A 72,089-nucleotide genomic window follows, 5' to 3' on the forward strand; every position below is an offset into this window, starting at 1 on the left:
TCCTGGGAGGAAATAATCCATAACCTTGGGTACTAGGAGAGGATTAAATTCCTTAAGGAAACACTGTGAATTCAGTGGGCTCGAATTGGTTTTATGTCATTTCTGTTTATGTTCATTTCTGTTTATACTCATTTATATTTCCAGAATTATTTTACAAATACAGTCTACTAACAAGCTTAAGGAATTTATTATATTTTTTGTATTTGTACTTACTGTTTCTGGAAGAGTAAAACCTTTGTGGTTTTGTACTCTATTAAAATCTACGTGATTTTAACGTTTGTGTCATTCTTTTACAGAAATGACTAATGAGAATGAGAACCAAGTTGTTCCAATGGTGACTGCTAATGCCTCAACTTGCCGAACGACACCGGCAGCATTGGCACCGGCGGAGAAACCCGCAAAATTTTCCGGGATTGATTTCAAGCGCTGACAGTAAAAGATGTTCTTCTATTTGACTACTTTAAGTCTCCAGAAGTTCATCAAGGAAGATGTTCCTGTGCTGTCCGATGAAACTCCAGAAACTGAACTCTTTCTCGTGATTGAGGCGTGGAAGCATTCAGATTTTTTGTGCAAGAATTATATTCTAAGCGGGCTGGAGGATGCTTTGTATTACGTCTACAGTGGCGTGGAAACGTCAAAGGAACTGTGGACTGCGCTTGAAAAGAAATACAAAACCAAAGATGTCGGGTTGAAAAAGTTTGTTGCTGTAAAGTTTTTGGACTACAAAATGGTAGATAGCAAGTCTGTTATTACCCAAGTCTAGGAATTCCAAGTGATTATTCACGATCTCCTTGTTGAAGGTCTTGTCATCAATGAAGCATTTCAAGTAGCAGCGATGATTGAGAAGTTGCCTCATTTGTGGAAGGACTTCAAAAACTACTTGAAACACAAACGCAAGGAGATGTCCCTTGAAGATCTCACTGTTCGGTTGAGAATCAAAGAGGACAACAAAGCTGCTGAAAAGAGAGGCCGTGGAAACTCAACAATAATGGGAGCAAATATTGTTGAAGAGAACAAAAAGAGGAAGAAGGCTTCTGGACCGAAATACAACCCAAGCAAGAAGCGGTTCAGTGGAAACTGCTACAACTGTGGAAAAACCGGACACAAATCTACGGAGTGTCGTGCTCCGAAGAAGGACAAGAAGAAGGGTCAAGCAAACATGGTTGAAAAGCATGATGATGTTGATGATTTATGTGCCATGCTTTCCGAATGCAACTTGGTGGGCAATTCTAAAGAGTGGTGGATTGATTCTGGAGCCACTCGCCAAGTTTGTGCTGTTAGAGAAGCTTTTGCTTCTTATGCTCCCGTTGGACCCGATGAGACGATTTCTATGGGAAATGCTTCAAAGGCGAAGATTGAAGGATATGGGAAAATATTTCTCAGAATGACTTCCGGCAAAGTGGTGACTTTGAACAACGTCCTTCATGTTCCCGAGATTAGGAAGAATTTAGTCTCTACTGGACTTCTTGTTAAGAATGGTTTTAAATGTGTTTTTGTTTCCGATAAGGTTGTAATAAGTAAGAATGAAATGTTTGTAGGAAAAGGTTACCTCACTGAGGGCCTTTTCAAGCTGAATGTAATGGTTGTTGAAAATAATAATAAAATTTCAGCTTCGTCTTACTTACTTGAGTCAAATGAATTATGGCATGTAAGTTTGGGTCATGTCAATTATAAAACCTTAAGGAAAATGATTAATTTGGAAGTATTGCCCAAGTTTGAATGTGACAAATCAAAATGTCGAGTATGTGTGGAATCTAAGTATGTTAAACATCCTTATAAGTCGGTTGAAAGGAATTCAAATCCTTTAGACTTAATTCACACAGATATTTGTGACATGAAGTCAACACCATCTCGCGGTGGAAAAAAGTATTTCATAACTTTTATTGACGATAGTACTCGATATTGCTATGTTTACTTACTTAATAGTAAAGATGAAGCAATAGACGCATTCAAGCAATACAAAAATGAAGTTGAAACGCAACTTAATAAGAAAATCAAAATGATAAGAAGTGATAGGGGTGGTGAATATGAATCTCCTTTTGAACAAATATGTTTAGAATATGGAATTATTCATCAAACAACGGCCCCTTACACGCCCCAATCCAATGGGATTGCAGAAAGAAAGAATCGTTCATTAAAGGAGATGATGAACGCATTATTGATAAGTTCTGGTTTGCCACAGAACTTGTGGGGGGAAGCCATTCTTACGGCTAGCCGAATACTAAATCGAGTACCCCATAGCAAAACACAATCCATTCCATATGAAAAATGGAAAGGAAGGAAGCCCAACTTGAATTATTTTAAAGTGTGGGGGTGTTTGGCAAAAGTGCAAGTTCCTAAACCCAAAAGGGTAAAAATAGGACCGAAAACCGTTGATTGTGTTTTCATAGGATATGCAACTAATAGTAAAGCATATCGATTTCTGGTTCATAAATCAGAAAATCCCGACATTCATAATAATACGGTTATAGAATCAGATAATGCTGAGTTCTTTGAAAATATATATCCGTATAAAAAGGAATGTGAGTCGATTGGTGAAGGATCTAAACGACCTCGGGAAGAAACAAAAGAAAGTACACTTAACCAGGAGGATCCAAGACGTAGTAAACGTCAAAGAACGTCTACTTCATTTGGACCAGATTTTGTGACTTTCTTATTGGAAAATGAGCCTCAAACATTTAAAGAAGCTATGTCTTCTTCGGAATCATTGTTATGGAAAGAGGCGGTCAATAGTGAAATAGAATCCATACTAAACAACCATACATGGGAATTGGTTGATCTTCCTCCTGGAAATAAACCGTTGGGTTCTAAATGGATCTTTAAGAGGAAAATGAAAGATGATGGCACTATTGACAAGTATAAGGCAAGACTTGTGGTCAAAGGGTATAGACAACGAGAAGATCTTGACTATTTTGATACATACTCTCCAGTTACAAGAATTACGTCCATACGAACGTTAGTAGCGTTAGCTGCAGTTTATGGTCTTGAAATTCATCAAATGGATGTTAAGACGGCCTTCTTAAATGGAGAGTTGGAGGAAGAAATCTACATGGAACAACCTGAAGGGTTTGTGGTTCCAGGTAAAGAAAAGAAGGTCTGTAGACTTGTTAAGTCCCTTTACGGATTAAAACAAGCACCCAAACAATGGCATGCTAAATTTGACCAAACAATGTTGTCAAATGGATTTAAGATAAATGAATGCGATAAATGTGTGTACATTAAAAATGTTCCAAATCACATAGTCACTGTTTGCTTATATGTGGATGATATGCTCATAATGAGTAATGACATTGCCAACATAAATGCTACTAAGCGTATGCTAACTAGCAAGTTTGATATGAAAGACTTGGGAGTTGCTGATTTAATTCTGGGAATTAAGATCCATAAGACTTCTCAAGGTCTAGCATTGTCACAATCTCATTATATTAAGACAGTACTTGAAAAATTCAAGCACTTGGGCTTTAAAAATGCAAAGACTCCAATTGATGTGAATCTTGCATTAGCAAAGAACAAAGGCCAGAGCATATCACAATTGGATTATGCTCGTGTGTTGGGTTGCTTAATGTACATCATGAATTGTACACGACCAGATATAGCTTGTGCTATAAGTAAATTGAGTCGATATACGAGCAATCCAGGCCAATCTCATTGGATGGCCATGAAACGAGTTTTGGGGTATTTAGTACATACCCAGGACTTTGCTTTGCACTATAATAAATATCCTGCGGTCATTGAGGGATACTGTGATGCAAATTGGATCACCGGATCAACTGATTCCAAGTCCACAAGTGGATATGTATTCACTATTGGTGGAGGAGCGGTAACTTGGAAGTCATCCAAACAAACTTGTATTGCCCGCTCTACAATGGAGGCTGAGTTCATAGCCTTAGATAAAGCCGGTGAAAAAGCTGAATGGCTCCGGAATTTCTTGGAAGATATTCCATTTTGGCCCAAACCGTTGGCACCAATATGCATACATTGTGATAGTCAAGCGGCAATTGGAAGGGCTGGGAGCGTTATGTATAACGGTAAGTCTCGCCATATACGACGAAGACATAAAACCGTTAGACAATTACTCTCTAGAGGAATTATCACGATTGACTATGTAAAGTCAAGTGATAATGTGTCGGATCCACTTACAAAAGGCCTAACTAGAGAGGTAGTTGAGAAGTCATCAAGGGGAATGGGACTGTGGCCGAGAACAAGTCATAGTGGGGGTAACTACACCTAGAAGACTGGAGATCCCAAGATCTAGGTTTAAGGAGATCAAACAAAGTCATTTATGACGGTTCAACATTGTCAACTAAACTTTTGGTCCATTCTCGTGATGAGACAATGTTCAGTACCAAGGATAAAGCATTAAGGCTTTTTAATGATTTCTAAAAATTTGATACGGGGTATATCAAATAGTGTATCTACGGGATGACACGTTTAGGAATCACCTATGTAAGTGTGAAGTGTTAGCCGCTTCAAGGAGAACATTGTAAGGCCAGTTCTCTACGCACTTATGAAACCAGGCGGTGTTCATGACTGAAACGAACACAACAATGAGAACAAGAGACGATTAAGGGTTGGTTGTGTGACTAATGGTTGTCTAGGTATACACTAAAGTTCGACGGTTCAAAGATATCAAATCTACCGATTGATCGAGTATATCCGACATAAGTTCACTACGGGAAAGTTCAAAGGGAAACCTACTTATCCAAATGCAATTAATCCTTACTTGCGAATCACACCGTTTTTCATGCATACTTCCGTGATATAGCCATTCCCCATTCATGTGGGGGATTGTTGGGTTTTGGATGTATTTAATTAATATATATTAAATACTTAAAAGATGGTGAATGGGAAATGGAGGGAAATGAAATTTTTGAGTGAAATTTTAAGTTCCCCCCTTGGCAAATGGGCATTGTCCCATATTGGAAGAGGAAGAGGTTTTTTATGGGTATATAAGCAATTGCTCTTCTTCTAGCACTTAAAGAGTTGAGAAGAAGGCAAGCCTCGCGCCGCCGTCGTCATCGCTCGCTCAGCTCGGCTTCGGCTTCGGCTTCGGCTTCGGATTCGGATTTGGATTTGGATTTGGTCAAATGATCGATTGATTGATTAACTTTTTGGACCAAATTTATTTGTTCATAGTAAAATATTAACAGAAATGTTATTAAATATTTGTTTTAATAACAGAATATTACTATTAAATATTAATATTAAATCCAATCCATTTTTCTGTTTTGGTAACAGAAAAGTAACTACCCTCTTCAATTTTCCCTCTTTATTATTGAGTAAATGGCCATTTATGTAATGGCATTTATGCTGTGGGCGTTTTGCATAAACAGCCATTCTGAAGAGTTGCACCTCTTCAGATTTCAGCCCAACTTTTGCTATAAATACAACACTATTCTGCTCAGAATTTCACTACGATTTTCTGGGTTTTGTCTCCTTCTTCTGCATACTTTTAGCATCAAACAAAGTAAAAAGTAAGTGTGATTTGCTACCGGAATTTGTGTTCGCTGAAACACTGGGGTTTGAAGTACCACTATACCAGTGTGTAATTCGTTCTATCCTGGGAGGAAATAATCCATAACCTTGGGTACTAGGAGGGGATTAAATTCCTTAAGGAAACACTGTGAATTCAGTGGGCTCGAATTGGTTTTATGTTATTTCTGTTTATGTTCATTTCTATTTATATTCATTTATATTTCCAGAATTATTTTACAAATACAGTCTACTAACAAGCTTAAGGAATTTAATTTATTTTCTGTATTTGTACTTACTGTTTTTGGAAGAGTAAAACCTTTGTGGTTTTGTACTCTATTAAAATCTACGTGATTTTAACGTTTGTGTCATTCTTTTACAGAAATGACTAATGAGAATGAGAACCAAGCTGTTCCAATGGTGACTGCCAATGCCTCAACAAGCCGAACGACACCGGCAGCATTGTCACCGGCGGAAAAACCCGGAAAATTTTCCAGGATTGATTTCAAGCGCTGGCAGCAAAAGATGTTCTTCTATTTGACTACTCTAAGTCTCCAGAAGTTCATCAAGGAAGATGTTCCTGTGCTGTCCGATGAAACTCCAGAAACTGAACTCTTTCTCGTGATTGAGGCGTGGAAGCATTCAGATTTTTTGTGCAAGAATTATATTCTAAGTGGGCTGGAGGATGCTTTGTATAACGTCTATAGTGGCGTGGAAACGTCAAAGGAACTGTGGACTGCGCTTGAAAAGAAATACAAAATCGAAGATGCCGGGTTGAAAAAGTTTGTTGCTGCAAAGTTTTTGGACTACAAAATGGTAGATAGCAAGTCTGTTATTACCCAAGTCCAGGAATTGCAAGTGATTATTCACGATCTCCTTGCTGAAGGTATAAATCAAATTAATATTGATGNTTATCCAGATGCAATTAATCCTTCCGATCTAATCACACAGTTTTTCATGCATACTTCCGTGATATAGCCATTCCCCATTCATGTTGGGGATTGTTGGGTTTTGGATGTATTTAATTAATATATATTAAATACTTAAAAGATGGTGAATGGGAAATGGAGGGAAATGAAATTTTTGAGTGAAATTTTAAGTTTCCCCCTTGGCAAATGGGCATTGTCCCATATTGGAAGAGGAAGAGGTTTTTTATGGATATATAAGCAATTGCTCTTCTTCTAGCACTTAAAGAGTTGAGAAGAAGGCAAGCCTCGCGCCGTCGTCGTCGTCGCTCGCTCAGCTCGGATTCGGATTCGGATTTGGTCAAATGATCGATTGATTGATTAACTTTTTGGACCAAATTTATTTGTTAATGGTAAAATATTAACAGAAATGTTATTAAATATTTGTTTTAATAACAGAATATTACTATTAAATATTAATATTCCTCTTCAGTTTTCCCTCTTTATTTTCCCTCTTTATTATTGAGTAAATGGCCATTTATGTAATGGCATTTATGCTGTGGGCGTTTTGCATAAACAGCCATTCTGAAGAGTTGCACCTCTTCGGATTTCAGCCCAACTTTGGCTATAAATACAACACTATTCTGCTCAGAATTTCACTACGATTTTCTGCGTTTTCTCTCCTTCTTCTGCATACTTTTAGCATCAAAAAGTAAAAAGTAAGTGTGGTTTGCTACCGAACTTTGTGTTCGCTGAAACACTGAGGTTTGAAGTACCACTACACCAGTGTGTAATTCGTTCTAACCTGGGAGGAAATAATCCATAACCTTGGGTACTAGGAGGGGATTAAACTCCTTAAGGAAACACTGTGAATTCAGTGGGCTCGAATTGGTTTTATGTCATTTCTGTTTATGTTCATTTCTGTTTATATTCATTTATATTTCCAGAATTATTTTACAACTACAGTCTACTAACAACCTTTTCTTCATCTAACGAGCAACAATACAACTTTTATTTATAGCTTAAATTACCAACAATGAAGTGATAGCTGAATCTTCACCTACCAGATGGAAATTCTTTACAAAAATAAGACAGATTCTTAGTCCTGTTTCCATTGTTCGCTGTGACGACGATATATAACTGCCTGCTTAAAGTTTCTCCATTCCCAGGGAATGGTAGAGGAGTACAAGGTAAATAACAAGAAATGATATGTTGCTGCCAGAGAAGCAGATAACCCTACTGCAGACCATGAGCCTTTAACGTGTAAGTAGAAAACATTGCACGTTGCATACTGTAGTTGAACAATAATTTTACTGGATGGCCCAGACTGAAATCCACATTTGACAATGAACAAATGCTTCCTCATTCCGTATACTCCCCCACTTCTATCCTTCAAATAGACGTTAAGTTAAAACTGAAACCACTCCACGTGCCAAAGTCATACTGCCTTGAACGGAATACTATAGCATTGTGTATCTCAAAAAGAACAATTTTATTATACTGAAACGTTTATCAATTGAACTAAAAAGGAAACTTAACAGAAAAGAAATTTGGCTGACCCACTGACATGAAACAAAAGAGTATGAGCGGAGTCAATTTTACACTACATATAACAAATTCAGCTCATGTAATACGTCCTTATGCGTTAAGACCTATCTTTCGGAAAAATAATCCATGATACAGTGGCCGAAATTGGTCACCGTGCCAAACTGAAATTTCTAGAAGTGTGTTGTGAGATTTTATAAACAATAAAAGATTGTTAGACATGCATTACTTTAGGAATCTCGAGATTGTTTCTAGTTTTGACAAGAGCCAATCCTAGCACCTATGAAACAATTACCAAAATCAGTGTCCTATATGTAATAGCCCAGATATTTTTATATATAGTTATTCGTTACGAGATTAGGAATATTTTTATATATTGTTATTCGTTACGAGATTAGGAAATTAAATTTAGTTTGTAAAACTATTGGGTCAAATGGCAAGCTAGTGGAATAGAATTTACTATGATACATTATAAGATAGTGTATTAAACCAGTAGCTTGTATGCCTATTGCAGATTATAAATTGAGAATTTAAAACTAAGTAACTTTGGTTAATATTTTTCTTATTTATAAGATGAGAAATGGGCCAAGCCCACCACTAATTAGTTGGTCACGTGAGTTGACCTAGATGTAGAGATTATTATTGGTGTCCTTATTTAGTAGGGAAAAGAATTCACGGAGTGGGATTTTGGGAATGTTGACGGCGTAACATTTTAGCAGTCTCTCTATTCGGACAATGGAGGACGCATCTTTACCAAGAGAATACATGTAAGTTCCCACATGCTAAGAAACAAAAAGAAAAATCAGAAAGTTTTTTATGTAAGTTTAACTCCAAAAGCTTGATAATAAAGAGTAATAGAAAAAGATCATTCATTGATAGTGTCACACCTCCTTTTTACACATCACTCGCCGAGGGCGGTATACAAGGGAGTTTTTCCAATTAAAGTGACATTATTCGAGATGAAATTATTTAGTTTATCAGAGTCGCCACTTGGAATAAATTATGGTGTTCCAAGTCACCAGTTTATTTTAAATCCCAAATCGAGGAAGTTTTATTTTTTAAAGAGTTTGCGAACCAGAAATTCTAGGTAAGGAATTCTGTTAACCCGGGAGAAGGTGTTAGGCATTCCGGGGTTCCGTGGTACTAGCACGGTCGCTTACTGATTATTACTTGGCTTAAATTGTTTAACTACTCATTTTTAGGACCTATGTTCATTTACCTTTTTACCGCTTTTAAATCACTTGAATTATTCGTAATTAAAGAATTGAGTTACGCGTACGTATACTCTTTTATTTTGGCGTGTCAAAATCATGTCACGCGAACTTGTCCACAATTAATAACGCTTTATTATTATTAACGAAGTTTAGCCGAAATTGCGCGAACGCATACATTTATTTTGAAAAATCATAACTATGTCACGCGAACGTGTACACAATCACGATAATTGATTAGGAGCTTGAGGAAACGAATAGAGTCATTCCAACAAAATCACAATAAAGTTAACGTCAAAACAAAGACTAACATGTGATAAATTCTCTATGAAAACTTGCAATCATCAATTTAGTAGTTTGTTCATCTACGACTAACATACTACATAAGTCGAATTAACTATTCAAACTTCACTATCAATCAAACGAAAGGCCCTTAATTTCAGAGGTTCAAAGAAACAGTTCTACACAAGAATTCAAAAATCCACTTAACTATTCGAATTGTATAACTTGATAATAATTTTCTTTAACAAACACTACTAGAAATTGGAGCTATGGCAACGCATTTTATTGCCACGGTTCTGTAGCCGTTGCTATAGATGGTCTGTTGCAACGGTTTCAACCGTTGCGTAAGGTAATGGGTACTATCGGCACAGTTTAGCACCTAAACCGTTGCATTAGTCTAAAAACCGTTACAGTAGATTTTCTATGGCAACGTTTTTGTAAAACCGTAGCAATAAGTTTATCTGTGGTAACGGGTATTTGTAATTTTAATGTAAGACAAACGGTTAGAAATTCCCTCTCTAATTTCTCCAAATTTTGGACGGACCGCTAAAAAGACCCGCTTCTATTATATTTTACATTTAATATTTAATAAAATAATAAAACCTAATAATACACACGGAGCTTACGAGGAAGCTAAGCACACAAACGCTATCTTCAAAAGTTCCAATCTCTCTCCCCCAAAAAGCCTTCATCAGTTCGCCGGAGATTACGATGAAGTCAAACCACCATCGACGACATCGGTAAGCTATATTTTTCATTACTATTCCAACTCTATTCTACCATTTTTGTTTATTTAATTTAAGATCTCAGTCATGCCTTCTGTTTTTCACTCTGCCTGCGCGCCGCTTGGTCTTATGTATTCCATTTCTAGGGTTTCATAGAAAATGAAGTTAGAGTTCTATATTTGTCGAAAGATCACTTCTTTTGTCTCAATAAGAAAATGGCGATTATTGTTTCTTGAATGCTAATGTTTTTATTGTTTGTGAGAGCATCGCCCGTCTTCACTAAGCTCGGCGAGTCAGTGTAGAAGCAAAGAGAAGCAGAGAGCGACGGCGGTATGGGAATGTCGGTTCAGGTGACGCCACTCTGTGGAGTATACAACGGGAACCCTCTCTCTTACCTCGTCTCTATCGACGGTTTCAATTTCCTCATCGATTGTGGTTGGAATGACCAATTTGATACTTCTCTTCTTCAGCCCCTTTCCAGGTCAACAAACAACTCAATTTCACTTCAATGCATATAATATTCCTATTTCTCAAAGCAAAACAAATATTACAATGTAGCATTTAACAACAGATAGCTAACTATCGTATGAAATTTCTTTATCTATTTACTGTCTTTTGAATTTCTCTGCTGAGTAATATATTGTTAATATACAGGGTGGCTTCAAGTGTGGATGCTGTATTGGTATCACACCCTGATACATTTCATCTTGGTGCTTTGCCCTGTGCTATGAGACAACTTGGTCTTTCCGCTCCTATTTATGCTACAGAACTAGGTACAGGCTAGGGTTACTAACTATGTATGATCAGTATCTCTCACGGAAGGTGAACCTTTTACTCTAGCGTTATCCATGAATTATCAAATGCACTTGTCTATTTTAGTTGATAAGCTTTATAATCAAGCATTTCACATGTATATTAAGTTGTTGTCCTTAACATTGATGTCGTGTTTTAATTTTTTTTTTGCTTTGCAATGAATTACGTTGAGCTATAGATTCCAATGTGCTTATTGATTTATGTACTCCCTAAGGGAGAGAGTTTATCTGAGGCAATACACAAGTTTACTAGCCAGAGTTTGAGGCTTCTGTTTGTATGTTTCAAACTGTCTTCATTAGAAAAGGAAAATAAAACTTTCGACTGTTACAACATGTATTATAGGGATCATTATCTCTATAATCCTTCCGTATTTTGTTGACAAACGGATTAATTAGGTCTTGGTCTCCTTAATTATTTGCATAGTAAACGTCGAATGCAGACTACTGATTCAGTTATTGCTCCACTGGTAGCTGGTCATCTGTTGGGAAGTACTACATGGAAGATAACAAAAGATGGGGAGGATGTCATATACGCTGTTGACTTCAATCACCGTAAAGAAAGGTAAACTTAGAACAGTCTTATTATCCGTCTAAATTGGATTCTACTCAACTTGATCCTAATATTATAATTACACTTTTCTCCCTTTCAAACATCTGAATGGAACTGTTTTAGAGTCTTTTGTCCGTCCAGCTGTTCTAATAACGGATGTCTTTAATGCTTTAAACAATCAACCCTCTAGGAGCCAAAGGGACCAAGAGTTTCTAGGTAATTGTTGTTCCTTTTTATTGTGAAGAACTTTTTGGATCTCATAATGGCTTGTCATAAGGACTTTGTTGGTTTAGGCCTTTAGGGGAAGTCACAGATACGCACAATACATTTTATAAAATTTTAGTTATTAACTTGAACATCCAGAGGACTTCCGGATTGTCATTTGGTCTTCCCTTATCCTCATACATCAATATCGTTGCAGAGGGAGTTTGAGGATATCAGAAACCATTTCCAAAATCACGAACATGCTCGGTTGGTATTAAAGTATGATGAGGCTCTTTCCCATTTGATTTATGCAGCATCTGACATGCTTATCATCCCATCCATCTTTGAGCCTTGCGGCCTTACTCAGGTCATTCCATAATTGCTTGAACACTTTCTAGTAAATGAAGAACCTTTTTAAATAACGCAGTATTTTTTTGGCTCTAATGATTGAATCCGAATTCTATTTTTGCAGATGATAGAGATGAGATATGGGTCTATACCAATTGCTAGGAAAACAGGGGGCTTGAATGATAGGTTCGTCAACGCGACACAGCAGGACTTCTTTATTAATCAGAGTTCATGGTTATTTTTTAAGATCTCTCTTTTTAATGTTCTGGAGTAATTGTCTTTGATGAAGTAACCTAATAAATGATGATTACAGACATATACTGGGAATATATTAATCGCTGTCAATCCTTTTAGAAGGCTACCTCACTTATATGATACACATATGATGGCCCAATATAAAGGTGCAGCTGGTGGAGTAGATCAAGAAATAGAAGATGAAGGCAATGAAGATCCAGACCTTACTTAAGATGAATTTTGAATTGCTATAGATGAATGTTCTAGGAATCTTTTGTTGTCAACATTTTGAAACTTACTATCTTGAAATGTATTAAACTTATGCACTTGGGGTAGAACATTTACTTTTATGGATATTATTAGCTTGTTGGACGAGTTATATTATTAATAGTTTCATTTTGTGATTTATTTAAATTTTAGTGTTATTATAATTTATAACACTAAATGAGCTGTATATATATATAGGAGCTATATTTCTGTTTTAAATGAACTGTTACAATAGCCTACCAGAACCATTGCAATAGGACACAAATGGCGTTCCATTAGAATGTAAACCGTTGCAATAGATCCGGTAAACTGTTCCAAAATGCCCTCTAAACCGTTCCAATAGGTATTTAAAACCGTAGCAATACAAAAACAACCGTTACAAAATTCATAAATAACCGTAACAATAGCTTATGAAAGTGTTTCTTTAGATAATATGGTAACGGTTATGAGCCGTTGCATACGCATTATAGTAACGATTTTAAAGCGTCCCAATTGGAAGGAATAATCGTTCCAATAGAGAAAGGGAAAACCGTTGCGATAGGCGTCTCTATAGCAACGGAGATGAAAACCGTTCCAATAGCTCTATTGGCACGCGAGCAGATGTGACTGTCTGTAAACCGTTCCAATATCGCTACGGCAAAGGTTTATGTACCTACTGGAATGGTTTTCCATGCGTTACCGTAGACCAATTTTTCAGCAGTGAAACCAACTTCAACCAAAGAAATTCCACTCTTCAATGACTACCACAGTAACCCAAATGTACAAAAATTCAGTCCAAATTTCAAACTTTACTTTCTTTATTTGTTAATTTACTCTATTAGTCTAACTAATCACTTCACAATACAAAACAAAGATAATTCATTAAATTATTTAGTAGACTAATTACAATAAAATCAAATGAACTAAAAACATGGAAGGCATTTATGAAAGATTGAGTAAGGAAGCAAACAAACTTACGTATAATCTGCAATGTGAACACTAACAGAAATGTATCTACTCATGTTATTGAATACATAACAGAAGTGTATCAAAGTTGCGTACAATCTGCAGCTACACCCACTTAGCATTCATAACATTGTAAAAGAACCAAAACAAAAGGAAAGAGGTATTCTCACCACCAAAATGGAAACCTCGAACTAGACCAGAAATCCCGCCGGAACCGCGACAAGACTCCACAACGGGCCTCATCGGCACCTCGGATTTGCTCGGTTTCTTTTGGGTTGAGAAAAGGGATGTTTCTGGGCTGTTTTGGACCTGATTTTGGAGCTTTAAGCAGCGTCCATGGTTGTTGTAGCTGTGGTCGAAGAAGAAGAAGAAGCAGTGGCCATGGGATCTTTTTATGCTGAAGAAGATGATGGCTTGGGGGGGGGGGGGGGGGGATCTGACGTTGTGCAGCTCCAAATTTGAAGAACGAGCAGGGGTCCCTTTCTTGGTTTTTTGCTGAATTTGGCGCAGCTTTTTGTCAGGCTCTTTGTTTGCAGCTGATTGTTGACTTTTAGGGTGTAAACGGCGCTCAAAAGCTGATGGTAGGGATCTGATAGGTTTTTTAGGTGTAGATCTATATTTAGGTGTTAGGTACTATTATATAGGGGTAGGAATTAGGGGAGAAATTCAAAAATAGCCAGATTTATCACTGGTCGTTGAAAAATAGCCAAGTTTCAAAAGTCATCGAAATTTAGCCACTTTAAATCTGAGCGAAAACACTGTTCAAAATCCGGAAAAATACGCCCGCTAATTTTACGGGAGTTCCAGCATAAGTATGCTTGAACTCCCGTAAATTTTACGGGAGTTCCAGGATAACTATGCTGGAACTCCCGCAAATTTTACGGGAGTTCAAGCATAATTATGCTGGAACTCCCGCAAATTTTACGGGAGTTCCAGCAAGTATAATTGTCCAGTATAATATACTGGAGTTTGGAGCACTGGTGCTCCAGTCTCCCGCAATTTTTACAGGAGTTAGCAAAGTATACCGGTCCAGCATAATATGCTGGAGTTCGTACACAAATGCACCAGAACTCCCGTATATTATACTGGACCGGTCCCTGTTGCAGCAAAATAGTGGCTATTTTTCATTGACTTGATAAACGCTGGCTATTTTTCATTGACCAGTGTGAAAACTGGCTATACCATGATATTTTATCAGGAATTAGGTTAGGGGTATGAGCCTAGGAATTATGGGCTTGGTAATTATGGACTAGGTCCAAAATTAGGCCTAAAAATGGGTTTCTCGAGCCCAATTTTTATTCTTTCTCCGCGAACGGGACTAAAATACGACCTTATTTATTAGTTAGTCTTACTTAAATAAAATAACTGTTAAAATAAGACTGACCATTAAAACAAAACTATTTTTGGTATTTTTCAAGATTAAAAATAACTACAAAACATTAATAAAACTATTTTTTATAATTTTTATTTTCTTGCAATAATATAAAGTAAAAGAGTCAAAATTAATTAAAATAACTATATTAGGCCTAAACTAAATATTTAGGCTAAAATGTGAAAAATTTTGGGGAGGGTCAAAAATTACATGTCTACAGCTGCGCCTCTTTGACTGGAAACGCGAAGAGTTTTCAGGCAAAGAACGACGAGATAGGTTTTTTGACCCGACCCTTATTTAGAGAGACCAAAAACTAAGAGAAAGGAGAATGTGACCGAGCCCTGGTATCTGAGCTGCGTACATATCCTTGGGTATAAAGGAATCAGGCCACGTGTAGTTCAGAAGTGAATGAGGTGATGGAGTACCAAGGTTGAGAGCCGAGCGAGGTGCCGTCGAGGTTCCGATCCGCGGTCCCGTTATTACATCAAAATCAAAAATGAAAAAGACTAACTAAGCCTATCAGCTACAAGTTACAAGATTCCTATCTATAAATCCTTTGAAGCTTGATCTTGAGTCTTGGCTAGTTCTTGCTGCAGACTCCGATCTGAATCTTGATGCTCGTCAGCTGTAGGTGCTGGTTCTTTCTTCAGCTTTGGGTCAAGGCGAGACAATGCGAAGCCTGTGATTTCAATCATATCTTGGGCAGTCCGCGTCTTTCTCCGTTTCAGCATTCTGAGTTCACTTCTTTTTGTTTTTTTTTCTTTTCTTTACTCTGGATTGATACTCATTCTTTTGGTCATATCGAATCCTGCGACTCGAGGTCGGACCTGCTCAGACACCAAAACAAACAAACGAACGAAATTTTTCTGCCCCAATTTTCACTAGGAAAATTTCGTGAGTTATTTGTAACTAAGATCCAAACCTTCTTTTTTTTTTTTTTGAAAGTGATAAAATAAGGATTGTGTGTCTTTAGGAGGAAAGATTAGGGAGTGGAGCCCTATATCTAAAATTCTCAACTAGGGAATGGAGGCACTATGTTGGCAAAAAAGGCGACTAGGGAAAGGAGGCCCTATGTCTAAAAATTCTCAACAAGGGAATGGAGCCCTATGTTGGCAAAAGGCGACTAGGGAATGGAGGCCCTATGTATAAAAATCTCAACTCAGGGATTGGAGCCTTAATGTTGGCAAAAAGGCGACTAGGGAATGGAGGCCCTATGTCTAAAATCTCAACCTAGGGATTGGAGCCCTAATTTTGGCAAAAGGCGACTAGGGAATGGAAGCCCTATGTCTAAAAATCTCAACTCAGGGATATGTTGGCAAAAAGGCGACTAGGGAATGGAGGCCCTATGTCTAAAAATCTCAACTCAGGGATTGGAGCCCTAATGTTGGCAAAAAAGGCGACTAGGGAATGGAGGCCCTATGTCTAAAAATCTCAACTCAGGGATTGGAGCCCTAATGTTGGCAAAAAAGGTGACTTGGGAATGGAGGCCCTATGTCTAAAAATCTCAACTCAGGTATTGGAGCCCTAATGTTGGCAAAAAGGCGACTAGGAATGGAGGCCCTATGTCTAAAAATCTCAACTCAGGGATTGGAGCCCTAATGTTGGCAAAAAAGGCGACTAGGGAATGGTGGTCCTATGTCTAAAAATCTCAACTCAGGGATTGGAGCCCTAATGTTGGCAAAAAGGCGACTAGGGAATGGAGGCCCTATGTCTAAAATCTCAACTCAGGGATTGGAGCCCTAATGTTGGCAAAAAGGCGACTAGGGAATGGAGGCCCTATGTCTAAAAATCTCAACTCAGGGATTGGAGCCCTAATGTTGGCAAAAAGGCGACTAGGGAATGGAGGCCCTATGTCTAAAGTCTCAACTCAGGGATTGGAGCCCTAATGTTGGCAAAAAGGCGACTAGGGAATGGAGGCCCTATGTCTAAAAATCTCAACTCAGGGATTGGAGCCCTAATGTTGGTAAAAAATCGACTAGGGAATGGAGGCCCTATATCTAAAAATCTCAACTTAGGGATTGGAGCCCTAATGTTGGAAAAGCATAAAAGTAGATATTGGGGTCCTAAACTACCATTTTTTTTTAATTTTCTTCTTATCTTTTTTTTTTTTCATTTCAATTTCCTTTCTCTTTTTTTTTTGTTTCATTTCAAGGAATGAGTAAATGCGGGAAAAACTTGGAGGGGACTTCCCTTTTTATGGGTTGTTGCTGCCAAGCTGTTTTTAGCACTCGCGTATTTCTTTTTCCCTTTTGGTTGAACCTGCTTCTTGCATGGTTGCTTTGGATTGCACCTGTTTCAAATTTTCAAACAAAGAACAATTGTTAGTTTAGAACGGTGGTTGGTTTTGTGGCCTTGATTGTCTCAATCGCTTAATCTCGGCCCAGCTTCTTTGATGAAGATCTCAGTTGCAACTGCTTGTTTTCTGGGGACCAATTTCATTTCAGGCCCTAAGAACTTCTGGTTTTTTTCCATATTTTGCCATGACGGTTGGTTGGTGGAACTCAACCTTTTCGACTTTATTTTGCCTTCGTAGGCATTTCCTTTCTGACTTCCTTTTCTTTTTTTTTCTCTCTTTTTTTTTTCTTCTTTCTTTTTTTTCATTTTTTTTCTTTTCCTTTCTTCAGAACATTGGGGAACTTTTGGCTCCTCAAACTTTGCTGCAACGGCTAGTCGCGTGGGACTTAACCTCTTCCAACTTTATTTCGCCTTTGTAGGCCTTTCTTTTCTGGCTTCTTTCTTCCAACTTTAATTTCAGAGCATTTGGTGTACCTTGGCTTCTTCAACTTTTGCTGAGGCGGTTAGCCACGTGGGACTCAACCTTTTCAACTTCAATTGCCTTTATAGGCGCTTCAATTTGATTTTCTCCTTCCAAGAGTTTTGATTTTCGAAGCATCGGCCGCCATGGCTAGTCGGGGTCGACTTGATCCCCCTGACGAGGCTGGGTGACTTTTTGCACATTAGCTCGTGTCAAATGAGAACCCTGTAAATCAGTCTTGCCATCCTTTCTTTGTCTTAGTTTCGGAACAGAGTTAGACCGAAAGGGATTCAAAGAAAACGAACAATGGAAGGGAGAATGAGTTTACAACGAGAAGTGTCCCTTTCGGGGAAAGGAAAGGACTTATCTGGAGTACATGCGGGCTTCAATGAACATGACATGCCTTTTGGACTGGATGCCTGATCTCTGTAAACCGCAACTCTCAGAAATTCATCACAACTTTTGCCTCAAAATCAAGAAACCTTGACAGGACTCTGTCGGTGCTGATGGCTGTGAGGATCCTCTGATCGATCAGGGGTGCCCTTTGCGGGTTTTCACGAGCTGACCTCTCTCATTTCTCTACTCACCATCGCCTTATAGTGCTCTTTGCTGGACAATGCTGATTGTCTTTGCTGTCTGTTCCGTCTAATGGATTTTCTACTTCCATCGCCTCCGGTTCTTCTCTGATACTTAACCTCTCTTCTGCCGCCAAATCGCGTACCTCAATCTGAACTTCTTTCAATGAGTCTTTCCAGCATGGCCTATTGTTTCCCTTCCTTAGCACTTGTCTACGCTCCCTTCTACGTGGCCTAAACCTTTTCTTCATTGATTCCTTCTTCTGCTTCCTCTTCCTTTCCTTTTTCTTTGGCCTAGGACTAGTGTCAGAACTTGAGACACAGGCAGAGCTGCAGCTAGAACTAAGGCAAAAACTGGAGAAAGAATCAGAACTAGTGCAACCACTGGGGCTAGAATAGGGAGTAATAATATCGGCAACTGCATCATGAAGCCTGTAGCGACCACAGGGAGTCGCTACAATTTCACCCTTTTCACAGAGGTTTCTCATATGGTGCCTGAGTATAGTAACATGAGCCCTTGGCAAGTCACCCCATTCTCTCAAAATGTACTCTGATATTGCCTTTTCATAAGAACCGCCTCTTCATTCAACTGCTCAATTGCTCTCTGAATCATCTGTAAAAGAAATCGAAAACCTTAATAGCTGTTAAGCCTGTTATGAAAACTTTTCAAGACGCACTTGCAATGAACAATACTTTGTCTTACAGTTCCATCGTATAAGTATAAATCATCAGAAAAAAATGGTTAGGTATATTCATATTTACATGCTCATAACCAGACATAATAAAATTTGAAATTTTAGAAATTAAAAAGCTATGTGCTGCTCCCTTTGAACTGCAGATGTTTCCTCAAATTAACTTCTCTCCTCTTTACTAACTGAGGCAATCGGAGTATCAATATTTCTAGCAAAAGCAGAAATACCATAAAGTGAAACACCTAATAGAACCAAGAAAATGCTCCTCTAAGGGTTGGCCTGCGATCACAAGCAAAAATCTGGAAAATAGTGGAGAAATTATAATATTCCTCTGTTGCTGAGGTTGTTTAGACAGTTCGACTTGATTCCGAAAGGATACGTAGGCAGCCTCTCTCTGGGGTTCAATCACACCAAAAGAAAAATCCAAAGTCCCCCAAAAAGTGAAACTGGGACAGATGTTATAATGGTTCGGCGATGATCCCGCCCAAAAGGTTCCAAAGTTGTAACTCAATCCAAATCCTTTTTACCCAAACCCTATTCAAGTCCTTCCGACCAATCAGTGAGAATGTTCAAGGATTAGAGAATACAGCTATTTGGATCTGATACAACAAAATGAGAGAAATAAAATGAGAGAGTCTTATTGGTGAAACCCACACGGGCACTGTGAGGCGACGGTAAGCAGAGAAATGCAAAAATGTGAGAGTCTTGTTAGTAAAAACGGGAAAACTTTGTTTTTGATTTTCTTTTGTTTTTCTATTTTGTTTTGTTCTCTTTCTTTTTCCTTTCCTTTTCCTCTCTTTTTCTTTTTCTTTTTCATTTTTCATTTCAATTCTTTGTCTTTTATTTTCCCCTTATTCTTTTTTGTATCTTTCTTTTTCTCCTCTTTTTTTCATTTTTTTTTCTTTTTTTTTTCATCTCATTTTTTTCAATTTGTTTTTTCAATAACACTTTAAAGTTCCAAAGAGGGTAATCAAAGAAGAGTAACCGGCTCAAAGGGTTTGCAAAGGGTTGATAGTGTTTGGGTAGCGAGAATGAAAACCGGAGAATATTAATACTATATGGAGGATCAAACATAGTACCTTTTGACTGCATTTGCATTGCCAGTTGTTTCAGGGACATTTCCTTCGATATGTCCCAAGTCAACACACTCTTTTGGCAGTACTCTTGTTGTAATGTATGGACCTTTCCAATTCTGGAACCAATTTTCCTTCAGTTGTTCCAAATCTTTATTTTATTTTCTTAAACTTTATCCTCATTGGGATCTAATCCTTGATTCATTATTTCGAGGTCTGACAGCTTTCAGGATCCGGGCATGAAGTCCGCAAGCATATCATGTTATTGAAATCTGCATTCAACAGAGCTAAAAAAAGAGAATGAGAAAAATGACAAGATTAAGAAAAGAGACATTCCTGGAAAATGAAATATTGATTTCATTTGATTTTTGATTTTTGATTTTTCCCCTTTTTTTTTCAATTTTTGAAGATAGAAGGGTTTACATCAGAAAGTAAGACAATAAGGTAAAACATTCGGATCACACTCTGAGATAATCCGGACGCAGAAAGGACAGCAAGATTGGCTACCGAGACTCCCGTCTGATGGGGAACTTTCATGCTTGGCGACCATTTTGTGGCTTTCCTTCTGTCTCGGCAATGGTTGCAATGGCCTTCAGTGCTGGATCAAATTCCTCAGCTTCACAAATCATTCCGACTATTGGCTCGATGTTGTGGGCAGACAACAGATTGTTCATCACATCAGGAGCTTCTTCATCCCAAAAAATGATTCTTTTAGCTTCAATCAAATCTTCAACTGCCCTTTTAAGGGTCCAACAGTCCTCTGTATTGTGTCCCACTGCTCCAAAGTAGTATTCACATCTAGCATCAGCTCGGTGTGAGGGGGACTCGGGATTCGTCCGGTTCGGGGACACTGGCTGCAATAGATCTAGCCTGATTAGCTTTTGGAACAGGCTTGAATACGATTCACCAATAGGGGTGCACTGATTCTTTCTGAAAGGCTCTTTTGGGCGAGGATTGTATTGGGGATCATTTGGTTGAGGATTATATGGAGCTTGGTAAGGATGGACATAAAAGCTAAAATGCAAAAATGAATCAATTTTTTGTGATTTTCATTTTAATAAAGCAATTATTTAACTAATTAATCCTAAAAATATGAAAAACAAAATCTAAATGCAATGCATGGTGTTTTTGATATTTTTGGGGCATTTTCATGATATTTTTTTTATATAAAAATTAAACGTGCACAAAGATGCAAACAATTAATAAAATCCTATAAAATGGCAAATAATTGGAAAAAAAAACTATTTCTTTGATTTTATAGGAGTATTTTGAATAGGGCAAAAATCACATGCTCACATTCATGAGCAAGTGTCTAGTAGAGTCTTGCAGATCGGTATGATGACGCCCATACCTATCTTCGAGAGGCTACAGGGCATTTAGGATATACTTCCCATCTTTCTTTCCTTATTGTGCGGCATTGATTCAGCTTGACGCGTAATCCTTTGAATTTCTTCCACGCATTCATATGCGCACATGATCGCTCAGGATCAATAGTGCATCGACGGCTTGTGATTCCCTGGAAAAGGTGCGAAATATGATTTCTGTGTGTTGATGATGGGCTAGTATGGAGGACTTGAGGTGGGGTTTTGACTGTAGATTGAGCACAGGGCAGAGCTTAGCCTGAGAGAAAGAGTGCCAGGAAAAAGCAACATTCATACTGGGGGGGGGGGGGGGGGGACAATGCTTAGTCCCATGAGAAGGCAGTGCTTAGCCTTATGCAAATATCATGACAAGGCTTAGCCTCATGCAAAGATTTGAGACAGGGCTAAGGCTCATGCAAAGAGAAGGCAATGTTTAGCCTTATGCAAATATGGAGGCAGGGCTTAGCCTCATGCAAGATTTGAGCCAGGGTTTAGTCTCATGCAAAGAGAAGGCAATGCATAGCCTAATGCAAATATCGAGACATGGCTTAGCCTCATGCAAGATTTGAGACAAGGCTTAGACTCATGCACAGAGAAGGCAATGCTTCGCCTTATGCAAATATGGAGGCAGGGCTTAGCCTCATGCATGATTTGAGGAAGGTGAAGCTCGATTTTGTGTATAATACTGTGGCTGCGGGTAAGGTTGCGCGTTCATCACCGCATAGGGAGGCGGTGCCACGGCATAAGCAGCATCTTGAAGGGGATAATAGTGTGGTGGGACGATAGGAGGCACATATGATTGGCTGAATGACCTGCGGGCCCCCCTCGAGCTTGAGACCATCATGACTCCCTCTTCACTCCCATTTCTGTTTATCAAATTCTCCGAACCATTCTGAGCAGACTGTGATGTGACCTTAAAAGCAGCATGACTCAAGATTCGACCGGTTTATAAACTGTTTTCAACCATTTCCCCAATTTTAATAGCCTCAGCAAATGGCTTACCCACAACAAACATCATGTTCTGGAAGTAGTTGGCCTCTTGGGCCTACAGGAAGACCGTGACCATTTCAATTTCGTCCATTGGAGGCTTTACCCTGGCAGCTTGCTTACGCCATTTGACAACATATTCGTGGAATCTTTCTGCGATTTTCTTTTTGAAATTGGACAAGGAGTTTCTGTCGGGAGCGATGTCCACATTATATTGGAACTAGCGGACAAAATCTCAAGCCATATCGTCCCACACATGCCAATGAGTAATTTCTTGATCTGTATACCACTCAGAAGCGATTCCAGTGAGGCTTTCCCCAAAATAGACCATCAAAAAGTTCTTCTTTTCCGCATGCCCCTCTTAGCTGGTCGCAATATCTTTTCAAATGGGCGATCGGATCTCCATGCCCGTCATATCTTTCAAATTTTGGCATCTTGAAGCCAGCTGGCAAGTGAACATGGGGAAACATACAGAGGTCAGAGTATAAGACACTCTTTTGGCCACTCAAACCTTGCATGTTTTTCAAGCTTTGTTCCAGGCTCTTCATCTTCCGAGCAATTTCCTCTTGCTCGGGATTTTTAACAACCTTTTCTTGCTCCACAAAGAGATCATATCGCGGAGGTTGAGTGAAAGAGTACGGGGTCACATATGTTATATCTGATTGAAGCTATGGACCCTGAAAGGTGAACATTGGAGGCTGTGCCCTTGGAGCCGGTGTCTGGGGCGAACCACAGAAGGCATGCCAGGATCATTGTAGGGCATTGGAGGGTGCCCGCATGGGATGAGCGGGTTGGGCACAGGGGCATTGGTAACCTGGGGATCAATTCAGGGAACCTAGGGATTGCACTTGGCGGTTCTCTACCATTAGACCAGGCGTCCCACATTTTCGATATGCGGAGATGCAACATCTTATTCTCTTCAGCAACTGCTGATTCTAGCTGCAGAATAGCCGATGTCGGGTTATCCTCAGGACCGATGATTGGTATATTGCTTGCGGAGGCCATCTGTGCCTTTGGATTTTGTGAAGGGAGGGAGGCTAGACTACCAACAAAACCAACCACCAAAACCTGGCTAGTTTGCATATCCAACAACCTTGTTAGTTTTGAAACATTTAACATATAGGAAATCGCACGTTGGGATGCAATGCACCTAACAATTAAACGCTTCTACCGTGGGTTTGAGCGGTTGCATGTTTACCATCCCGGCCTTAACTAGCCCTTTTCACTCTGTACCTCTTTTCTTCATTTCTGCCTCTCTGTACTCACTCTTGATTTTTTTTCGCTCTTTTATTTTGGCACTCTCTTTTTCTCCCTTTTTTTTCACTCTTTTAATTTATGTCGCTCCTCTTTTTTTTCTTTTTCACTCAATTTTTCTTTCTCTCTTTTTATTCAGATTATTTTTCACTCAGTTAATTTTATGGCTATGATCGAACACGATGGGGGATTGCCTACGTATCATGACCCCGCACGAATCAGATCTTGCGTAGTTCGGGAAGATCGAGAATAGAGTAAATAAGCTAACTTTTTTTTTACTTTTTATAAAACTCAGACCTTGAAAGCTTTAATACAAAAGAAAAAATATTTTTTTTTCGAATTTTTTGTTATTTCTTTTGGAATTTTCGAAAGAAAAATGCTTTAAAAGAAGAAAGGAAATATTTGTTTTTTTTTTTATTTTTTGAAAGAAAGACTTCTAAAAAAAATTCTTTTCTTTTTATTGGAACTTTAGGAGTAAAAAAAAATATTTTGAATTTTTATTTGTTTTCTTTTTTTTTTCTAAAGAAGAAAGAAAATTTTTCTGGATTTTGGATGTTGCCTCCTAATTTTCGAAAGAGGGACTTTTAAAAAAATATTTTGGATTTTTAAGTTTTTTTTTTTACTTACAAAAGTACTTCTAAAGAAAAACGAAAATATTTTTGGACTTTTATTTTCTCAATTTTTATGGACATTACAAAAGAAAGACTTCTAAAGAAGAAAAGAGTATTTTTGGATTTTTGTTTCTGATTGATTTTTATTTTTTTTTTTTAAAAAAAAAACTTCAAAATGAAGGAAAACCGTAATTTGAATTTTGATTTTTCTTTTTTCGTATGAAAGACATTTGAAAGAAGGAAACCATTTTTTGAGTTTAAAACTACTTTTTTTTTTTTAATTTTTCTAAGGGAAGATTTTTAAAGAAAGGACTAAAGGAATATATATTTTTTTTTGTGGAGTTTTTGAAAATTGGGGCCGGAACCGATGAGATTTGCCTACGTATCTCATATCCGGTGAGAATCAGACCCGCGTAGTTCGGTCAGTTTTGACATAAAACATGATACTTGACTCACTCTCTTTGAAATACATTTTCTTTTTCCATTTTTTCAAAAATTTGGCAGAGTTTTCGGACATTTTCAAATATCGGATTTTTAGAAACCGAGTAAATTTTTCTGTCCTACCTCACTCTTGATTTTCCTCTTTATTTTCTTTTCCTAACCGGTCAACATGCAAGCCGAAACAAATAAATATTCACATAGCACGTAGGATGCATCAAGATGGTCTTTATTTTGGGTACACCTGTCCTAGACGGACCCAACCCCTGTGTTGAGTCCCCAAGGTCAAATGCACATGATGCAAATAATCGTTTCTACTAGGGAGCCGGCATGAGGTTGCGTTATTCTAAGTTTAAAACCTGGGGTTTTTGGTCTAGACTTGGGTTACTCGAGCGGACAACTGGGGTCGAGGAGGGGGCAACGTACCGGGAGCACGAAAGTCTGCCCGGCCTTGTTGCTTGCCCAGCCCCGATCTATTTGGTATAATTTCTACAGAAAAAGCGGGCCACGCGAACGTGTGCACCATTTTCAGAAGATTCAGAGGGGTGGCGTAAGAAGACATTTAAATACATTTCAAGTAATATCAAAGCGGTAAATGACAATTAGCACATTAAGTCCACAAAATACAGTAATATCAACAATAAAGCCAAATAAAAATCGCATTAACAAGCTCGAATTCTTGAACCCTAGACCAGAAGTTCTGGGTTCTTGTCCCCAGCAGAGTCGCCAGAGTTGTCACACCTCCTTTTTTACCTCCCCGAGGGGGATATATAAGAGAGTTTTTCCAATTAAAGTGACATTATTTGAGATGAGATTATTTAGTTTATCGGAGTCGCCACTTGGAATAAATTATGGTGTCCCAAGTCACCGGTTTATTTTAAATCCCAAATCGAGGAAGTTTTATTTTTTAAAGAGTTTGCGAACCAGAAATTCTAGGTAAGTAATTCTGTTAACCCGGGAGAAGGTGTTAGGCATTCCCGGGTTCCGTGGTTCTAGCACGGTCGCTTAGTGATTATTACTTGGCTTAAATTGTTTAACTACTCATTTTTAGGACCTATGTGCATTTACCTTTTTACCGCTTTTAAATCACTTGAATTATTCGTAATTAAAGAATTGAGTTACGAGTACGTATACTCTTTTATTTTGGCGCGTCAAAATCATGTCACGCGAACGTGTCCACAATTAATAACGCTTTATTATTATTAACGAAGTTTAGCCGAAGTTGCGCGAACGCATACCTCGATTTATTTTGGAAAATCATAATTATGTCACGCGAACATGTACACCATCACGATAATTGATTAGGAGCTTGAGGAAACGAATAGAGTCATTCCAACAAAATCACAATAAAGTTAACGTCAAAACAAAGACTAACATGTGATAAATTCTCTATGAAAACTTGCAATCATCAATTTAGTAGTTTGTTCATCTACGACTAACATACTACATAAGTCGAATTAACTTTTCAAACTTCACTATCAATCAAACGAAAGGCCCTTAATTTCAGAGGTTCAAAGAAACAGTTCTACACAAGAATTCAAAAATCCACTTAACTGTTCGAATTGTATAACTTGATAATAAGTTTCTTTAACAAACCAACTTCAACCAAAGAAATTCCACTCTTCAATGACTACCACAGTAACCCAAATGTACAAAAATTCAGTCCAAATTTCAAACTTTACTTTCTTTATTTGTTAATTTACTCTATTAGTCTAACTAATCACTTCACAATACAAAACAAAGATAATACATTAAATTATTTAGTAGACTAATTACAATAAAATCAAATGAACTAAAAACATGGAAGGCATTTATGAAAGATTGAGTAAGGAAGCAAACAAACTTACGTATAATCTGCAATGTGAACACTAACAGAAATGTATCTACTCATGTTATTGAATACATAACAGAAGTGTATCAAAGTTGCATACAATCTGCAGCTACACCCACTTAGCATTCATAACATTGTAAAAGAACCAAAACAAGATGAAAGAGGTATTCTCACCACCAAAATGGAAACCTCGAACTAGACCAGAAATCCCGCCGGAACCGCGACAAGACTCCACAACGGGCCTCGTCGGCACCTCGGATTTGCTCGGTTTCTTTTGGGTTGAGAAAAGGGATGTTTCTGGGCTGTTTTGGACCTGATTTTGGAGCTTTAAGCAGCGTCCATGGTTGTTGTAGCTGTGGTCGACGAAGAAGAAGAAGCAGTGGCCATGGGATCTTTTTATGCTGAAGAAGATGATCGCTTTGGGGGGGGGGATCTGACGTTGTGCAGCTCCAAATTTGAAGAACGAGCAGGGGTCCCTTTCTTGGAGTCCGGAACCAAAATGTGGTTCTTTTGGACTCAAACGACACAAATATGTGGGGAAAAAAAACAGTGACATTTTTATATATAACGTCACATTACCTGGCGCTATATATTAACAGTAACGATACCATTAAGTATGTGGAGAACCAAAATGTGGTTCTTTTGGACTCAAACGACACAAATATGTGGGGAAAAAAAACAGTGACATTTTTATATATAACGTCACATTACCTGGCGCTATATATTAACAGTAACGATACCATTAGGCTNTAGCGCCAAAATACCTGGCGCTATATCCTTTTTGTATAGCCCAAGTTTCCAAAGCACAAAACAAGACTGTCTCTCGGTAAAAAGAGTGCGTGTACTTTACAGATACACCACATTGACTCATATCCAATTTAATTATTCTTTGGAATCACTACATTTTTCTTGTTATATTTAATTTCTTAAGATAACGAGAAAATAAAAATANATATATATATATATATATATATATATATATATATATATATACCTATAGATTTTTGGCTCGATATTTTTAGGCCCAGTGGCACCAAACTATCATAAATATTTATGTATTTTTTTTATAATTTAAATTCATATTTTTTAATAACTTAATTGTACAAATTACTAATTATGTTTTTTATTAAACACTAATATTATTTGATATTAAAACACTAATATTTTAATATTAAAACACTAATATTTTAATAACTTAATTATGTTTTCTATGACAAATTTATATTTTTTTTAAAAATACTAATATTAAATCCGGATAAATTTAACATGCTAGTTTCGAAAAAAAAACACAAACCGAAATAGAACATACAAATCAAATAATATGCATTATTATAAAAGTTTCAGCTTAAAATATTTGATTTGTAATAATGCATATTATTTGATTTGTATGTGTTCTATTTCGGTTTGTGTTTTTTTTTCGAAACTAGCATGTTAAATTTATCCGGATTTGATATTAGTGTTTTATAAAAAAATATAAATTTGTCAAATAAATTTGCCTGTTAATATCCTGATTTATATATATGTATTTTCATGCCGTTTTGTGTTTTATTTGCAATTAAATTTATTTGTTGTTTATGTTTAGTTTAGATTATTTTTAGCGTAGGAAAATCTAGATTTTTTTAGCGTAGTAAAATTTAGAAACTTGTAGCGTAGTAATGTGTAGTATTTTAGCTTAGAATTTTTTTTGTTTAAGTATCTTATATTGGTAGTTAAAAATGCAAACTTTGTACAATTAAGTTAATAATTGTATCAACACACATAATTAGTAATTTGTACAATTAAGTTATTAAAAAATATGAATTTATATTATATAACATATACATGTATAAGATAAGTGTTCTTTAAATGTTTGAGCGTGGATAAGGGTTAGGCCTCATTTGTTTTTTTAAAATTAAGACATTTAAATATCTTAATTTTAAAAAAACATTTAAATGTATTGAAGATGCCGTAAAAATGAAAATAGACAGAGAGACATTTGTATCCGAAAATGGCAAATTGATTGAGATACATTCACTTTTCTCACAGGCGCAAAAAAGCACCACTGTAAGGAAAAATTTCAAAGATTTGTTTACAAATCTGATTCTCACCCTGACAAAACAGACTAATAATATCACGGAGGTATAGCGCCAGGTATTTTGGCGCTATACCTGGGCGTGTCAGCTTTTTGCAGTATAGCGCCAATACCTGACGCTATACTTAACGGTGCCGTTACCGTTAATATATAGCGCCAGGTAATGTGGCGTTATATATAAAAATGTCACTGTTTTTTTTTCCACATATTTGTATCGTTTGAATCCAAAATAATCACATTTTGGTTCCGGACTCTCCTTTCTTGGTTTTTTGCTGAATTTGGCGCAGCTTTTTGTCAGCCTCTTTGTTTGCAGCTGATTGTTGATTTTTAGGGTGTAAACGGCGCTCAAAAGCTGATGGTAGGGATCTGATAGGTTTTTTTTAGGTGTAGATCTATATTTAGGTGTTAGGTACTATTATATAGAGGTAGTAATTAGGTTAGGGGTATGAGCCTAGGAAGTATGAGCTTGGTAATTATGGACTAGGTCCAAAATTAGGCCTAAAAATGGGTTGCTCGAGCCCAAGTTTTATTCTTTTTTCGCGAACGGGACTAAAATACGACCTTATTTATTAATTAGTCCTACTTAAATAAAATAACTGTTAAAATAAGACTGACCATTAAAACAAAACTTTTTTTGGTATTTTTCAAGATTAAAAATAACTACAAAACATTAATTAAACTATTTTTTGTAATTTTCGTTTTCTTGCAATAAAATAAAGTAGAAGAGTCAAAATTAATTAAAATAGCTATATTAGGCCTAAACTAAATATTTACGCTAAAATGTGAAAAATATTGAGGAGGGTCAAAAATTATATGTCTACAGGTAAATTTCTGCACATGATATAAGTAAATTACGAAAAATGCACGTGATCAAATAGAAAGCTCTAGGTGTTAAGTTCCTCTACATGTTTAGATCGAGGTGGAATTTTCCTAAGAAACTAGCATCCTAATAACTTTATTTTACAAAGTTCATTCACGGGGCAATTGTTATGAGCTTTTCTTTTCATACAGTGTTAGGGAAAAAAAATAGGGATAATTATTTAATCTTCATAGTGGCTAGAGGATTTGAAAAGTGTAAGGGGTATAGCTTTGGTTTTTTTCAATAGTGGAGTGACTTAGCACTGTTAGTTAAACAAAAAAAAAGTTTAGAAGCCTAGCAAACCGGTATTCAGCTGATCCCATTATTTTACGTGTTCATTACATTGAGCTGGAGTTGTAATTATCATTTATATATTTTATTGTTTAGGCTAATAATTGGGGGCAAAATTATTTGGTCATAATTAGTTAGTGGAATTGGAAATAAGTTATTAGATTTTAAAAGTTACTCAACCTGCTATAGAACACTATTTTTTTTATTGATGCAGTTTGTTTTGGTTTCTACTACTTTAATTAGGTGATATAGTGATTATGCTACTGATTAGAACAGATGAGTATAATATGGTTGAGCTTGTAGAAAGTGATATAAGGTTGAGTACACAAGTGTTAGTTATGCGTTGAAAAAAAAAAGAAGAAAGAAAGCTATTCACTCGAGCTTACTGTTTCGGCCGTTCCTTTCATTCTTGAGTGCAAACGTTGAATATTTGTATTCTAGGATTAGTGGTATTAGAATTATAACAAACTGTTGAGTTAGATGGAGATATTTTAATATATTATTACTTTTGAATTCATGGACTAAGGTGTAAAATATTGAGATTGAGCTCTAGGTCAGAAATTAAGAAAAATTATGAAATGATCCCAGCTAGCATGATTGACGTCGTTTATCAATATTTTTGTATAGATTGAAGCCATTTGGTTGGTTTCCTAGACGTCGCAATGTTGAGAAACTTGTGTTAGCGAGGTAAGTGAGACTTTACGCTTTGATACTTGCTTTTCTAAACCCGTTTTGAAAGTGTGTTTTCTCTGCCTGGTCCATGTGTTGGGACAAGTGTGCGTTTGGCAGAGTCGGTGGTCTTAGATTAGCCGCAAATATATTATTTTATGAAAAATACAAAAAAAAAAATATATTATTTTATAAGTCGTCTGAAAGTTTGATACGGCTGCGAGCCATGTGTTGAGTTTGATACGGCTGTGCGCTATGATGTTGAGTTTGATAGTTTGATACGGCTGTGAGCCATGGTGTTGAGTTTGATACGGCTTTGAGCCATGGTGTTGAGTTTGATACGGTTGTGCGCCATGATGTTGAGTTTGATACGGCTGTGCGGTATAATATTGAGTTTGATACGGCTGTGCGCCATGATGTTGAGTTTGATACGGCTGTGAGCCATGATGTTGAGTTTGATACGGCTGTGCTCCATGATATTGAGTTTGATAATTGATACGGTTGTGCGCCAGATGTTGGGGCATTGTGTATCCCTTTGTACATCACCTGAGCATTGTGTATGCCTTTGTACATCACCTGAGCATTGTGTATGCTTCTTGATATATTTGGAGCACTTTGTATACTTCAGTGAGCATTGTGTATGCTCTGTTACATATTTGAGGCATTGTGGTGCCTTTGTGGACTCGTAGGTGTGTTGGTAAAAAAATTTCACTGCAGTTATGATAAGTCATTAGTGGATACTCTTGTTGGTTAATTCTTAATAACTCTGTTGATACACATATATTGAGTTATTGTATAATTATCATATTTACTATAACATTCGTGTTGTAGTGTGTTTGTATTTTCTAACACTTGTTCCAGAGGTATTTAAAGTGGTGGGTCGAGGATCTTACTGGGTTATATTTACGTATAACTCACTCCTTACCTGCATCTCTATGCAGATACCGTTGCGGGAGATACAGCTAGTGGCTGGCGAGTTTGTTCGAGTGAATCCTACTGCTGAGGTGAGCCACCGCATTGTTCGTGGAGGCTTTGGTTTAAGGCTTACTTAGTTCGTGTTAGTTATTTTCTTTTTTTTGGGGTTTGCATACCCGTTAATAAAACTTATATACTCTGTTAGATGCTCCATGATCTTAGTGTGAGATTTGGGCTAGAGTTTTATTATTTGAGTGATTGTTGGTTTTTCTATCAATTGATTAAGGTATTGGGCGATAATCATTTCCTCTGTAATTATTAATAATACTATTAAGCCTGTATTTTTTTTCACTAAGTGTTTGTGTAAATGGTTAAATGTTAGAGAGAGGGGTTCGCCTGGCAGGTGGTATTAGCCGTGTACCAGTCACGTCTAGGGGGTAGTTTGGGACGTGACACTATAGCCAAACTTTTTATAACATACTTGGGCCAAGGGTGATAGTCGTGGACAGATGCCCCCTTCACGCTCCATTTGTGCAACAGTGCAAGCTATTCGCAGCCCCCTAAGATGATAGCAGTACGATGGCAATTAGACAACTACAGACATAGAGACTGCATGCACTAAATAAAATGGTAGTGAAATACTTCTGTGTTTCTCCGCTAAGAATAGCTTCCAAAAACAGGCCATCTGACTTTAAAGCCAATCTGCACTGGTAGAAGTATAGTTACAGTAAGTGTCAATTGGAGATGATGTCATTTTGAGTTCAAGAATAAAATAAAGGAAAATGACCAAGAACTAGAAGGACATCCAATCTGGCTGCATCAGACCAAACACAGCAAGCACCTGTATCATTGCTCCAGGAAGATCATTTGTCCAATGGAGACCCAAGCAGCTAATGACCAGATCAACAAAACTTCCCATGTGAAACAAAAGAATCAAAAAAGGATGCTATTCCTTAATCCACCAGTAGCTTAATCCCACCATTCATTAAGGAAAGCATCAGATAGTTATACGTACTTTTCTTTCACTGGCAAATATTCTTCATCACCAATAATGTATGATGTTTCAATATTATCATTAGGCATTTGCTGCTCAGCATCTTTACACAATTTTACCATATCACATGATGTATCCATCATTAGTAATTTCTCAATGCCGCCTGAAAAGCAACAGTTTTGCCCGTAATCATGCTCTAGCTTCATAAAACAATATAAGCATGTTCATCAAGTGGTTCGTGAGGGTCAAATTATTACTCAATCCAGGATGAGCCAACGTTGGTTTGAGCATCATCTTTGGTTGAAGGGCTAATTTCATCTAAAAATTATTAATCATTAATGATATCCTACTTGTCTAATGGAGACATTATGTAGTAATGTTATTTTTCTTTTTTGAAAAAATGCAATATAACTTTGTATGAAGTTAAAGACAAAGAGAGGATGCCTAAAAAGGTTACGAGGCTAAGTGAGGCTAATGGCTTCCAAGAAAAGATCTATTCAAGCATCAATAGGGTATGGATTTGCTTCTTTACAAAACAATGAACAATTAGTTGCGAGCACATTGACTAATCCATCGGGTACCTGCTACCTCCACTAGTACCTGAGTAACTCTGCCTACCAAAACTTAGATAGATAGGATGAAATCACCTAACGCTTCGGCTAGGATTTGAACCTTCATCTACCAAGACCTTCACACTTCATTGACCACTAGGCCACACCCTTGATGCAAAAATTGTTAGATTCTTTATAATGACTTTCAAGCCGTTGATATGCATATCTACTCCTTTCTCTCTCTCTCTCTTTATTTCTAGTTTTTAATAACAAAGTGTTGGACCAACTTGCGTGCACCTCGTCTATTTCTTCCTATACGTGTATCCTCTTACTAATACAAGTACCGGATAATTCTATCCACCACGATGTAGAAGATAAGAAAATTTACCTAATCTTTTGCCTCGGCTGGGATTTGAACCCATCGTCTCAAGAAAACCAGGCCTAAAAGTTCTGTGCAATCCAAATGAATAGAAAACTAGGTCACAAAGCTCGAGCAGATTGCAACAACGGGTGATTTATGTCTTCCACTATAAAGTTTCACATGAAAATGAAACACAAGTTACCATGACTGATCTCTCTTTACTGAAGACTCCCATTGTTTGAGTTACGACAACATACTTGTGAAATTCTTGCAACATTAATTTATAGCATCAGCGTAGGTGTCCTCAAGAATTTCAGAGTGTATTTGCACCAGTTAGCTCGAGGAAAACATGATAAACAAATTATAAATCAACACAGAGCACTAGAAGCTTATCGATTCTCTGGATGTAGACCAAAGCAAAAAAAGAAGTCTTTTTTGGGGCCATAGCAGTCTAGAAAGTTTTCTAGCAATCATCATCAGCTTCAGGTGATTTATTTTTGTTCACAAAGCACGTTTATACTCCGCATTGCCCAGGTGAAGTGCAACTCCAGTTTTTTTTGTGAGAGACCTCTGTTAATCATTTTCCCAAGAAACTTTTTCAGTCCCTCAACCATAAACCTCTACTCAACATATGAAAATACTAAAGAAAGCAACAGAACTTTTCTTAAGTAACTTTTCTGCGAATGGCAAGTCTCCTTTGCTTGGTTTTTTCCCTCCTGAGACCAACATCAATGAATCAACTACGACTCAATTCCACAATAAAGTTAGAGATAGCGATATGAATCCTTTGTAAATATTCTATTTTGTTCGGGCCCAAATCATTCCATGCTTATAAATAATATGCTTTCTCAGGAACATAGGACATTATCTAAAACTAGAGGTCCTCTAAAGCTCAAATTTATTCCTATATTTTCACATTAGTCTCTAACCAAATCGAAAAGACTTTTGAAAAAGACTAATCCTAATGTTAGTGAAACATAATGGCTAAACCTTAATCCAAACTAATTAGTATCACCTATATGGATTCTTTGTTTCCTTATATTTTGTACTTAGCTAAGTTCGCACAGGTACCAAGAAATTGTAGTTCTTTTGCAACAACTACCTCCATGTAATTTTATGTTTATCTCGAGCACCTTCAATCATCATAAAGTTGCATTATGAAATGATTGTGGATGTCTATGAAGATCATGGTTTAAATCATCTTTGTTGATCTTCCCTCATTTCGTGTGTAGTACTTGCGTCCTCTCTCGGAAGTGTCCATATTCATCCACTCCATGATTGCACATCCATGTTAGCATAGGCACTTCTGCAACACCCATGTCGTGGATATGTTAGGCCTCTCGGTTCCGTATCACATTAAAGGTCTCACCAACAACAACACATTAAAGGTCTCACCACAGTTCAATAAATGTTACCTTTCACTGTGTCAGGTATCTTCCTATCGTATAGCGATCCCATAGTACTCCTCTATTTCAGCTTTCCTATTTTCATGCTCTTTACTACATCATCTATCATTCTCTAGTAAATTAAGCCTAGATAGTTGAACCATTAAATTATGGCACCAAAATTCCATCTAATTATGCTTCACTTTCATATTTCTTAAAGAAAAACAATTTATTAGTTAGGGCAACCCTATAAAATCAAGTATACAACACCGAGGAGAAGTTAAAAGTCCAAAGAAGTAACTTCTTCAAGCTAGTATAATTTTCATAACTTCCATCGCATAAGACATGTTTAACTACTCCTACACTACAAGAACAACAATAACATATCCAGTATGATTCCACAAGTGGAGTCTGGAGAGAGTAGAGTGTACGCAGACGTTACTCTTACCTTGTGTAAGCTAGAGAGGTTATATGTAATAGACCTTCGGCTCAAGAAAAGCACTTTCAAAACAAATTAAAGAAAAACATTAGCAATAAAATTGGAGAACAAGGAGAAGATCAGTAGTAAGATAACCAAAGCAATAAAAAAAACAGTAGTAATAGTAGGATTGTAGTAAGACAACCAAAATAAAGGAAACAACAGTAGTAATAAAATTGGGGAATAAGTTAGCACTAACACTAATAACACTGATAAGGAGCAGAGGGAGCATATAAGGTGCTCCAAACTACAACCACGCTCTCTAACCTAGAAGAGAGAAATCGCTCGATTATCCACTAACCTTCTACCCTAATCCTTGACCTCCATGCTCCCCTATTTTGGGTCATGTCCTCGTTGAGCTGAAGATGTGTCGCGCCATGTATAATCACCTCTCACCGATTCTTCTTCAGTCTACCTCTACCTCTCCTTAGAACTATTACCGCCGCCAACCTCTCGCACCTCCTCACAAGGACATCTGTGCTACTCTTCTTCATATGCCCAAACCATCTCAGTCTCGCTTCCGTCTAACTGATTAAAATTACATTATTTTCCTTCACAATTTTGTTACCAAAACGAAAGCTTGATCTTTTCATAAAATATGTTAAATATGAAAATTTTGAATTGAGAAGTCAAAACTAAGTAGTATTAGGAAACAATACTTAAATATGTGCCTCAAGAAACTTTTTTCTCACCACGTCCGCGCAATAACCGTCTGATAGCTTCCAGAGAACCCCCATACACAATGTCGTTGGAAATGTTCTCTTACAATCCTACAAACACAAAAAGATGTAAAGCTACACTATCAAAGCACAATTAATGCTTTTAGGCAGTTGATTAATGTATATCAACAAGAAACTCTTAGAATCTTTATTTTTCTTTTCTGTGGGAACAGATCCATGGAATCCCACTATTAGGGGTCATTCAGCTGGGAGCATAAGGAAATACAATCCTAGCATAAATTTCGTGTCCAACACTTTGTTTGCCATATTTACCTACGCATACTAATGAAATCTCTGCATATCTAATACATCATTTAGTTTTCAGCATAACACCACTAATGCAGCTTTTGATTTTTGGCATTGAACTGTGCATTACTAATATTGGCATAACTTCTTGGTAAATCTATGTATTATATACGAAATAAAATGTGAAGTAATACATGCATTGGCAATAAGCCAATATCTAGAGGGAAAAAAATACCCTTAAAGTAGGTAATCACTGCATAACAATTTGATGTATTATTTTTTGATTATAACAATTTGATGTATTATTCTACACTTAATCACTCATAACAATTCCTACCTTATTATTTACAGCATCAATCCCTATAATATTATCAGCATAACAATAAATGCATTATAATCCGCAAATAACTAGTCCATGAATCAAATGACACTCAGAGCACCTTTGACTTGTCCAGGATCCTAGAGGATGTGCAAGCCAACTAGCCCAAGCCTAAGCCATTTGAGTCCCCCGTAGACAGATGATTTGGACTCTAGACAACTCATTAGGAAGTATTTCACCTACCTCTTCATCTTCTCATACCAACAACTGATTGTAGTTGTGTCTTCTACAATAATTATAGTGACTTGACGTACATTAGAGCATAGGCTGTCGAAATTTACTTATGTAATTAGGTATCACTCACCAAATTAAAAAAAAAAAAGCAATGAGGCATCATTCTGATATAACACCTCAACCATAATATGATAGGCTCATCTAATCTTTATCTAAAGAACGACACGACTGAAGTCACCCATAAATTATAGATCTTAAACTATGCTCATAATGTCCTCCCACTCATCTCTCTTTTGGTATGAGATTACTTTCGTCCCTAATGGTTGTCACTATTTATTTTTTTGTCAGTGTCAACTAAGGCTGTCAAATTTGGCCCAAGCCCAAATGACCTGCCCAACACGTTCAAGGTTGGGCTGGTTATTGACCCGCCCATTTATTGAATTCAACCCATCTTGACCCAACTCATCTCAATCCATTTAAAATTGGACTGATTTTTAACCCAAATTGATCCATGAGTAACTTTGCCAAAATATCTTAGAAATAATTCTTTTTGTTTGATATGTTATATATGACCATAAAAAGAGAAAAAAGTCTTATTTAATAATAATACAATTCATAAGAAAATAACACATATTAAGTCAGTGTTTAGAAAAGCGCGCGCTTTGTCGCTTTAAGCGCGAAGCGGCGTGACGCGACACCGTGTCACTTCTAGCTCCCTGAGGCTACTCGATCTTCGGAAGCGCACGCTTCACTGGAAAAAGCGATGAAGCGGTCGGTTTTGTGCAAAAAGCGCAGGGGGGCTTTTTAAAAAAAAACTTTGGGTCTGTTATTCTATTAGACAAAACAGAACTATTAGACAAAACAGACCCTAAATCGACAAAAAACCCCAATTCCCTTCGACAAACAGCTTCTTCGACAAAAACAGAGGTCTCAAAACAAAACCTAGGGTTCCATCTTCTTCAGTCGCTGGACCAGTTGGCCTCGAAGGCTCGAACACTTCTCCTTTCTCGCTCGCGGCTCGACCCAAGTAATTTCTTCTCCTTTCTTCTTCAGTTCTTCTCATTTTTTTCTTTTTTCTTTCTTCTTCTTCTTCTTCTTCTTTTCCAGTCCAGAATAGAGTAAGTATCCTTTTTTTTCTTTTTTTTTCCTTCTCATTTTAGTGTATATTTCAGCATATAAAATTAATCATTATATGTATTTTATTTTATTATTATATTTCAGCATATAAATTAATTATATATGTGTTATTATTATATTTCAGCATATAAAATTAATTATATATATGTTATATTTTCAGTTTATTTGATTAATTTTTTTCTCCCTCTATTTCAATTTATGTGAACCTGTTTAACTGGGCACAAAGTTTAAGAAAAAATGAATTGTGGTCCTAAACAAGTCAAAAAGGGGCCCAGAGTATTTGTGTGGTTATAAAATCTTCTCATTAAGGGTATAATTGTTAGTTTAAGCTAACTTATTTCCAAATTTAGAAAGGGGACATTCTTTTTGGAACGGACCGAAAAGGAAATAGGTTCACATAAACTGGAACAGATGGAGTATGTATTTCTATTTTATTTTAGAAAATTCATATATATATATATATATATATATATATATATATATATATATATATATATATATATATATATGTTATATTCTAGTTTNTTCAGTTTATTTGATTATGTATTTTCTTATATCTTAATAGGGATTTCAAAATTTCTCAAAATTCGAAAGAGAAAGACCCGGCTTGGCGATATAGCGATAGAGTTAATGAGAAGAATACAAATGTTGTATGCAAATTTTGTAACAAGACGACATCGAGTTGAATTTAACGCTTTAAATACCATTTATTGGTGGCGATAGAAATGTCACAAGTTGTCCGAAATGCCAACCAGAGGTGAGGGAAGAAATAAAGAATTTTGTTGAGAACAAGAAGGAGCAAAAAAATCAAATGAGTTATCAACCAATGGTGACCAATCTTGATGATGATGATATTGAAGAATTGTCACTTCCAACAAAACGGGGAAGAGATGCAATCTCTTCAAGCCATGGATCAACGACTAAAGGTCCTGTAGATTGCTATTTCCCAAAGAAGCCGAAAGCAAAGAGCGGTAGAAAAGATGTACAAAAAATTGCTAAAGACATTTTGAGGGATCGTACAGGTAGAGCTTTTGCACGATGGGTTTATGATGCTGGGCTCCCCTTCAATTGTGTCAACTATGACACTTTTGGAGACTTTATTGAGGCCGTTGGTCAATACGGACCTGGAATAAAGCCTCTCACTTATCATGAAATAAGAGGTCCTTATCTAAATAAGGAAGTGGAGGAGACTAATAAAATTGTTGAGGAGCATAAAGTTGTGTGGAACAAGTATGGATGCTCCATTATGATGGATAAGTGGACGGCAAGAACTGGCAAAATAATTATTCATGTGTTGGTGAATTCTCCCAGGGGAAGTTTGTTTCTTGAGTCCATTGATGCTAGCGACTCATCCACTGACCACATCAAAATGTTCACCTTGTTTTAGAACACCATCGAAAAGATTGACCCAAGCAAAGTTGTTCAAGTGGTCACTGATAATGCAAGTGAAAATGTGAAAGCGGGTGGCATGATTGAAGGAGCGTACAAGAATGTCTATTGGACTCCATGTGCGGCTCATTGTATCAACTTGATGTTCGGGGACATTTTCAAGGAAAAACCCTTCTCTACAGTTTTTGGCCAGGGCGTTAGGGTACATTCTTATATTTCTCAGCGGCCCTTGTTATTGAATACGATAAGAAGATTCACCATGCAAAAAAATTTGGTAAAATCGGGCAAGACAAGGTTCGCAACTGCTTTCTTGACTTTGCATAGTATCCACTTGCAAAAAGGCAATTTGAGAAAGTTGGTCACTTCAAAGGAATGGAGCAAGAGTAAATTTGCAAAGGAAAGTGCGAGGAAAGAGGTTGCACACATTATTCTTCCTTAATCTTTTTGGAATAATGTCCTTCATGCTCTTAAAATTGGTGGCCCTTTAGTTAAAGTACTCCGTTTGGTGGATAGGGAGCAAAAATCACCAATGGGCTACCTCTATGAAGCTATGGATAGGGACAAGGAGGCTATTCAAGCATCATCCACTGATGAGCAGAAATGCGCAAAGGTCTTTCAGATCACTGATGCAAGATAGAATGAGCAACTTCATAGACCTTTGCATGCAGCTGGACTTATTCTGAACCCGTCACTCTTTTATGATCAACATGAGAATAGTTCATTGGCTAAAGACGTGTGGATAGGATTCCATCAGGTTGTTATCAAGTTGATCCCTGATGAAGACTTGCAAGAAAAGATAGTAGATCAGCTTGCTACTTACAAGGTAGCTGAAGGACTTTTTAAGCTCCGACTTGCAATTAAACAAAGAAAGACGAAGTCGCCAGGTGACCAAGTATTTCTATATTTTATAGCTCTAACTTCAATTTATTTTTTATACTTATTAACTCTTCAATATTTTTTTTGACTTCTATAGTTGAGTGGTGGGACCAATATGGTGTAGAGACTCCGGAGTTACAGACTTTCGCCATTAAAGTTCTAAGTTTAACTTGTAGCTCATCCGGATGTGAAAGGAACTAGAGTGTTTTTGAACACGTGAGAAATAAAAAAGAATTATTTCGTGTTTTGAGATAAAGTAAATTATATCTCAATTGTCCAAACTCCTACTAATTAGTTGACACGTCTTGTTTGCAGATTCATACAAAGAAGTGGAATCGACTAACCTTGAAGCGCCTCCATAATCTAGTGTTCATAAAATACAATAGAGCATTGAGGCGTCTCTACAACCACCACGATATAATTGATCCAGTTCTTTTGGACAATATTGATGAGGCTAATGAGTGCTAACCAGAGTCCTCGAAAATTGTGAAGATGAAGAAGTATTTGAAAGCGACTCCGATTTCACTTGGGGTGATGTTGCGGTTGGTAGTGGAGTTGGGGAGAATCCTTATGGTTTAGGGAGATATACTCCAAGTTCAAGCTCTATTAGGAAGGGAAAAAGTGTGGCTACTACAAGTCGATCCCTATCCCTAATTGATGAAGATAAAAGTGATCATGAAGAGAAGGGGGAAGAAGAAAATGACAAGCAATATGAAGATAATAGAGGAATTCAAGATTTTGACAATCTTGAAGAAGAAGAAGAAGAAGAGTAGAAGAATAAGATGTTGATTCTAGTAATTTAGTAGCTTTGATTTTGCTTGTCCTATGGCTTGAGGATGATTTGGTGTTATTTATAATTTTACATTATGTTTTTTAAGAATTGCGCTTCACTTTAATAAAGCGTGCGCTTCGCTTTTGAAGCGAAGCGAGCCCTTGTCGCTTTTTGCACTTCGCGCTCTCAAAAACACTGTATTAAGTAAGGCTTTATAAGAGTTGGGCGGGTTGGGTTATGACCCAAATTTTAGCTCATCTTGAACCATCACATCTTAGATAAAGTAACTTTTGGGCACCCGCCAATTATTGAAGGCCTGCTCCCACACTACTGCTGCTGCTGTCCGAAACTTGGATCTGTACAAAATAGCATAGAGTGTAGCATCAGCACAACCGACCCCATGTGCTGGTAAGTGCCTAGACTAACCCCGGCGAAGTATTGACGAGGCTAGACCGTACTACCACATAAACCTGTGCAGTTATATATATACATATACAGTGGAATTGAAATACAGAGACAAGTAATCAGTATGGGAAGGGAGAAACATGCTAGGGGGAAATAACAATTTCAAGTAAAAGTCGTCCAGCAACGAAAGAATTAACACAATTCAGACATTAATAAAGAGACAGAAAGCAACAAGTACACGGCATCACCCTTCGTGCTTTTACTCTCATCCTCACCAAGCAATGATATAATAAAATGTGCACGGCATCACCCTTCGTGCTTATACTCTCTTTCCTCACATATAATCAATAGAATCGGCACGGAATGGTACATCGTGCGGCACGGCATCACCCTTCGTGCTTTACTCTCTTTCCTCACCATAGCAAACAATGCACGCCATCACCCTTCGTGCTTTAACACTCTTCCTCACCCAAACAACAATCACAAACAAGGGGGCAAGGGAATGAACAAAATAATAAAAGAAATCCCGGCAAGGGAACACAATTAAACAATTAAATCCCGGCAAGGGTACAACATCAATAATCTCAACGTCCCGGCAAGGAAAAATAATCAATAAACAACAATATCCCGGCAAGGGAACAATTTGAATACTCTTTCTCTTCCTTTCACTTTTATTTCATATCTCACTTTACCACTTGAGCCAATTCTCCAAAGGGTTCAACCATTTCATAGATATTCACAATTGAAATATAACTTGGGCCATTGCTCCTCGTTGTTCATAGGTCACAATTTCCTTTCACAAGCTTTTCACAACAAATAGGAATCCTCACTAAGGCAAGGGAAATACAACGAAATCAAGATATTCACAATTTAAAGACCCACGGTCATGCTAGACACCAACGTATAGATACTCGTCACCATGCCTATACGTCGTACTCAACAAGAAGCAATTAGCAAATAAGACTCAACTCCAAGTCCCTCAAGCTAGGGTTAAGCCAAACACTTACCTCGACGCTTTGAACACAACTCAAGCCTCAACTATAGCTTTACCCCTCGATTCCGCTACCAATTCGCTCGAATCTAGTCACAAGTTACTTAATTACATCAATAAATGCTAAATGAATCAATTGAATGCATAAAAATGAATTTCCCAAAGTTTTGCCCAAAAATTTCAAAATCGCCCCCGGGGCCGCGTGGTCAAAACCCGAGGTTCGAACCAAAACCCGATTACCCGTTCCCCCACGAACCCAAATATATGATTTGCTTTGAAATCGGACCTCAAATTGAGGTCCAAATCCCCAATTTTAGAAAAAACTAGGTTCTACCCAAAACCCCCAATTTCACCCATGGAAATCCTTGATTTCAAGTTGAAAACATGTTAAATGATGCTAATAATTGAAAGAAACGAGTTAAAATTAACTTACAAATGATTTGGAAGAAGGTTGGTTCTTGAAAAATCTTCCAAAGGAGTTGTGTTTTGAAAATGGGGTGAAAAATGTCTTAAAATCGACTAAGTATGAAAAATGCAGGTTGCAGATGTGGGAAATGCGAACTTGCGAACCCCGACATGTTATGGGAATTGCGAAGTTTGGTTCGCATTTGCGAACACTGAACAAAAATGAGGGCATCGCATTTGCGAATATGATGTCGCGTTTGCGAAATACCAGGCTCCGCATTTGCGAGCCAAAATGTCGCATTTGCGACTGGCTCAACATCGCATTTGGGAACCAGATGGTCGCATTTGCGACCCAATGCAGGATTCCCCTTCTTCGCATTTGCGATGACAGGCTCGCATTTGCGAGACCTGCTTCGCAAATGCGAAAATCGCAGAACTGATGATACCAGATTTTCTCAAAGGTTAAAAATGCATCTGTGGCTTATCCAAAACTAACCCGAGCCCTCGGGGCTCCAAACCAAACATACACACAACCTCAAAAATATCCTACGGACTTATTCGTGCGATCAAATCGCTAATATAACATCATATACATCGATTAAGCCTCAAAATCCATGATTTTTTCTAAGTTTCACAAAACATCAAATTTTCCATTTTAAGTCCGAAACACGTCAAACGACGTCCGTTTTCAAGCAAACTTTTACAGGAAGTGCTTAAACGATATATAAGACCTGTACCAGGCGCCGGAACCAAAATACGGGCCCGATACCATCACCTTCTAATCAAATTTTATTTCCAATTTCCTTAATTATTTTCAGAAAACAATTTTACTCAAAAATTCATTTCTCAGGCTTGGGACCTGGGAATTCGATTCCGAGCATACGCCCAAGTCCCATATTTTCCTACGGACCCTCTGGGACCGTCAAATCACGGGTCCGGATCCGTTTACCCAAAATGTTGACCGAAGTTAAATTTATTCATTTTAATATTAAAATTTAGCATTTTTCTCATAGAATTCATATTTAAGCTTTCCGGCAATGCGCCCGGACTGCGCACGCAAATCGAGGCAACCCTAAATGAGGTTTTCAAGGCCTCGGAAGTACAAAAATGGGTAAGGAAACAGGTGATGACCCTTTGGGTCGTCACATTCTCCACCTCTAAAACAACCGTTCGTCCTCGATGGACAAAAGAAAGAAGTACCTGAGTCGGGAAAAGGATGAGGATAACGCCTCCGCATATCGGACTCGGACTCCCAGGTCGATGCCTCAGGAGGCTGACCTCTCCACTAAACACGAACAGAAGGAAAACTCTTGGATCTCAACTGACGAACCTGCCGGTCTAGAATAACTACCAGCTCCTCCTCATAAGACAAGTCCTTGTCCAACTGAACAGTGCTGAAATCTAACACGTAGGCTGGATCGCCGTGATACCTCCGAAGCATGGACACATGAAATACTGGATGCACGACTGATAAGCTCGGCGGCAAAGCAAGTCTATAAGCCACCTCTCCCACTCGATCAAGAATCTCAAACGGACCAATGAACCTAGGGCTAAGCTTGCCCTTCTTCCCAAACCTCATTACGCCCTTCATAGGCGACACTCGGAGCAATACCCGCTCACCAACCATAAATGCCACATCTCGTACCTTGCGGTCTGCATAACTCTTTTGCCTAGACTGAGCTGAACGAAGCCTATCCTGAATGATCTTGACCTTGTCCAAGGCCTCCTGAACCAGATCCGTACCCAATAACCGCCTCTCCCGGCTCATCCATCCAACCGGAGACCGACACCGCCTACCATATAAAGCCTCATAAGGAGCCATCTGGATGCTCGACTGGTAGCTGTTGTTGTAGGCAAACTCCGCTAAAGGCAAGAACTGATCCCACAAACCTCCAAAGTCAATAACACAAGCTCGGAGCATATCCTCCAAAATCTGAATAGTCCGCTCTGACTGACCGTCCGTCTGGGGATGAAATGCTGTGCTCAACTCGACCCGTATGCCCAACTCTCGCCGAACTGCTCTCCAGAAGCGCGAGGTAAACTGCGTACCACGGTCCGAAATGATAGATATGGGCACACCATGAAGGCGAACAATCTCCCGAATGCAGATCTCAGCCAACCTCTCAGAAGAATAGGAGACTGCCACAGGAATGAAATGTGCTGACTTGGTCAGCCTATCAACAACGACCCAAACTACGTCGAACTTCTTCCGAGTCAGCGGAAGTCCAGTAACAAAGTCCATAGTAATCCGCTCCCACTTCCACTCGGGAAGCTCAATCCTCTGAAATACACCACCAGGCCTCTGATGCTCGTACTTAACCTGCCGACAATTCAAACAACGAGCCACATATGCTACGATATCCTTCTTCATTCTACGCCACCAATAATGTTGCCGCAAATCCTGATACATCTTCGCGGCGCCTGGATGAATAGAGTACCGGGAGCTATGGGCCTCCTCCAAAATCAACTCTCGGAGCCCATCCACATTAGGCACACATACTCGACCCTGCAATCTCAAAACTCCATCATCATCTAAGGTAACATGCTTGGCACCTCCGCGCTGCACCGTGTCTCTAAGGACACACAAATGGGGATCATCATACTGCCGATCACGGATACGCTCCAATAATGAAGAACGAGCGACCGTGCAAGCTAACACACGACTGGTCTTAGAAACATCAAGTCTCACGAACTGATTGGCTAACGCCTGAACATCCAAAGCAAGTGGCCTCTCACCGACCGGAATATAAGCAAGACTGCCCATACTGGCTGACTTCCTACTCAATGCATCGGCCACCACATTGGCCTTCCCCGGATGATATAGAATGGTGATATCATAATCCTTCAACAACTCCAACCACCTCCTCTGCCTCAAATTCAATTCCTTTTGCTTGAACAAGTACTGAAGACTCTTGTGATCCGTGAACACGTCACATGCCACACCATACAGATAATGCCTCCAAATCTTCAATGCGTGAACTATGGCTGCCAACTCCAAATCATGAACCGGATAGTTCTTCTCATGAATCTTCAACTGCCTCGAAGCATAGGCAATGACCTTGCCATCCTGCATCAACACTGCTCCAAGCCCAACACGGGAAGCATCACAATAGACTGTATAAGGCCCTGAACCTATGGGCAAAACCAATACCGGTGCCGTAGTCAGAGCTGTCTTGAGCTTCTGAAAGCTCGCCTCACACTCATCCGACCATCTGAACTGGGCACCCTTCTAGGTCAATCTGGTCATCGGGGCTGCAATGGATGAAAACCCCTCCACGAACCGTGGATAGTAGCCTGCCAACCCCAAGAAACTCCGGATCTCTGTAGATGATGCTGGTCTAGGCCAGTTCTTGACTGCCTCTATCTTCTTTGGGTCCACCTGAATACCCTCTGCTGATACAACATGACCCAGAAATGCAACTAAACCCAACCAGAATTCACACTTGGAGAACTTTGCATATAACTAACTATCCCTCAGAGTCTGAAGAACCACTCTAAGGTGCTGCTCGTGTTCCTCCTGGCTGCGGGAATATATCAATATATCATAAATGAAAACTATCACGAATGAGTCCAAATAAGGCCTGAACACTTGGTTCATCAAGTCCATGAAAGCTGCTGGGGCATTTGTCAACCCGAATGACATAACCAAGAACTCATAATGCCCGTACCGAGTGCAGAAAGCTGTTTTAGGGACATCGGATGCCCTAATCCTCAACTGGTGGTAGCCAGATCTCAAGTCAATCTTGGAAAATACCCTGACACCCTGAAGCTGGTCGAACATATCATCAATCCTCAGCGATGGATACTTATTCTTGATCGTTACCTTGTTCAATTGCCGGTAATCAATACACATTCTCATTGACCCATCCTTCTTCTTGACAAATAACACCGGCGCACCCCAAGGTGAGACACTCGGTCTAATAAAACCCTTCTCAAGCAAATCCTGCAACTGTTCCTTTAGCTCCTTCAACTCTGGCAGCACCATACGATACGGCGGGATAGAAATGGCTGAGTGCCCGGAACCAGATCAATGCAGAAATCAATATCCCTGGCGGGTGGCATACCCGGCAAGTCTGAAGAGAAAATATCAGGAAACTCACGAACTACGGGCACAGAATCAATTGAAGGAACCTCAGCACTAGAATCACGAACATAGGCTAAATAAGCCAAACACGGCTTCTCGACCATACGCCGAGCTTTCACGTACGATATAACACTGCGGGTAGAATGACCTGGAGTCCCTCTCCACTCTAAACGAGGCATACCCGGTAAAGCTAAGGTCACAGTCTTGGCATGACAGTCCAAGATAGCGTGATAGGGTGATAACCGTCCATCCCCAATATAATATCAAAGTCAACCATGTCTAAAAGCAACAAATCTACGCGAGTCTCCAGACCCCCAATCGCCACAACACAAGAACGATGGACTCGAGCAACTACAATAGAGTCACCCACCAGTGTAGACACATAAACAGGAATACCCAATGCATCACTAGGCATGACCAAATACGGGGCGAAATAGGATGACACATACGAATACGTAGACCCCAGATCAAACAACACTGAAGCATCTCTATCACAAACCAGAACCGTACTTGTAATAACCGCATCTGAAGCCTCTGCCTCGGACCTGGCCTAAAGAGCATAACATCGGGGCTGGGCCCCACCACTCTAATCTACCTCTCTGAGACGGCCTGCTGCTGGCTGGCCTCCACCTCTGGTGGTCTGAGCTCCACCTCTATGACCTCTACCTCCACCTCTGGCACCTCTACCCCCACCTCTAGCTGGCTGGGCGGGCTGTGGAACACCTGGTGCCTGAACCATGGCACGAGAACCCTGGTGCTGAGAACTGCTCGGTGCTCGAGGGAAAAATTTGGCAATATGACCCGTGTCACCACAAGTGTAACAAGTCCTCAGCTGCTGAGTCTGCTGGCCCTGTTGACCTGAATGACCACCACGGAAACTCTAAAGTGGCGGCGTACTGATAGGAGCTGGCGGTGCACTGAATGGCTGCTGATCAGAATAGTGCGCGTGAGAACCACGGCCACCTGAGGCATCGTGAGAAACCTGGAGGGCTGGCTGGAAAGGCCTAGAAGGCTGACCCCTATTATACGAATCTCTCCCTCCAGATGAGGCACCACTGAATCGGCCTGACTGACGGGGCCTCTTGTCTGCCCTATGACCACCCCCTGTGACAATACCATCTCAATCCTCCGGGCCACATTGGCCGCCTCCTGAAAGGATATCTCGCTCCCCGCCTCTCTAGCCATCTGGAGACGAATAGGCTGAATGAGTCCATCAATAAACCATCTCACTCTCTCCCTCTCAGTGGGAAGTATAACAATAGCATGGCGGGCTAACTCAATAAACCTGGTCTCGTACTGGGTGACTATCATGGATCCCTGATGGAGATGCTCGAACTGCCTCCGATAGGCCTCTCGCTGTGTAATAGGGAGAAATTTCTCCAGGAATATATGGGTGAACTGCTCCTAGGTCAAGGCTGGAGATCCTGCTGGTCTAGATAAACAATAATCCCTCCACCAAGTCTTGGCGGATCCAGACAAGCGAAATGTAGCGAAGTCGACCCCATTGGTCTCCACAATACCCATGTTCCGAAGAACCTCGTGGCAGCTATCCAAATAATCCTGAAGATCCTCGGTAGATGCACCGCTGAAAGTAGAAGTGAAGAGCTTGGTGAACCTGTCCAGTCTCCACAAAGCATCGGCAGACATAGCTGCTCCATCACCGGACTGGGCTACCACACCCGGCTGAGCTGCTCCAACTGGCTGAACTGCTAGAGTCTGAATCGGGGGAACTCCCTGCTCCGGAGTACGAGTAGCAGGAGTCTGGGCCCCTCCTCTAGCCTGAGAGACGGCTGGTGCTACAGGAAGCAAACCTGCTCGAGTGACACTCTCCATAAGACCCACCAATCGGACCAGAGCGTCCTGAAGAACTGGGGTAGCAATAAACCCCTCTAGGACCTGAGCTGGGCCCACCGGAACTGCTGGGGCTGGGGCCGGAACCTTCTCATCGAAGTCAACCTGAGGCTTCGCCACTGGTGCTGCAGCTCGGGGCAGAGCTCTGCCCCTACCTCAGCCTCTAGCACGGCCTCGCCCTCGCCCTCTGCCCCTAGTGGGAACTGCGGACTGCTGGTCAGAAGATGAGGAAGCGCATGTTCTCGCCATCTACAAAATAACATAGTAGAAATTCAATTAGCGTTGAGGAACCAAACCGCACGACAAGAAATAACAAATGTGAAACTTTTCCTAACTCGGTAGCCCATGGGGGACAAATACAGACGTCTCCGTACCGATCCCTCAGACTCTACTAAGCTTGTCCGTGAGTTGTGAGACCTATGTAACCTAGGGCTCTGATACCAACTTGTCACGACCAGGATTTCCCACCCTCGGGAGTCGTGATGGCGCCTACTAATGAGAGCTAGGCAAGCCAAATTTAATTACTTTTTTTCATTAATAACATAATACCTTTTTAACAATTATCAGCAATATTATAAAAGCAGCGAAATAAAATAATAAGCGGAAGTCTTAAATTATAGAAAACTGAATAGAAATGCGGAAAATTCAACATAAGCCTCTACCCAAGACTGGTGTCACAATACTCATGAACTACTAAGAATACTAAATACAATCGTCTGAAAGAGAACATAAACTGTTTGTCTCGAATACAATGAGATAACATACTAAAAGAAAGGATAGAGGAGACGTCGGGCCTGCGAACGCCTGCAGGGCTACCTCAATGTCTCGTTGGACTGAAGGCCTGCTCCCACACTACTGCTGCTGCTATCCGAAACCTGGATCTGTGCAAAATAGCACAGAGTGTAGCATCAGCACAACCGACCCCATGTGCTGGTAAGTGCTTAGCCTAACCCCGACGAAGTAATGACAAGGCTAGACCGGACTACCACATAAACCTGTGCAGTTATGTATATACATATACAATGGAATTGAAATACAAAGACAAGTAATCAGTATGGGAAGAAGGAAACATGCTAGGGGGAAATAACAATTTCAAGTAAAAGTCGTCTAGCAACGAAGGAATTAACACAATTCAGACATTAATAAAGAGACAGAAAGCAACAAGTGCACGGCATCACCCTTCGTGCTTTTACTCTCATCCTCACCAAGCAATGATATAATAAAATGTGCACGGCATCACCCTTCGTGCTTATACTCTCTTTCCTCACATATAATCAATAGAATCGGCACGGAATGGTACATCGTGCGGCACGACATCACCCTTCGTGCTTTACTCTCTTTCCTCACCATAGCAAACAATGCACGGCATCACCCTTCGTGCTTTACACTCTTTCCTCACAATAAACAAACAATGCACACCATCACCCTTCGTGCTTTAACACTCTTCCTCACCCAAACAACAATCACAAACAAGGGGGCAAGGGAATGAATAAAATAATAAAAGAAATCCCGGCAAGGGAACACAATTAAACAATTAAATCCCAGCAAGGGTACAACATCAATAATCTCAACGTCCCGGCAAGGGAAAATAATCAATAAACAACAATATCCCAGCAAGGGAACAATTTGAATACTCTTTCTCTTCCTTTCACTTTTATTTCATATCTCACTTTACCACTTGAGCCAATTCTCCAAAGGGTTCAACCATTTCATAGATATTCACAATTGAAATATAACTTGGGTCATTGCTCCTCGTTGTTCATAGGTCACAATTTCCTTTCACAAGCTTTTCACAACAAATAGGAATCATCACTAAGGCAAGGGAAATACAACGAAATCAAGATATTCACAATTTAAAGACCCACGGTCATGCTAGACACCAACGTATAGATACTCGTCACTATGCCTATACGTAGTACTCAACAAGAAGCAATTAGCAAATAAGACTCAACTCCAAGTCCCTCAAGCTAGGGTTAAGCCAAACACTTACCTCGACGTTTGAAAAGGCACAACTCAAGCCTCAACTATAGCTTTACCCCTCGATTCCGCTACCAATTCGCTCGAATCTAGTCACAAGTTACTTAATTACATCAATAAATGCTAAATGAATCAATTTGAATGCATAAAAATGAATTTCCCAAAGTTTTGCCCAAAAATTTCAAAATCGCCCCCGGGGCCGCGTGGTCAAAACCCGAGGTTCGAACCGAAACTCGGTTACCCGTTCCCCCACGAACCCAAATATATGATTTGTTTTGAAATCGGACCTCAAATTGAGGTCCAAATCCCCAATTTTAGAAAAACCTAGGTTCTACCCAAAACCCCCAATTTCACCCATGGAAATCCTTGATTTCAAGTTTAAAACATGTTAAATGACTCTAATGATTGAAAGAAATGAGTTAAAATTAACTTACAAATAATTTGGAAGAAGGTTGGTTCTTGAAAAATCGCCCAAAGGAGTTGTGTTTTGAAAATGGGGTGAAAAATGTCTTAAAATCGACGAAGTATGAAAAATGCAGGTTGCAGATGTGGGAAATGCGAACTGGGGTTCGCAATATGGGAATTGCGAAGTTTGGTTCGCATTTGCGAACACTGAACAAAAATGAGGGCATCGCATTTGCGAATATGATGTCGCATTTGCGAAATACCAGGCTCCGCATTTGCGAGCCAAAATGTCGCATTTGCGACTGGCTCAACATCGCATTTGCGAACCAGATGGTCGCATTTGCGACCCAATGCAGGATTCCCCTTCTTCGCATTTGCGATGACAGGCTCGCATTTGCGAGACCTACTTCACAAATGCGAAAATTGCAGAACTGATGATACCAGATTTTTCTCAAAGGTTAAAAATGCATCCGTGGCCTATCCAATACTCACCCGAGCCCTCGGGGCTCCAAACCAAACATACACACAACCTCAAAAACATCCTACGGACTTATTCATGCGATCAAATCGCTAATATAACATCATATACATCGAATTAAGCCTCGAAATCCATGATTTCTTCCAAGTTTCACAAAACATCAAATTTTCTATTTTAAGTCCGAAACACGTCAAACGATGTCCGTTTTCAACCAAACTTTACAGGAAGTGCTTAAACCATATAGAAGACCTGTACTGGGTACCGGAACCAAAATACGGGCGCGATACCATCACCTTCTAATCAAATTTCATTTCTAATTTCCTTAATTATTTTCAGAAAACAATTTTACTCAAAAATTCATTTCTCGGGCTTGGGACCTCGGAATGCGATAAGAGGATTCACCATGCAAAAAATTTTGTGAAACCGGGCAAGACAAGGTTCGCAACTGCTTTCTTGACTTTGCATAGTATCCACTTGCAAAAAGGCAATTTGAGAAAGTTGGTCACTTCAGAGGAATGGAGCAAGAGTAAATTTGCAAAGGAAAGTGCGGGGAAAGACGTTGCACACATTATTCTTCCTTATTCTTTTTGGAATAATGTCCTTCATGCTCTTAAAATTGGTGGCCCTTTGGTTAAAGTACTCCGTTTGGTGGATAGGGAGCAAAAACCACCAATGGGCTACCTCTATGAAGCTATGGATAGGGACAAGGAGGCTATTCAAGCATCATCCACTGATGAGCAGAAATATGCAAAGGTCTTTCAGATCACTGATGCAAGATAGAATGAGCAACTTCATAGACCTTTGCATGCAGCTGGACTAATTCTGAACCCGTCACTCTTTTATGATCAACATGAGAATAGTTCATTGGCTAAAGACGTGTGGATAGGATTCCATCAGGTTGTTATTAAGTTGATCCCAGATGAAGACTTTCAAGAAAAGATAGTAGATCAGCTTGCTACTTACAAGGCAGCTGAAGGACTTTTTAAGCTCCGACTTGCAATTAAACAAAGAAAGACGAAGTCGCCAGGTGACCAAGTATTTCTATATTTTATAGCTCTAACTTCAATTTATTTTTTATACTTATTAACTCTTGAACATTTTTTTGACTTCTATAGTTGAGTGGTGGGACCAATATGGTGTAGAGACTCCGGAGTTACAGACTTTTGCCATTAAAATTCTAAGTTTAACTTGTAGCTCATCCGGATGTGAAAGGAACTGGAGTGTTTTTGAACACGTGAGAAATAAAAAAGAATTAATTCGTGTTTTGAGATAAAGTAAATTATATCTCAATTGTCCAAACTCCTACTAATTAGTTGACACATCTTGTTTGCAGAATCATACAAAGAAGAGGAATCGACTAACCTTGAAGCGCCTCCATATTCTAGTGTTCACAAAATACAATAGAGCATTGAGGCGTCGCTACAACCACCGCAATATAATTGATCCAGTTCTTTTGGACAATATTGATGAGGCTAATGAGTGCTAACCAGAGTCCCCGAAAATTGTGAAGGTGAAGAAGTATTTGAAGGCGACTCCTATTTCACTTGGGGTGATGTTGCGGTTGGTAGTGGAGTTGGGGAGAATCCTTATGGTTTAGGGAGATATACTCCAAGTTCAAGCTCTATTAGGAAGGGAAAAAGTGTGGCTACTACAAGTCGATCCCTATCCCTAATTGATGAAGATAAAAGTGATCATGAAGAGAAGGGGGAAGAAGAAGATGACAAGCAATATGAAGATAATAGAGGAATTCAAGATTTATACAATCTTGAAGAAGAAGAAGAAGAGTAGAAGAATAAGATGTTGATTCTAGTAATTTAGTAACTTTGATTTTGCTTGTCCTATGGTTTGAGGATGATTTGGTGTTATTTATAATTTTACATTATGTTTTTTAAGAATTGCGCTTCACTTTAGTAAAGCGTGCGCTTCGCTTTTGAAGCGAGGCGAGCCCTTGCCGGTTTTTGCGCTTCGCGCTCTCAAAAACACTGCATTAAGTAAAGCTTGATAAGAGTTGGGCGGGTTGGGTTATGACCCAAATTTTAGCTCATCTTGAACCATCACATCTTAGCTCAAGTAACTTTTGGGCACCTGCCAATTATTGACTCAACCCATTTTGACCCGCCCATAATCGACCCAACCCGCCCATTTGAGACTATCAACCTTTCAACATGGATGGAAGGAGAAATTATATCCAAAGTAGGAATGAATCAGAACAGAAAATGCAAACATTAACTGTCACGACCTGGATTTTCCACCCTCGGGAGCCGTGATGACGCCTACTAATAAGAGCTAGGCAAGCCAAATTTAATTACTTTTTTTCATTAATAACATAATCCCTTTTTAACAATTATCGGCAATATTATAAAAGCAACAAAATAAAATAATAAGCGAAAGTCTTAAATTATAGAAAACTGAATAGAAATGCGGAAAATTCAACATAAGCCTCTACCCAAGACTGGTGTCACAATACTCACAACCTACTAAGAATACTAAATACAATCGTCTGAAAGAGAACATAAACTGTTTGTCTCGAATACAATGAGATAACAGACTAAAATAAAGGATAGAGGAGATGTCGGGCCTGCGGACGCCTGCAGGGCTACCTCGATGTCTCGCTGGACTGAAGGCCTGCTCCCACACTACTGCTGCTGCTATCCGAAACCTGTATCTGTGCAAAATAGCACAGAGTGTAGCATCAGCACAACCGACCCCATGTGCTGGTAAGTGCCTAGCCTAACCCCGGCGAAGTAGTGACGAGGCTAGACCGGACTACCACATAAACCTGTGCAGTTATATATATATATATATACAGCGGAATCGAAATACAGAGACAAGTAATCAGTATGGGAAGGTGGAAACATGCTAGGGGGAAATAACAATTTCAAGTAAAACTCGTCCAGCAACGAAGGAATTAACACAATTTGGACTTTAATAAAGGGACAGAAAGCAACAAGTGCACGGCATCACCCTTCGTGCTTTTACTCTCATCCTCACCAAGTAATGATATAATAAAATGTGCACGGCATCACCCTTCGTGCTTTTACTCTCTTTCCTCACATATAATCAATAGAATCGGCACGGAATGGTACATCGTGCGGCACGACATCACCCTTCGTGCTTTACTCTCTTTCCTCACCATAGCAAACAATGCACGGCATCATCCTTCGTGCTTTACACTCTTTCCTCACAATAAACAAACAATGCACGACATCACCCTTCATGCTTTAACACTCTTCCTCACCCAAACAACAATCACAAACAAGGGGGCAAGGGAATGAACAAAATAATAAAAGAAATCCCGGCAAGGGAACACAATTAAAATATTAAATCCCGGCAAGGGTACAACATTAATAATCTCAACGTCCCGGAAAGGGAAAATAATCAATAAACAACAATATCCCGGCAAGGGAACAATTTGAATACTCTTTCTCTTCCTTTCACTTTTATTTCATATCTCACTTTACCACTTGAGCCAATGCTCCAAAGGGTTCAACCATTTCATAGATATTCACAATTGAAATATAACTTGGCCATTGCTCCTCGTTGTTCATAGGTCACAATTTCCTTTTACAAGCTTTTCACAACAAATAGGAATCATCACTAAGGCAAGGGAAATACAACAAAATCAAGATAATCACAATTTAAAGACCCACGGTCATGCTAGACACCAACGTATAGATACTCGTCACCATGCCTATATGTCGTACTCAACAAGAAGTAATTAGCAAATAAGATCAACTCCTAGTCCCTCAAGCTAGGGTTAAACCAAACACTTACCTCGACGCTTTGAACTCAACTCAAGCCTTAACTATAGCTTTACCCCTCGATTCCGCCACCAATTCGCTCGAATCTAGTCACAAGTTACTTAATTACATCAATAAACGCTAAATGAATCAATTTGAATGCATAAAAATGAATTTCCCAAAAAATTCCCAAATATCCAAAAATTGCCCCCAGGCCTGCGTGGTCAAAACCCGAGGTTCGAACCAAAACCCGGTTACCCATTCCCCCACGAACCCAAATATATGATTTGTTTTGAAATCGGACCTCAAATTGAGGTCCAAATCCCCAATTTTAGAAAAATCTAGGTTCTACCCAAAACCCCCAATTTCACCCATGGAAATCCTTGATTTCAAGTTGAAAACATGTTAAATGATGCTAATGATTGAAAGAAACGAATAAAAATTAACTTACAAATGATTTGGAAGAAGGCTGGTTCTTGAAAATTCACCCAAAGGAGTTGTGTTTTGAAAATAGGGTGAAAAATGTCTTAAAATCGACTAAGTATGAAAATGCAGGTTGCAAATGTGGGAAATGCGAACTGGGGTTCGCAATTGCGAACCCCGACTTGTTATGAGAATTGCGAAGTTTGGTTCGCATTTGCGAACACTGAACAAAAATGAGGGCATCGCATTTGCAACAATGATGTCGCATTTGCGAAATACCAGGCTCCGCATTTGCGAGCCAAAATGTCGCATTTGCGACTGGCTCAACATCGCATTTGGGAACCAGATGGTCGCATTTGCGACCCAATGCAGGATTCCCCTTCTTCGCATTTGCGATGACAGGCTCGCATTTGCGAGACCTGCTTCGCAAATGTGAAAATTGCAGAACTGATGATACCAGATTTTTCTTAAAGGTTAAAAATGCATCCGTGGCCTATCCAAAACTCACCCGAGCCCTCGGGGCTACAAACCAAACATACACACAACCTCAAAAATATCCTACGGACTTATTCGTGCGATCAAATCGCTAATATAACATCATATACATCGAATTAAGCCTCAAAATCCATGATTTCTTCCAAGTTTCACAAAACATCAAATTTTCCATTTTAAGTCCGAAACACGTCAAACGACGTCCGTTTTCAACCAAACTTTACAGGAAGTGCTTAAACCATATATAAGACCTGTACCGGGCGCCGGATCAAAATACGGGCCCGATACCATCACCTTCTAATCAAATTTCATTTCCAATTTCCTTAATTATTTTCAGAAAACAATTTTACTCAAAAATTCATTTCTCGGGCTTGGGACCTCGGAATTCGATTCCGGGCATACGCCCAAGTCCCATATTTTCCTAGGGACCCTCCAGGACCGTCAAATCATGGGTCCGGGTCTGTTTACCCAAAATGTTGACCGAAGTCAAATTTATTCATTTAAATATCAAAATTTAGCATTTTTCTCATAGAATTCATATTTAAGCTTTCCGGCTACGCGCCCGGACTGCACACGCAAATCGAGGCAACCCTAAATGAGGTTTTCAAGGCCTCAAAAGTACAAAAATGGGTAAGAAAACAGGTGATGACCTTTTGGATCGTCACATTAACATTTTGCAGTATGGTTGAAACATAAATACACATAAACCAAATACTTCACAGAAAAGTAAATATAGTTGCTGAGGAAAAAGAAATACTAAGGAAAAGAAAGTTTAAACTAAATACCTCTAACCGATCCAGTAGATTCTCAGCCACAGTATCAACAAGAGAATCCTTGGGCTTCATCAACCACGCAGCTCTATCACGCTGCCAACCATGAAACTCAAATGAAAAATGCACAGTATAAACGGAAAAGTAAAAATGATATTTTTCTTAAAGAAATAATTCTTCTACACAAATAAATTTGTTTATGGTTGAATCGAGGTAAATGAAATTACTTGCACGCGCTTAATATGGCGATCAAATATTTTGAGTTTGGAGCTCTGAAAGCCATCTCCGGCGTCAGTACAGTAGGATCTTAGGCCTTTCCAACAAAGAGCTATGCTTCTTCTCATTGTGAATTAGGTTTAGCAACAGAAAGTCGGGTTATTTATGGGCTAACCGAAACTCCAGTCTCTTCCCGAGTGTACCTTGCACCTTTTATACCTGTTATTTTAACACATAGTCGTGTGTTTTTAAACTTTACCCTGATAGGAAATTTCACACAAATCATGCCCATAAATACCCAAAATGTCCCTACCTCCAAATCCTTATTGCGGCTGTAGTTATCCGGCGAGCAGTTCCGATTATCGCTGGAAGCTACGTAAATCTAACGTTATCAAGGCGTCGACACCGGTGGTCGACGGGGCTCTTTTCAGTGCCGGCTATAGTTATCCGGTGAGCAGTTCCAATGCTCGCCTGCTTTAGGCAATTTTGGGGGCCATTTTTACTAGGAGTAGTAGGTTTGTAAATTAAATTTATCAAAAATTTGAGTATTTTAAAATAAAATTTAAGAAAATAACAAAAAAGGAATAGATTGGAATATATTATTTTAATTTTCTATTTGGTGATAAGTATACGAGAGCACTAGGCAACGAGAATCTAAAAGATATTGCATTTACCTCGAAAGTTTCTTAAAAGCTAAAAGTCACGCGATATTGATGTTTTATACTTATTTTATGAATTAAAAGTGTAAGTTAAATAACAAGAGTAGAAGATAATATGTTGATCAATATACTTAATCAAATAAAAAGACTTGATTTTTCTTTTTTCAAATATCAATATCGCTTATAGAATATGTGAATAATTTGTTTCTGCAAAATAAAGTATTTCTAACCCGAAATTGAAAAATCTTACTTAAGACCAATAATGTGTGTGTGTGTGTGTGTGTATATATATATATATTAGAATTATTATAAAAGTTATTAATAACTTTGCATCTTAATAAGTTAGGAAAGTCGGCTTCAAATAAAACTATATACAAGATTTAAGAAAAAAGTATTTATGACCTCTTTATGCCCCCAACTTTGTCGACCCTAGCCCTTTCAAGTGAAGGAGGTAGGGACCGTTAATGCGGATGATCTTAGTGAAGATTTTGCTCAACAAAGTGATACGACATCAATTTGTACTAGTAACTTAACTTAATTTGTGTTTGGTAGAAGTTGAGTATCTTTTAAATTTCGCCGTAGAAAAGATATTAGAAAGAACTCTAAATTTGATTATTTTTTAGTAATTAGATTACTGAAAGTAGTAAGCTTATTCTTCCTATCTATTTGTTGGAAATGACGTGCTTGTTACGTGTTTGATTGTCAAGACTTAAGGTTGTCGGCTAAAGAATTAAGGGAAATGAAATGAATAAGGAAAGTAGGGTTAGAGATAAAAGAATAAGAGGGGTAACGTGGCAGCATCAGGAGCATCCATAGTCACTTAAGATATGTGGCTCACACTATAAATTCTAATAAGATCTAAGAGTGGAGATTAAGTGGAGGATATTCTAAAAGACTATTAGTAAGGAAAGGCTCAACAGAATAAGTTATGCCAATTATCAGATTTAACTACTCTTCTCTCTCTATACTCTCTCTCTATGATTCTTTTTCTTCTTCCTCTTCTCACCTAAATTCTTCTTCATCTTCTACAGAACTCCATTGTAGTTTGTAATAGTGTAGCCATGGCAATTACAATGTATTGTACTTAGATACATTTGAGCTAATAAATCGCATTTGACTTCTGCTAATTATCTNAACTCTACATTTGATTATTTTTTAGTAATTAGATTACTGAAATAGTAAGCTTATTCTTCCTATCTATTTGTTGGAAACGACGTGCTTGTTACGTGTTTGATTGTCAAGACCTAAGGTTGTCGGCTGAAGAGTTAAGGGAAATGAAATGAATAAGGAAAGTAGGGTTAGGGATAAAAGAATAAGAGGGGTGACGTGGTAGCATGAGGCCATGAACAACTTCATTTCAGGTATCATGACTTGTACGTGTGGTCGGAATTGAATTTCGGGAAGTTCGGAGTTGATTTGGGAAAGAGAATTCTCATTTCGGAAGCTTTAAGTTGAAAGAATTAGCTAAGATTGGATTTTTGAGTAAACGACCTCGGAATCTGGATTCGAAGGTTCCAGCAGGTTCGTATGATGATTTCGGACTTGGGCATATGTCCGGGTCGGGTTTTGGATGACCCAGGAGCATTTTGGCGCCTATTGCGGAAGTAGCATTTTGGAAGAAATTTCATAAGTTTGGGTTGAAGTGCATTTCAGTGTTATCGATGTCCGTTTGAGATTCCCAGTCTGGGAGTAGCTCCGTATGGTGATTCTGGAGTTGGGAGCGTGATCGGAAGTGAATTCGGAGGTCCGTGGAGCATTTTGGAGCCATTTGGCTAAAGATAGAAATTTAAAGGTTTTGAGAAGTTTGACCGGAAGTGGACTTTTTGATATCGGGGTCGGAATCCAATTCCAAAAGTTGGAGTAGGTCCGTAATGTCAAATATGACTTGTGTGCAAAATTTGAGGTCAATCGGACGTGATTTGATAGGTTTAAACATCAAAAGTAGTTTGAAATTCTAAAGTTCATAAAGCTTAGATTGGAGGTTGATTCGTGGTTTTAGCGTTGTTTGATATGATTTGAGGCCTCGAACAAGTCCGTAATGTGTTTTGGGACTGGTTGGTATGATTGGTTGGGGTCCCGAGGGCCTCAGGTGGATTCCGGGGGGTTAACAGATCGAAAATGGGATTTTGGAAGGCTGAAGTTGCTGGTTTCTGTCATAACCGCACCTGCGAGAATTGGGCCGCAGGTGCGTAGCCGCAGAAGCGGCCAGAGGAGCCGCAGATGCGATTTGGACCAAAGTGAAGGGGACCGCAGATGCGGTCGAGAAGCCTCACAAGCGGAACCGCACCCGCGGCGGTTGAATCGCAGAAGCGGAAAAGGGGGAGCCTGGAGGGAACCGCAGAAGCGGTAGGTTGGCTCGCACCTGCGGAACCGCAGAAGCGGTCAAGGGACCGCAGGTGCGGAAAGTGCTGGAGGAAGAAAGGTGTTTTAAAAATAGGGATTTGGCCATTTTCTCTCATATTTTCTTGGCTTGGGCGATTTTTGGCAGAGCTTCAAGTGGGATTTTTCATCATCATCGATAAGGTAAGCTAATCCCATCCATCTTGAGTTAAATACATCGATTATATATGGATTTTAGCATGTAAATTGGTAGAAATTTGGGGTTTTTGTAGGAAGACCTAGAAATTTATATTCTTGGAATTTGACCACGATTTTGGGTATGGAATTTAGAGAAAATTGTATATTTGAGTTCGTGAGGCTATGTTATTGTCCGAGTAGTCTAGGACCCAAAAGCATGCTGTACTTGGATACTTGTAATGTTATTGACAGAATGACTTGCTGAAATCCTATCGAATTGGTGAATGAATTTCTAAAAGGGATTAAATCTCATTTTTCTCAAAAATCGTTAAAAGAGATTTTGGCTTTTATTTGGATAAATGTTCCCCAATAAATTCTTAATTTGCTGTTTGAGCCTGTATTTCTGTGTGTACCTGCGTTGCATGTATGATACGCGAGCAGGGTGATTGTTTATTTAAATTTGACCGCGTCGCATGGGTGATTCGCGAGCGGAGTAATAGATGCATCTATGGTTCGTGCCGTTCGACCCTCGGCAGTGCACATTTTACATTTAAGTTGGATCGGGCCGTACGACCTCGGCATGAGTTGCACATGCTTATATTGCTTGCCTTGAAATTTATTGATATTGATAACTGCTCTCCCGACTTGAGATAATTGTTAATTAAAGGATTATGAATCCGGAGACTTTTTATAAAAAAGGAACTTTTTACCTGTTTAGTAATTCATTTGAATCTACTGTCGTCCTTAATAAATTCGTGAGATCACCGCTTTAATAATATTATTATATGACCATTAGTAAGTGTCGAAGTTGCCATCTCGTCTCTACTTCTTCGAGATTAGGCGGGATACTTACTGAGTACACGTTGTTTTTCTACTCATACTACACTTCTGTGCATTTTTGTTGCACAGGCACATGCACCTCTAGTGGCCTAGTGGGCGTAGCAGCATGGTTGACACGGAGACTAGGTGAGCTGTATTTCCTCGAGGCGACCCGCAGCTAGAATAGTCTCTCTCTGAGGATTTTATTTATTTTATGTCCAATTGTATTTCGGACAGTGGTTGTACTTTATTCGATTCTTCTTAGAAGCTGCTCATGCACTTGTGACACCGGGTTGTGGGATGATTATGAAGTATTTGTATTAACAGTTATCATTTAAATTGATTTGATACAATTATCTTTTTAATTAGTAAATTTGAAGGAAAAATCATAGATTTCAAGAGTATTAAAACGAGAATTTATATAAGTATTTTGGTTGGCTAGCCCGACAGTGGTGTCCGTCGCCATCACGACCCTAGGTGGATTTTGGGTCGTGACAACATGGTTTCAGAGCACTAGGTTCCTAGGGTCTCACGAGTCATGAGCAAGTCTAGTAGAGTCTCGCGGATTGGTACAGAGACGTCTGTACTTATCCTCGGGAGGCTGCAGGACTGTTAGGAGTATTTCCCTTCTTGATTTCTCATCGTGTGATTTGATCCATGGAGGCTTATGCCTTTAATTCCTTCCTATTCAATCTTGTGCGACGCGAACCGCTTCTTATAAATCGAGAATTGAAGAATTGTTATGGTACTACCGATGCCGTGCGGGGTGTTTCTCCCTGTATAGCTGTCTGGGCTATTATCGTCGCCTTATGGAAGGATATTCTGTTGTTTCATCTCAGTAGCGGTACTTCTGATAGCTCTGAGGCTAGGCACAAGTTGCCATGATGCTATGAACTATTGTTCCGCAGTATTGATATGATGGTAGGACATTTGCCTACGTGTCGGGGCAGTGAATGACTTGAAGGGAGGTTTACTCAGTGCATGATCTAGAGATTCGGTATTTTATCCCCGGTAGGGGAAAGGCAATCGGACTACGAATGGTCAGATGTGGGCTGGTAGAGTAATGAGACTTGGTATTTGAGAGCATGGTGGAGTTTTCTTCTATGATGAGGTGTCGTTGTCCTAATTGAACGTACTAAGTTCGCCGGTGTTATGATCTTCTACAATTCGCCTTTGGGGCAAGATATTGTGAAATAGTATTGAAGATGCGGCTGTCAGGTATCGCAGGGTGCAGTAGTTCGGGATTGAATCGGTGTTCTAATGTTGACGGTTCGCAGCAATTAGAGTCTAAAGGTTTTAAGTTAGAAGCAATTGTGGGTTCAAGTGCCACGAAGGTAGACTCTAATTAAGGCAATAACTGAGCGACAAAGGATAAGGAAGGACATGTAGGGAGTGTCAGGCGGTAGTTAAAATTTCTAGAAGGCCAGGTATAAGAAGCAAAGGTCGAATAGTTGACTAACGGGGTGAGTTCCGCCAAAGTGGGAGAGTTTGGAGTGATTTGGGAAATTTTAGTGTTTGGCGATTTGGGCCTACGGGTTAATTTGAAGTATGGGCTATTGTGCGGTAGGAGATTTGATATAACGGAAAGGAGGTGCTTGAAATGAAGGAGGATACAACCTAACTTTGAGTTGGAAGGATGTTGCCGCACACTTAATTGATGTCCACGAGGGGTGAATGGACTCGTGTAGCTAGGGAGTGAGCTTGGACTCAGGATGGGTCATTAATGTCATGGCGATTGTGTCACACCTCCTTTTTACTACACCATACCTGTGAGGGTGCAAAGGAGTTTTTCCAATTAAAGGACAATCGGAACGGAATTTATTATTAATATTCAGAGTCGCCACTTGGGAGATTAATGGTGTCCCAAGTCACCGGTTGAATCCCGATCCGAGGAAATTATGACTCTGTTAACAGTCCGCGAACCAGAAATCCGAGTAAGGAATTCTGTTAACCCGGGAGAAGGTGTTAGGCATTCCCGGGTTCCGTGGTTCTAGCACGGTCGCTCAACTGTTGTATTTGATTTTATCTGATTTCAAAACATGTGCTAACCTATGTGCCTTTTATTAATAAACCGCTCTTATTTCTATTTTTAATAAGAATTGCAACGTCGTGAAAATGAGTCTCGAACCACGTCGCACCAGTGCACCCGTGATTGTTAATACATTTCGACTTCGTTGAGATTTGGATTTGGGTCACATAAATGTGCACCCGAATTTAGGAAAGTAATATTATTAAAATACGCGCCTAAAGCAACTACGCGTTTGGCTTTGCGAGGGCCATGAAATTTTTGCTAAATGGCACGCCTCGGATTCTAAGGTTGAGTTAAAGCTAATTAAAACGAGGGCCACGCAATTGTCGTTTTTGTTTGGCATGGCATACCTCGAAACTATTTAAAAAAAGGGTAAACTATGCCTATGAGATTTAATACTTTTTAAAATAAACTTGATTCTACTAACTGAATTAGGACCCAATTAAGGAGAGGGTCATTTAATTTAAAGTCCAGTGCTAGCCGTCTCTCAAGTTAGGCCCAAAATACTATTTGTAGGCAAGCAGCGCATTAGACCTCCGAAGACCCAGCGTAAATACCACAAACAAACCCAACGAAAAGATACAGCAGCTAGAGCACAAGGAACCAGGACCAAGGCCTGGAGAACCCCATTATGAGAGCCCGTGCGACTAATATTGGGCCTGGGGTCCAAGTGAACCCAACTGCAGGTGTGATGGCATAAGAAAAGACTTCAAGATAATCAATACATGGAGAAGGGCCCAAGAGGCTCATATCCTGTGCACTTAACATCGCAAAGNGAAGGTCTTTCTTTGGACCGTAATGTGGGCTTTTGGATAGGGTTAGGAAGAAAGGGTATCAAAGGCTCAAAACAATTCAACATAGGTTTAAAATTACAACTTTCAGAATTCGATTTTTCACAACAACCACAACTTCTGCCCCAGTTTCTTTCTTGGGGACTTTTGGATTTTTATTTTGAAGGGACCAAACCGTGAGGCTGCCTACGTATCCTTAAAAGGAATCAGGTCGAACGTAGTTCATGTCATAGAATTTCTTCGTTGTTGCGATCTTTCCCTTTCTTCCACTTTTCTTTTCATTCTTTTTATTTCTTTTCTTTTCTTTTCTTTTCTTTTTCCTTTCTCTTTCTTTTCTTTTCTTTTCTTTTCCTTTTCTTTTTTTCCTTTTCTTTTCTTTTCTCCTCTTTTTTTTCTCTTCTTTTTTTTCTTTTTTACTGTTTTTCTCTTGTTCCTCCACTTTCTTTCCCCGCTCGGGTTTACGAGTTTTATTATTGATTCCAAAAGAGGGGTATGCAAGAAAAAAATCAAGGCTCAAAGGGGTAACAAAGGATAAAGTGTTTGGATAGCAGAACAAAATGCCTTCGTCATTCCAATCTCCAAAATATGCCAAGTACAGACTACACAATTAAACAAACATGAGGAAAACATACGTAACATCTTTTGATTGCACCAGAATTACTAACCATATCCACACATTTGCCTTTTGCATTTGTCAATTACCTAGCACCATTGAACAACAATCCCGGTACCATGAACGATGCCTGTAGACTTGGGGCAAACTTGCCTTTGGTTTCAAGCCGATGTGGCATGATGCATTTCCACAGTATTTCTTTATGTTCCGTCTGACCCAGTTTCACACAATTTGGGCTCGAAGAGATTTCAAAATCCCTTAACTGTCCTTACATCTTCAACATTGTCTTATTGCTTCTTTACTGAACTGACTTTTAAAACCAGGCTGAGAATTCTGCGTGCATGTCGTGTCATCAGAACCAGCACGAAAAGAATTGCGAAAGGAAAAAGGAACTAGATAAAATGACTAGAAATGGCGGGAAATAGAGAGTTGCATTAGACTGACGGTGAAAGGGTTTAAACAATAAAACAAGCAACATAAACTGGGGTGCAACCCTAAAACAAACCTAGATAGCACTAAATGAGACGCTACGACTAAAGGAACTAGACAAAATAGAGGATAAAAGGGTTTGAGTCACAAGACAATATCCAGATTACAACCCTGAAAATAACTCAGACAACAGAAATGACCACAAAATAAGCCACCAAAACTCCTCTTCAGCTAGCCAAGAGATGGAGCTTCTTTCCAATTACCAAGCACGGCAACTTAGCCACTGGGTTCCACATCAACATTGCCAAAACCATTAACAACTTCATTATCATTAACTTCAGTCAGCAAGTTCCCAAGAGGATTCGCATGCTCTCTGTCACTGTCATTGATCATAATTACCCCTTCTTGAATCATTCTTTCTATTTCCCTTTTCAAAGAACGACAATCTTCAATGCTATGCCCTTGGACATTAGAGTGGTACATGCATCGTACAGTAGGATCAAAGCCTTTTGCATGTGGGTCTGGAGTATAGCCGAGGAGCGGCTCAATCAAGGCAGAATGCCTTAACTTTTCAAACAAGCTCGTGTAGGACTCCCCAATTGGCGTGAAACTATTTCCTTTCCTCTGTTCTCTTCCTTGCCCCTGTTTTCGAGGGTTGTTGGGTGCTCGAAAATGTTGTGAAGGCAAGGAAGCATTATGCGGCGCTGGTGCTCGCCATAGGGAGTGACCTGATGGTTGGACATATGACCGGACCTCGTTCGGAGGATAATACTGAGGTGGATTATGTGGAGCTCGGGGATAGGTTTGGGGTTGGGGTCGAGGTTGGTTGTAATATGGTGATGGATCTCTGGACCAAGCTCTTGATTCAACTACTGCCACGTCTTCTTTCTTCTTCACTACCCCTCCAGTGCTGCTCTGGATAGCCTGGGTAGTTGCCTTGATTGCCGAATAGCTCATGATTTTGTTGGATTTAAGCCCCTCTTCTACCATACTTCCCATTTTCACTACCTCGTTAAAAGATTTTCCCACTGCTGACACCATGTGACCATAGTAGGTAGGCTCCAAAGCCTGTAAGAAGTAATCGACCATCTCGCTCTCTTTCATGGGAGGATCGACTCTTGCCGCCTGCTCTCTCCACCGGAAACCGTACTCTCTGAAGCTTTCCCTGGGCTTCTTCTCAATTTTAGTCAGTGACAGACGATCTGGAACAATTTCTAGATTGTACTGAAAATGGCAGGCGAATGCTTGTGCCAAGTCATCCCAGGTATACCACTTACCATGGTCCTGTCGTGTATACCACTCCAAAGCGGAACCACTCAGACTCTGGCTGAAGTATGCCATCAGTAATTCATCTTTCCCACTGGCCCCTCTCATTTTGCTGCAGAATCCCCTTAGGTGGGCCATCGGGTCACCATGCCCGTCATACAGATCGAATTTTGGCATTTTGAACCCTGCGGGTAACTGAACATCCGGGAATAGACACAAATCTTTATAGGCCACACTGACTTGGCCACCCAATCCTTTCATGTTCCTGAAGGACTGCTCCAGGCTTTTTACTTTTTGAATCATCTCTTCCTGCTCCGGGTTTTTAAGCGGCTTTTCAGTTTCCACCGAGAGCTCGAAGTGAGGGGTGTAAGAATATGACTCAGGAACTTTAAAGGTAGGTTCAGGAGGATAGTACTGACAGTCGTGAGCTTGAAATAGTGGCTCACTAGAATATCTTTGCAGTGTGGCGGGTGGGGGCGCCACAAAGACAGGGGTGATTGGTGGAGGAGGATTTTGTTTGGGTGGTGGAGCTTGGGGACGATAGGAAGTGGTGCCATAACCCCGTTGGTAGAAAGGGAAAGATGGAGGTGAAATCACAGTAGGAGGCTCCTGAGACTGAGCCAAAGGTGGGATATATGCTAGATTGGCGGGATAAACTGGCGCCGGCTGACCCTTAGCCCAGGCTTGATGCATCTCGGCCATCTGCTGCCTCAACTTATACATCTCTTCCTTCATTGCTTTGACATCTACCCCTTCCACCTCTTTTGACGGGTCCATGATGCTGGTATCTGATTCTTGGCCTGCCAAGTTCAGTTTGTTTTTTTTTGACCGAGTGTTGTAGGAATGGGTTGCCAGAATGTCAACTGCCTTTTGTCCTTGTGTTGTAAAGAGGAGTTATCACTTTAAAACCACACACCAACCACCTTTCTGGAATGACGTGACAAAATGAAGCCATCGCGTTAGCGTTAGGGCATTTAACACATTGGTACCCGCGCATTTGGAGAATGAATGCACCTAGGTAGTTAACAGCTTCTATTATGCTTTTGATCGGTCACATGCGTCATCCCGACCTTTTCATTCCCCTTTATTTGCCATGCCTTTCCTCTCATTCTTCCCTCGTGTTTTCCATTGTTTGTTTCTTGCCTTTCCCTTTTTCTTTTGCTTTGCTCTCTTATTTTTTCCCTCTTTTCTTTTTCTTTTGCCTTGGATTGCCTTTGTTCCTATTCGTTCCTTTCCTCAAAATTATTTTTCCGCTCTTTTCTTTCCTTTGCTCCCCCTTTTTATTTTCTCTTGTAGAAAAGGATATATAGACTCAAAAGACAAACTCTGGTAGAAAAGGGAATACAGACTCAAAAGACAATCATGAATACATTAAAGCTCCTGGTGCCCGCGGGACATCGTTCGGTCTCGCCGCGGGCCTATATGCAAGTTCCCTTTATTTTGAATCGTGCTCATCCTGCACATTTATTAAGGTGATTTAATCACTTATTTTGACCTAAAAGGAAAAAAAAATGACACTATTTTTGTTCAACTTTCCAATTTTAAAACAAACGGCAGGTTTTGCAGTTACGGCCTTTCAGCACTTCGGGGAGAAGATTTTAAGGCTGTGCCTGCTAACCATTGAAAATGACTCAGGGTGGCTGTTCTTGCAAAAACAGCCTTCCGGCGCCCTATTTGACTTATTTTTTACACGAATGGCGTCACCCGACTTATTCATGACGAAATTAAAAATTTTGGCATTTTTTGGCTATTTTTGCAAAGGGGAGGTTGGACCCGATGAGGGTTGCCTACGTATCTCACATCCGGTGAGAATCAAACCAGCGTAGTTCGGGCAAATTAACGAACTATTTTAAAACAAGACTCTTTTTATTTTTATTTTTGGCATTTCAAAAGCAAATAACAAAACTACTTTCCCAAGCAATACTCTTTTTCATTTTCATTTTTCATGGCAAGACAAACCATTTTCCTTTTCTATTTTTTGAAAACAAGACAAAATAACGATTTTTTTTCATTTTTTTTTTATTTTCAACAAACAAATAAACAACCTATTTTCCCAAACTAAAATAAAGACTCTTTTTCTTTTTCTTTTGCTGCGAACAACTTCCAAAAGACTCTTTTTATATTTTTCCTTTGCTTTTAGTAAAACAAACTATTAAAAACAAAACATTTCCATTTTTTCATTTTTTCGACATTTTGGCAGAGTTTCGACAGCATTTGGGCATCGGTTTTTCTAAAACTAAACAATTAATTTTTACACTGCTATTTCTCTCTTTTTCTCTTTTTCTCAATTTCACAAAATTCCCGATGTTCAAAAGCCGGTTAGCATGCGGGTCCGAGACAAATAAGTGCATGTAAAATGCATCATGGTGGTCTTTTTCATATCTGGTTACCTATCCTAGACGGACCCAACCCCTGTGTTGAGTCCCCTAAGTCATATGCATGTGATGCAAATAAGCGCTCCTACTAGGGATCCGGCATGGAGTCAAGTTATTCTAGGTTCAAAACCTAGGTATATGTCCTAGACTGTGTACCCGAGCGGACAACTCGAGTCGAGGAGCGGGCTACGTACCGGGAACCAAAAGGCCATCCGGCTTAGTAACTTGTCCGGCCTCTTTCTTATTTCAGGGTATTGGCACTAACAGAATAGGGAGTCTCAACCAGTAAGCACATCCCCGGAGGTGAGAAGAGAAGGGTTTCGGCACAGTTTATATACAGTTCAGATAATATCAAAGCGGTAAAAAGCAACATTTTGCACATTTAACATGAAACATGTAGAAAAATCAGATAAAGCCAATTACAACAATATATCTAAGCTCGAATTCTGAACCCTGAACCAGAGATTCTGGGTTCGGTCCCCAGCAGAGTCGCCAGAGCTGTCACACCTCCTTTTTACTACACCATACCTGTGAGGGTGCAAAGGAGTTTTTCCAATTAAAGGACAATCGAAACGGGATTTATTATTAATATTCAGAGTCGCCACTTGGGAGATTAATGGTGTCCCAAGTCACCGGTTGAATCCCGATCCGAGGAAATTATGACTCTGTTAACAGTCCGCGAACCAGAAATCCGAGTAAGGAATTCTGTTAACCCGGGAGAAGGTGTTAGGCATTCTCGGGTTCCGTGGTTCTAGCACGGTCGCTCAACTGTTGTATTTGATTTTATCTGATTTCAAAACATGTTCTAACCTATGTGCCTTTTATTAATAAACCTCTCTTATTTCTATTTTTAATAAGAATTGCAACGTCGTGAAAATGCGTCTTAAACCACGTCGCACCAGTGCACCCGTGATTGTTAATACATTTCGACTTCGTTGAGATTTGGATTTGGGTCACATAAATGTGCACCCGAATTTAGGAAAGTAATATTATTAAAATACGCGCCTAAAGCAACTACGCGTTTGGCTTTGCGAGGGCCATGAAATTTTTGCTAAATGGCACGCCTCGGATTCTAAGGTTGAGTTAAAGCTAATTAAAACGAGGGCCACGCAATTGTCATTTTTGTTTGGCATGGCATACCTCGAAACTATTTAAAAAAAAGGGTAAACTATGCCTATGAGATTTAATACTTTTTAAAATAAACTTGATTCTACTAACTGAATTAGGACCCAATTAAGGAGAGGGTCATTTAATTTAAAGTCCAGTGCTAGCCGTCTCTCAAGTTAGGCCCAAAATACTATTTGTAGGCAAGCAGCGCATTAGACCTCTAAAGACCCAGCGTAAATACCACAAACAATCCCAACGAAAAGATACAGCAGCTAGAGCACAAGGAACCAGGACCAAGGCCTGGAGAACCCCATTATGAGAGCCCGTGCGACTAATATTGGGCCTGGGGTCCAAGTGAACCCAACTACAGGAAACGAATTTAGGCGAGACACACTAATTACTGACTATTTTTATGCTTTGAAACTGTTCCCAATTATCCTGAATGGATTGTTCAAATAGCTCAAACCTACAGTGAAACATGCTAAAGACTACGAAATTTGAAGGAAATCAAATACCACAATTGACCAGGTTACTAAGAGACTATCAGGTTCACTCACACTAGGTCAGTGATAGAACCTGACAGTACCTCCATGAGCCATAAACCAAGCTATCTATATAATATTCCAGTACACTTCAAATACACAATACTTGAGAAAATCAAGTAAAGGATGAACTAAGAACTGATACACAAATCATTTTAAGTAATTATTACAGGCCGACCATGAACATAAAGTAGAGAAAATCAAACTATAACAAATAAGTAGATCATTTCAATAAACTGAAATCAATTCTCATGTTTCATCATTCCCAGTTTACTTCATTTTCTGACTTATCTCACAGCCATCATGGTTACAAGAAAATGTACCTGAAATGGTAAAAATGAGTGAACAAGGAGAATCAGCAGCCTGATTTGAGCAGAGAATGAACCAGCAACAAACAGTCCAGATTTAATGATGAAACCCAGAACAACAACTCAAAAATTTGATGGAGCAGTAAACTCAACAGTGCGAAACCCCAAAAGTGCAATCTGAACAAGGGGTACTAAATTCTAATAACCAAAGCACCCAAAGGAAATCATTGACTGACTTTCAACCCATTTCAAAGCTAGAAGGTGAACCCCAACTCTGATCAAAAGATGCTTTTCCCAAAAACTCAAACTCAGACTCGATGGAACAGTAGTAGCTTATACTTCCTGTATTTTTCTTATATTTTAGCTCTCTAATGCTTATCTTTCAGAATCTGTAGGCTCTGTATTTTGTTCTGGATTTTTAGCTCTTCCCCCGACCTTGCCTTGAAAGGCAAGAATGATACCTTATATAGGCTCAAACATAGGGCAGCCCTCAGGTTCTATTTTTACCCTTTGCCCCCTTTTGAGTTTTTCTTTTTAGCTTAGATAGCCCCCAATTCCTAACTTTCTACCCAAGTTTTAGTACCTATCCATCTGAAATTTTACTAAAGCCCCTCACTAGAAGCTTCCAAATCAATTAGAGAAAAGATTCCTACCCAGAATACCTAGACTACCCTCCAATACCCCTGAAATTACACTCAGCACTCAAACGGGTCAAGCTGACCCAATGGTTCAGGGATGGGCTTTAAGCAAAATCAGATATACCCTTTCATTGGGCTTGCGAAACCCAAAATCAAACCAAGTTAACAAAATTCAGTACAAAGTCTCAAAAGGAAAACGGGTAGAAGCATTTTGACATCACGAACGGACCCCTAAACTAATTTGGCTCAAGAACTAAATGAGAAATCACACAAACTATAACAAAACTAGAGGGAATACTAATTAACGATTAACCCGGATTAAAGGGACACATGCAGAAGTGACTTTGAGAAAAACCAAAGAAAACAAGAACATAGAAGAAGATAAGGAAAAGAAAAATGAAGAAAAAGGGTCCATGAAAATACCTGGTGCAAAACAAACGGATAAAAGCCCCCTGAACGACCCTTTGGAAGAATCCGATTTTGGGCCGAATAAAACCTTAATCACATGTTCTCAATGAAAACACGAGACTAAAGTCTAATCCGAGCCCAAATCTTTGTTCAACTGGCTGACCCGCATTTTTGATTTAGGGTTCTGATTTTAGATTTGATATTTGAGGAGTTCAGGGGTGATTTGAGGGAAACTGGCCATGGATTAAGGGAGAGGGGGTTGTGGTGGTCAAGGGGTGTGGATTTGGCGGTGAAAGGAGGTGGCGCCGCCACCGGAGAACTCAAGGCGGCGGCTAGGGTTTCGCTCTTCAAATGAGTATTCGATGGATTCCAGGGGGTTTTGAGATGAACGGAGTGGGGATTCGAGATGAGGGGGTGGAGAAGAGTCCACGGTGTTGTTTTGGTGGCGACTGGTGGTCCTCCGCCGCCATGGGCGATTTCCGGCGGCGGAATTAGGGTGGGGGAGGGCGGCGTTACGTTGGGTCTCTGAGGGATGGGGTGAGAGAGAGAGACGAAGGGGTGGGGGGTAGAGGGTTCGGACATATAAATATTAAACAAACCCCAGTTCCGGACCGTTAGATCAACAGAGATCAACGG

General features: G+C 39.4%; 1 protein-coding gene and 1 pseudogene across 10 annotated transcripts; one reads left to right on the plus strand and one right to left on the minus strand.

The window, feature by feature from the left end:
- On the plus strand, positions 10,036–12,702 carry LOC109226957 (cleavage and polyadenylation specificity factor subunit 2-like). Of its 10 annotated transcripts, none has more exons than XM_019391908.1 (7): positions 10,036–10,621; positions 10,795–10,913; positions 11,424–11,514; positions 11,603–11,718; positions 11,924–12,073; positions 12,179–12,288; positions 12,368–12,702. In XM_019391908.1, exons 1-5 carry the CDS (start codon positions 10,473–10,475, stop codon positions 11,932–11,934), a joined length of 486 nt encoding a protein of 161 aa, XP_019247453.1. In that variant the 5' UTR covers positions 10,036–10,472; the 3' UTR covers positions 11,935–12,073; positions 12,179–12,288; positions 12,368–12,702. The 10 variants fall into 10 exon arrangements, 7 of the variants coding, with proteins under 7 accessions (XP_019247453.1, XP_019247452.1, XP_019247450.1 ...); XM_019391907.1 differs by having other exon boundaries at positions 12,179–12,240; XM_019391905.1 differs by having other exon boundaries at positions 12,179–12,702.
- Positions 32,260–57,453, minus strand: LOC109227821 (annotated as a pseudogene).

Source organism: Nicotiana attenuata, chromosome 6 (genome assembly GCF_001879085.1).
Source record: "Nicotiana attenuata strain UT chromosome 6, NIATTr2, whole genome shotgun sequence".
NCBI lineage: Eukaryota > Viridiplantae > Streptophyta > Magnoliopsida > Solanales > Solanaceae > Nicotiana > Nicotiana attenuata.

Excerpts from the sequence above, each read along its gene's own strand:
- LOC109226957 (XM_019391905.1), top strand. The coding sequence starts at position 10,473 with ATGGGAATGTCGGTTCAGGTGACGCCACTCTGTGGAGTATACAACGGG. Across the intron at positions 10,914-11,423 it reads TATTTATGCTACAGAACTAG|CTGGTCATCTGTTGGGAAGT; the intron begins GTACAGGCTAGG and ends CTCCACTGGTAG. Across the intron at positions 11,515-11,602 it reads TTCAATCACCGTAAAGAAAG|ACATCTGAATGGAACTGTTT; the intron begins GTAAACTTAGAA and ends TCTCCCTTTCAA.